Below are 69,988 nucleotides of genomic sequence, written 5' to 3'. Positions count from 1 at the left end.
AAATACACTAAAAGGGTGAACTGGGAATAAAAGGAGGCAAATATGTCACTTCAAGTTTTGTAAAGGTCAGACTGATGGATCCCCTCACAAACTACACAAGGTGTTTCACGCCACAAGATTTCCCTGGTCATTCCAAGTAATGCAGATCATATATGCTCTGTTTGGTTGCTCATTTTGGGGGGATTGTAGGAGTTTCAAATGCTCGAGATCTTCCAAAGATCTCCCCAAAGCATGTTTGGTTGTCATGTAGACGTTTGACCACTAGACAACTTTTAGACATCATTATTGCATTTTATCCTAGGTGGCGCCTATGTGGCGGAGATGTTCCCCCATAATCTTCTCTCCTTTTTTCATCAAAATGGAGAAATTTGTGTGGAGAATTAGGAGAAGATTCTTGTCTTATTCTTTTTTTCTCTTTCTCTCTCTCCCATCCTATATTTTGATAACGACACCCAACATTTTCCGCTAGTTTTCTCGCGCAACCAAACACTACTCACAAATCTTCCTCCTACTCTTCTCCCCATCTTCCATGCTTGTCTAATTCTGTTTGAATTCTTCTTCTCCTAATCTCCCAGCCATCAACAACCAACCAAACAGAGCATAAGAAAAATGATAGGAGAAAGCCCCACGAATATGCACTCCCCGGGAATGTGAATCATGCTCCTCCACGTGTACTGTTTGCTTTGATGAACGAGCCGATGAACTGCCACTCGTAATGAGCAACTAAGATAGCAATGAAGAGGAAGATATACTCACCACTTTTTTACCTGGGACAGCCCCCTCTGTTTTTATTTCCCATGATGGATGAGAAGAAATTTATTAGAGCAACGAAGAGGAGGAGCGACCGAGGAGGTAGATACAAGATTAGAGCCAAAGATAGAAAAGACAAAAGAAAGAAAACACACAAAAACTAAAAACAACGGAGGCCAATCTATCCACAACATCTTTGGCTGATCTCCACTCGTGCTCGAACTGAACGTGAGAATCTGCTATTCGGTCCTAGATCTCATCTACCATTGGATCAAACCTCCAAGGGTGGGGACGACTTCCATCTAACCACCTTATTACATTGAGCGAATCTCCCTCTACTATCAATCTCTTAGAACCCTCTCCTCAACTAATTTGATCCCAATGGGGCCAAAGAAAGCCCACCTAATCATGCCCCGATAGTCTCTCAACACTCCTCTTATACTTGCAAGACCTAGATTGTTTAAACTTGACCCATCAAAGTTTAGTTTCATTAACCCTTGATCACGGTGGATGGGACCACTGCGGCGGGAGACAGCCCCTTTTAGTGTAAAAGAGTGCTAAAGGGGCTGCTGCCAAAAACCATGCTTTTTGTAGACGAAGGTTGAATCAGCTCCAAATAGTATGTTAAAACCACTACTATCTTAGCCACATTCCATATGTATCTATCAAATTACCTGTCTTACAAAACCAGAACCTTTTATGGTAGAAAATGTACAAATTCTCACCCTCTGTCGATAAATAAATGATCAGTCACATTCAATTACAGATGAGCCATGCTTGCATTGATCAAGTAGAACTCACCACGTTTGTTGGCTGATCTGAAAATGCTACTTAACTAGATAGATATACAATCATGGCTTTATATGGACATGGAACTGGGTTTGCACACGAACTTATTTGTATCATGCACGTGAGCTATAAATTTTACAAATCAAGTAATCTCCTTTAGGTACTAATCCAGTTTCCAAAGCTGTCCACATTTCATTACTAAGGAATAGAAGCTGAATCAGTTCAACATTTTAACTTTTATCTGTAATTATATTATATCAGCACACCTTCCGTGCAACCTCAAAATGTGATCTTAGGCTAAACAACTTTAGAACAACACAAAAACCACATCCACAAGGATGGTAAACAACTAACCTGATAACCAATGAAATGTGTCCAGTCCTCCCATGAGACTTCTCCATCACTAGCCTCCTACTCTGGCGTATCCGAACGCAGTACTAATGAATAAACCAGTGGAAAAATTCATTAGCACAAGAAACAGTAACACAGAGAAGTTTTATACAAGAATACAAAAGGGAAAATATCTACGATGTAAAGATTCATTTAGTGCATTCTAAATTTGCAGATCCCATTGATTGCACTAGATCCAGCTGATCTATCACCATAAAACATCGTCCACGAAACAAAGTACTCAGTCCATCAATACTTGACCCTCTTTCATTTTTCCAACTAGTAAAGAGAAAAAACTTCCCGGCCAAAACAACACAACTAGCTGAATATATCTGCATGCCTCGTAACAAGGAAGTTTCTGATTTATATAAGTAAACCTGGAAATTCTCTCAGCATGAGTGTTCAAAGCTTGTTGACAAATTGTTGGGCATAGCAATCTACAAAAATAGATGGAAATAAATTGCGTCCACTTATAACTTTCTTCATTCTTGTGACTAATAAGCATGCACAAAGGAATAAAGACCCACCCAAAGATCTCAAAACCTAATCCCCACCCTGTATCTAATAAGAGAGAAAGTCCCCTCTAACACTCCCAACCAATCACCTTGCACATAATAATAGTTTGCCAAAAATCATCCCTCTCCTCTGCCAATCTCCATAACCACTTTATGAGGAGACCTTTGCTAGTGTACAATACCAACTAATGCTAGCTTGCTAATGTTGCAGGCAGTGTGCCTATGCATACACAAATTATATCACTTTATACTTACATCTTTGGGCAACCCAAATATCAGTTAAAATTTTTGTATACCCTCTAATTGAATATGAATGTCCTTGTAAGAAACATTCTTAAGATATATTGGAATGATTTTCCCATACTCTCATAGGGACGCAAATGTTGAATGGTGGAAGTGGAGCACTTTGGGAGAGTGTCTGGAAGAGAGGAACTAGTTCACTTTTGAGGATAGAGGTACTTTGATGGCTTGGAAGATCAAATTCAATGTGGTTAGTTGAGCAAGGATTAGAAAAGAATTTTGGGGTTACTCCACAGACACCGTTCTTAGGAATTGGAAATCTATCATGATGAGAAGAATTCTAAAGAATAGAATTGTGGGCTTGTGGCAAGATGGCAGCCCCTTCCACCAAACTCCACTAAGTTGGACGACGATGATTGCACAGTTCAGCAAGCACTGATGGAGAAAATTGATGGCAGCAGTCGCATTACTTATTCCTATTCCAACCAATTGGTCGTGTTAATTCGACGGAAGAGGAGGTTCAGGCTAAACCTTCTTTTTTTTTTAAATTGACAATTTCATTGATACTATGAAAATTACATTGGGACTAGGGGTCCCTTACTTGCACTACATAGAACCAAATAACGGAGGCTAGCAGCATGCTCCTAAGCCCGTAACAAACCAAAAATCTTCAGGGTCAACTACTACAATGAGGTCTGCACTACCATACACTTCCACCTGTTGGAGCGACTATTTCACTTTCCTTTCGAATTCTTCCTCCTCTACCCTTTATTTCTTAAGGTCCCACGCTCATCTTTTTCAAAAACAAGGAGACAAGGCATTCATCAAAACGGACTTGTCATCACCAACTAGATAGTCATTCAGTTAGAGCTTCTAGGCAAGTCGTCAAAACCGAAGGAACCTCCTCCATTGTATGATGTATCTGGGACACTAGCAAGAAAAGGAGAAAAACCTCTGGAATCATGTTCAGAACTTCCGGAGATTCGGTGGTTGTAGGCTTTTCTTCCACCCGCTGGATACCCACCGCTTTAGTCTTATCCCATTTTTGCCACCACCCAACCCTTTCACCGAACCCAACTATCCTAAAGAGAGAGTACCTGAATAATGGTAAATGGTTGACCTTTAATAGAATAATCCCACATAGTCTATACCCAGTGAACGGCCCGGCTTGGCTTGAGGCTCTAGCTTAAGAAGTCGTCTTCCAGAGCAAGATGAGGATTCTCTTGAATCATCAGGAGATGCCATTCCTCCTTTATAAATGGTAGCCAGAAAGAAGAGATCTATCTTTAGGCTTGAGTCTCTTCAAAATATGAGATTGGGGGTACCCTTTTTAATACCAAACCCAAGACCTTGAAGCCTCCGCTCCTAGAAGAGAGCGCTAGGAGGCTGAAAATACAACTTCCCAGCTACCGAGGAAGGTAAGTTAATCAATGCAGCCATAAACGCTTTAATCGCTATAATCTCCTTCAACCCCAGGATCCACGGCTACTGAGTTAGCTATAGATGGGACCTATCCTGCCAGACTTGAAATAAAATTTTAGGAGCTTCAACAATCTGCTGTTTATCTTCCTTGATCATGGTTTTAAAACCAAGATATTCACCAATATATTCATAAGGAAATTTTCTTATGATATTGACCCTCTAGCTAGGGGATTTAAGCCATCGTAAGAACCGCCAGGGGCACGATACTCAAAACTCTTCCTGGCTCTAGGGTGAAGACAAAACGTATTGGTATTAGTGAAAGGTGAAGCCAACGAAGCAGTTTTCTGCCTACGGGCAGGGTATATAGGCTTATATTTCTCGGGACTCACCAACAGTCCAGAAAGGTCTCAATTTCTCTCTTCAGGTCCCATCACACCTTTTTCATAGCAGACCAACGGCGCATTCTTAGGCATCTCGACATGAGGATTTGATTGGTTAGATTGAAAATTTGAATCCCATACGGGGCCCAACGGCTCATCAGGCAAAAGCCTTTTACTTGCCGGAGATCGTTCCACCGGTGAAGAAGGATTTTCCTTCGAGAGATCAACCCCAATAATATAGGTCTGGTCTAAAATTTTGAGCTTAACACAGGAATTAGGGAAAAGCCAGCGAGGGGCTAGAATCTTGGCCGAGATGTAACTCATACAATTCTGGTGGTTGCCCTCTATCTTAGTTTCTACAACCTTACCAAAAAGGCCCCCTAATGCCTCCACCGTTGAAACAGCCCAGGCGTGCAATGGGATGCCATAAAAGTGAACCCAGAGAGCTTCCTCCCAGAGAGCTTCCTCTCCTTGAATAAATTCCTTTTTCCATGGTGAGAGGGAAAGCAAATGGTTATCCAGGGCCGCAGCCTTAGCGAGAATCTGTAATGCTTGTGATTCTGATTCAAACATAAAAAGAACTTCATTCTTCCCCAACATAGAACGACAATGTAAAGATGGGATTTCCCAGGACACCTGTGTCCATTTCTAGAGCCCCTGCAGGGTCTCATTATGGTTTTTCTTTTTCCCTATCAGGCAGGCTCTTAGGGAACCCATTCGCACATCCACTTCCGTGCCCGAGATAGATAAAAGTGGAACCCCTAAACTTTTGTGGCAATAAATTGTACCCGAATCAGGCCAAAGATCATCTTCACCACCATTGGATTCTACTCTAAATGATGAGCTAGCACGAGGAACCTATTTTGAGGGGATTCTGGTCCTATGACACCAGCGACAATCATCCCGCCATCTAAAGTTAAGATATTGACAGGGAGAGCAAAACCATGCTCATGATCTATTATCTTGATCATGCTTAGATCTCCCTAAGGGTCTCCCCTCCCCAAGATGTGCGGGATGAGGGGGGGGGGGGGGGGGGGGGGGGGATTCAATCTAGCTTGCGGACACCTTCTACATCTAATCCGCCATCCAAAGTTATGGTACCGACAAAGTAGACATTGCCAATCCTCCTCCCCTCCCCACCGATCATGCTTAGTTACCGTTCCAGACATAGAGGATCCAACATTTTTTGTTCAGGCTAAACCTATTGATGAGGGAGGTGAAATTTCAGCTTCTGAATCTCAGTTAATTGAATCTCCCGCTCCGGGTATTATTTCGAGACGTTCCGTATATGAGCCTCCTTCATCAAAAAGAAAAAAAATAAAGAGGGAGTGTCTAGTAGAGAGCTATCTACTTGTTTTCATTTTTCTTTACTTTGAAGTAATTTTATTGGTGATCATGGAGCAATTTTATTGGTGATCAGTACTTTATTCTTTCCCTGTCCTTTTTTATAGTATGTCACATTACATGAAAAAAAAATGACCTAGTAAGAAAAGGTGTGTGAGCTGGGCTAATCAGATCCCAATTGACGCAAGAACACATTAGTTTCCATCCTTAAAGAATGAAAAGTAACCTACCTTCTAAGTGAAACCCATCCATAATGTCACTATTAGCTTATAACCACTTGTAGGTAACTTAAAAGCTCATGTGCTTATAGTTGTAAAAATAATCCTGAATTGTTGACTCCAATACTTGCACATGTCCAAGTTGAAGGCCTACATAAGACAATAATATTATTATCTTGTTATTGCACTTGATCAATATGTTATCTGTTGAGGGCCCTTCTTAAACACTCGGGTTGGCCAAGTTCTCATCCGAGTCCAAGTTTTCCCTTACTAAGTCAATCAAAATACTCCTTTGATTGACCAAGCTAATGAAAAGTTGATAGCGTCAATCAGTGACTCACATGAGTTGACTCTTTTAACCACGGCCAAGTTCTCGTCTTGAGTTCGAGTTTTTAAACATAAGTCGAACGAACCCATTCACTTAAAATGACATGTTTTCTATGACTTTATTTGAGTTTGTAGATACTTTTGGTTCAAAAGGATAGTTTTTATGGAAGAAGCAATACAAATGGATTCCTCAATGGTGAAATTTACACACCCACACCAGTTGGCGAAACTATCCAAAAGATGTCCCTCCCTATGGAAGTGAGGGATCTGTTTGGATTTAAAGGCTTTAGATGGATATCCATTTATTGGAATTAAGCTCTATAGAGCAGAGGGGAAGGCCCTTTTTAAGCCAATGAATTTCCTCATTCCAATTCTTAACAAATGCTCGGAAGGAGAACAATATCATCCCGCAGAAAAAGAACCACAACCTCAATTGCAATGGTTGAACCGACATGCCCAACGAAAATAATAATGAATATTTCATCTTTGTTGCCATGCCGCCAAAATTGACATGCATCTACCCCCCCATGTTTGCAATGGTTGAACCGACATGCCCAACGAAAGTAATAATGAATATTTCATCTTTGTTGCCATGCCGCCAAAATTGACATGCATCTACCACCCCATGTGGACAACTTAAGACAACATATCAACTAATAACCTCAAAGTTATCTGACCAATGGAAAAGAAATAAGATAAACTTACAGAATATTGGGTTCAATAAATTTAGATCAACACCGCTTCATCCAACACCCATCCACACACAGAAGACGACGACAACAAAAACAATAATAATAACAATAAATAATAATAGTAGGCAGAAATAATATCCATCAACCTTCTAGAACCAATTATCATCCATTACATCTTATAGAGAGTTTATCATCCCAATAAAGAAAAATAGTAGTAAAAGCCAAGAAATATATAGTTTGAGACAAACATACGCAATCCAACATCAAGTCTCTCGTCGTAATACATTGATGTGCTACCACAAGAAAAATAAACAAAGCAATGAAAATTAAAAAAAAAAAAAAAAAGTAATATTAGAATTATTGCCATATGTCCAAAAGAATTTTAGGAAGAATGACCTTTAATTTAAAAAGACAGTATTCTAATCAAGTTGTGACTTCAATTAATAACTCCGACATAAAAAAAATTCACATATGGTCTACCAAATTCATTTCTGACAACCCCCCCCCCCCAAATTTAGAGTTTAAGCGAGGGCATTTGGTCAAGAGTACGACTACCAGTGAGGACAGTTTGGTCATCTGTCATAAACAATATCTAAGTTACTGTATTCGTAGAATTGGAAATTAATAAAAAACACTCTTCCTTCCAAATATTTTGTCTTGACTTCTTTCTTCATCTCACTTCTTCACGCTAAATCTTTATATATACGTGGTATCAAAGCGGGATATCTATCAAAGGAAAAGCTAAAGACCAACATTCACTATTCTAAATAGATATTTCATTTCTTTTTTCAGTTTTTCTCTTCTCCATTTTGGCTTTTTCTAATCTTTGAAACCCTTACTTTTCTTCCTCTTCTTTCTTCCAAAATCAAATCCGGTTCCACTCACCTTTAAAACCCTAATCTCTCTCTTTTCTTTCATCCAAAACCTCAATTTTTGAATACTCAAGCCTTCATCTCCAACCCTGTGAATTTTTTTTTATGGTCTGCTCTCTTTCTTTTTATCTAACTTACCTTTCTCATGCTAACATGTGCCTCGTTTAAGTTTAGGCTAATGTTTTTTTTTCCCTAAATGGTAGCCAATTTCATTAACGAAAGACCGAGATAGTCAAATATAGAAAGGAAGCACAAAGCAAGAACAAGAAATAATGAGAAATACAGGAGACTGCAAAAAATAGAGCTTTAAGGAGGCCAAATCCTCCAAAGTCACACCATCTCTGGCCAAGGCATCTGCCATCGAATTAGCAGATCTACGAATGTGCCTAAAGAGGAACATTGAAGATCCCATCCCATCTAGCATTTCGTCTAAAATATCATCAAATCTCCAAGGGTGAGAACCCGCCCCATTGAGCCACCTAATAACATTGAGGGAATCTCCTTCAATCACCACGTTAAACAATTGCTCATTAACAAGTAGCTTGATGCCTTGATGAGTAGGGTCCCACTTACGCCTCCGTAGAGTCTATCACCCCAATTGGCCCTGCAAAGGACCAAATGAGCTCACCGCGGTCATTTCTCAAAACACCCCCAATGCCCGCCGGACCAGGGTTCCCCAAGCAAGACCCATCGAAATGAAGTTTCAGAAATCCTGGATCGGGAGGAGCCCATTCTTAGAAGACTTTCTGCTTATTCTCCTCACTGAAGCACACTACCCGTCATCCTTCCCATAATTCATATGCGGATACAAATTTGAAGCATGGGATAACTTTAACCCAAGCTTTAACCCAAGCTATCGTCAAGTTTAGGCTAATGTTGTAGCATTTAACACAATCGAGGAGCCATTAACCCATAGAGATAGGCCCCACCTCTCTTATGTTAGGTACATTTTAACATCTAACTTAAGAACTAGCTTCCCCATAAAAATCACATTGTAGATCTTTTCCCTCTTTTTCTTCTATAATTACTTTTATCACATGTCCTCTTTTCCCTCCCTTCTCCTCCGATGGCTATTCTTTCCATGATTTTCTCATAATTGATATTTAACACTCCCCCCCCCCCTCCCCCGCAGTTTCTCTCATTCTAAGTGAAATATCCTACTCCCCACATTTGATATTTGCACCCTCTTTTTCAAGCGCACTGTCCAAAATTTTCAAAGTTTCGTACTATTGCCAATAATTTCCGTCATCATCCTAGCCGCTAGCTGTTGCTTCGTCTTCTCATTTTCTTTCTTATTTTTTCAATCATATTTTTTTCTTTGGTCTATTTCAAATCAGGCGCCCTAATTGAGGTGCATGTCTGTAGTAGGAGCTCTTTTCAATTAAGCTACTTCGATTCTCTTGAGCTGTAAAAAGTATTCCAGCTTCCATGATCGATGAGGATCAATAGCTAAAATCGACCCATGAAGACTTGTCCATTAAGACACTAGTCTATAGGGATCCATTTTCATGAGAATTGATATCCAAAACCAACCCATGCAGACTCGTCAATCAAGGCTCAACTCCCATCCTTATGACTTTCTTCGACAACATGCATCACCCAACATCATTAATGGACATTGCCATCAACGTTTAACGGTTGATGCGGCAGAAGCGTGCATTTTATTGTAACCAACGGTATGCATCAAATTGTGTCCTACATCAACGGTATGCATCAAATTGGCAAATTCTACTTATCATTTTATTGAGGAATTTCATTGTAACCAAACGTATGTTGATTTTCAATCCAGATATGTTTGCGGGGGCATATTAGAATAGATCAGATCATACAAGATTTGACCGTTGGATGGTTCGTTGATTAGATTAGGAAATTATGCTAACTGCATTATAATAGGATTATCTCCCTCCTTTCTTATCCTTATCCCTTTCTATGTTTATCCCTTTATATAAAAACTCATTAGTACTAGATTGTAATCAAAGAATCCAATATTAGTCAAAATCCACATTCCTTGTCAATTTTCACCATTCAAAAAAGGAAAATGCATGCAACACCATGACTTATATTATCAAGCTCTACCATCACAAAATTGCGGCGTTTTCAAAATCCAAGGTTCCCTTATTAGTTTCATTTCCAAAGATTTTTACAGCTCTATGAAAATATCAACACATCTATTGAATTGGTGATACAAAATCACCGGTTCTACTTCATTCTTGGAATGGATCCCACTTGGTCTTTTTAAGTGGGATGTGTTTTCTCTCTCTATATAGGGCTTGTATATGAAAGAGAGGGCTTTGAAGAAGAAGGAAAAATGTAAAGAAGAGAGGAGAAAAGTCTAGGGCAAGACCAGAGGGGTTTTTCTCTTGAGGACCCTTGGAGGGCTTTCGTGGTGAAGCAAAAGCAAGGTTCTTCTTGAGGAGAAAGCTAGGGCAAGGCAAGAGGGGTTTTCTCTTGGGGGCTGTAGGATGGCTTTTGTGATGAAGCAAAAGCAAGGTTCTTCTTCTCCTCAAGGTTGAGGAGAAAGCTAGGATAAGAAAGAGGGGTTTTCTCTTGGGCTCTAGGAGCGCTTTTGTTTTGACTCTTCATGTACCAGTTTTGAACCCTGGAGGCCTTAGGAGGGCTTTTGTTGTGAAGCAAAAGCGAGGTTCTTCTTGAGGAGAAAGCTAAGGCAAGGCAAGGGGGGTTTTCTCTTGGGAGCTCTGGGGCTTTTGTGGTGAAGCAAAAGCAAAGTTTTTCTTCTATTCAAGTTTGAAGAGAAGGTTTAGGGCAACAAGAGGGGTTTTCTCGGCTCTTGGAAGATTTTTTTTGTGGTGAAGCAAAAAAGGGTTTTTTTCCTCCTCTTCTTGTTTATAAAGGTGTATTCTTGTTCTTCCATTACTCTTCTTCTCCATAGAGATTTCTTCTTTGCAAGAGAAGCATTGTATTGGAGGATTTTTCCAAATGAGTTTTCCTCACTCATTATAGAGATTTGAGGGTTGCTTCGTGGTTGCATAAAAGGTTGGAGAGAAGGGTTTTATCAGTAGATTTTACCGGCAGTGGTAACATTGTACTATTTTGGTTCTAAATAGTGGATTGAGTGTTGCCTTGTCCGTGGAGTAGCCCACTGTGGTGAACCGCGTATATTCTTGTCTTCTTGTGTTTGTTTGTTTTGCTTCCATTTGGTGGTTGTGGTTTATCTTGTTGTGCAAGATCTTGGATTTTTCTATTTTAAAAAAAAAAAGATCTTCGATTTTTTTCCATGTATTTGCTGGTGGTAGATTGGCAGGTGCTACAATTATCAAGCTCTCCAATCACAAAATTTGTATCATCACAAATTTGCAGCATTTTCGAAATTCAGGATGTCCTGATTAGTTTCATTTCCAAAGTTTTTTACAGCTGTACGAAAAATATCAACACATAGTACTACTTTTGCCCAACAATCAGCATACGACAAACCAAATCAGTTTGCCTTTCCGATATAAAATGCATATTCGTCAACATAGACACTAATCTTCAATAAACCCTCATAACTTATCCGAATACTATATTAAAACAACGAAGCATTTAGAGGGCAAAATCTAGGGCCTCACAAACAAAAAGAAATAGAAAACCAATATTAAAGGAATCAAAACAGAACAAAAAGAAGATAAAACCCTGGGATTAGGATCCGATGAACCTACTTGGTTTCAGAGGCTTTCCGTCCGCCCATTTGGTGACGACGAAATGGACTTTCTCTCGATTGAGAGCATCGATTCTGTGGGGCTCCTTGAGAATGTTGCGGAGAAGAGAGGCGCAGATATTTGAGTATGTGATGTACGTCATGCCCGCCGCTCTCCAAAGCGGTACTGCACCGCCTGATCCAGCTGCCGATGCCATCTCTCTCTCTCTCTCTCTCTCTCTCTCTCTCTCTCTCGGTCAGCCAAATGCTTGTCAGGTTGTTATCACCCTATCGGCATTTGGTTTCTTTTTCTGTATTTTGGTAGACTCCTGAGGGTGTGTTTGGCGTACCGTTTGAAATAGTGTTTAAAACTCCGTTTTGCCGAACGGCATTTTCATGTTTTGTTAGCCAGATCAAAACGGTGTTTTAAAAGGCAAACGGAGGTATTGGGTGTTTGGTTGCAAATGCCCCAAAACAGAGTTTTAGTGGTAAAATGACCAAAAAGGGTATTGTTTGGTTGACTTCAATGTAACTCAACTACTCTCTTATTAGGCCTAATATTAAAAGATTATTAGGATCTCATTCAAACACTATTAAAATTTAACATCATTGCCAAAAAAAAAAAAATGGCTATACCTTTGGGGTTCTTCTCCTTCTTCTTCTCAACGGTCGGATTTGCCTGATTTGAAGGACGAGTGGAGGCGCTGAGGCAGTGAGGCGTGAGAGAGTTTGCAACTTTACAAAGTAAATGAAGAAAGTAAGAAACTAGGGTTTCTTTTAATTCTTTTGTCTTTAAAAAATCAAAATTAAGAGATCATATAATGATATCAGCAGCCCCTTGTTTTGAATTAAATATTAACAATTTAACAAATTTGTGTCCTCAAGAATGATATTAACACCCCCACTTTTTTTATATTTGACGTAACGCAATAAACGCACTCATATACGTAAAAATGGGTTTTTGTGAGGGCAAACATATAAAAACCCGTAGCCCGAAAACTCCGTTCAAAACGACGTTTTGCAAACGGACCTCCCCCGATCCGTTTGCAAAACGCCGTTTTGAGGGTTTAAAACGGTGTTTCAAACGGCGTTTCAAACGGTGGCTGCGCACCCAAACACTCCCAAATGGCCGTTTGGCCCCAAAACGGTGTTTCAAACGCTAAACGGTACGCCAAACACGCACTAAGAATGTTTTCCGCTCGCGATGACACATGGACGCAGCCGAAAGCAGGTGGCCAGGAAAGTGATATATTCGCCCCCTTTTTCTTCCTTCAGCCAGCCCTCTGGTGTACTTATGAGTTATGACTACTCATTTTTAGATCTGCCACCGGCCGGGTTTGACCCACCCGTACGGGCCGGGTGGTATAGGTCACTATTTTGTGAATACGGAGACCACCCATATGGGCCGCGTGAACAGGCGGTTCGCCCGTTTTTTTTTCCTATTTTTACACCCACACTATAATAGGATGATCCAAACTGTCCATGTGATGGGCCATAAGGTAAAATGTTTGTGCCAAATAAAATCATTTCCATAGGACGATCCTAGCCCTTTTGATCTATGGAAGAATTGCATATTATTATATATGGAACCTCTATTGATCGGAGGGCTAGGATCATCCTATGGAAATGATTTGTGGGGCACAGCATGTTCACATTGTGTTCCATCACATGAACGGTTGAGATCATCCTTTGATGAGGTCCGTACAGTAAATATGGGACTATAAGGGCTCACACCATTTAAAATCTCAATCATTTGGGTTTTTATAGGCACCTGCAGGCACCCACAGATTTACCTTACCTGGCTCAGTTTTGAAGGGACCCGTACGGGCTGGGTCACATTTCAATGGGTCATTAATTTAGCAATCCAGACCGGTAAATTACGGGTGGACCCACAGGTCCGGTTCACTTTTTGCGTGTACTCATTTTACACTACAAGGTGCTGGCCCGGAAAACTAAAGGGAAGAACTATAGCATTTCCCTTGCCACCTAGGGTTTTAAGCGAGTTCCCTGGTATCCGATGTTTAGGCAAGACAACCCGGAAAATTTCACTTTCAGCCATCTATTCGACATAGGACTCGATGATTACTGTCCCACCACCCATTTGGATGGGATGTAGGGTGGGAATGTTCGGGGAAAAACAAAATGCTATACAAGGGAATTGATATCTGATTTTGTCACTTGAAATAATGGAAAGTAATGGGGACTAAGATCTGGTTGACAGCTGGTCCATGGCACTGTAAAGGCCAACAAAGGGGGCGCCACCTAGGGGTGCAACTTGGGTCGGGTTGAGGCCGACCCGACCCGAGGATCCCATTTTTCTAACCCGAACCCGACCGACCCGAGGAACCTGTCTTTCCAACCTGACCTGAGTTTTTAAGCTTAAAAATAAAAAATGTCAGGTTTCACTCGGGTGGGATTGCCAAACCCTCAACCCAAATCCGACCCGGGTTGGGAAAAGTCAACCCGAACTCAACCTGACCCGACCTTTTTTTGGGTTGAACTCGACCCAATTTGCACCCCTAGCGCCAGCTGCGCCACCCTAGTTGTAACGTACCATTTCAACCTGATCCAACCCAACTTTAAAATGATGAAAATGGACGGGTTTCACTCGGGTCAGGTTGCCCAAGAACTCAACCCGAACTGAACCTGACCAGAGCTGCACCCCTAGCACTGACAGAGTTGTTATGCCTGTGGAACCTGACCCGAGCTGTTATGTGTTATGTGCCCGAGAATTAGATTGAGTAATTGGAATCGAAGAACCCAAGTAGCTTTGGATATTATCACGAGCCAAATAAGAAAGCTCACGACTCTTCCCTTTCTTCTTGCTGGAACCTATTTTGACAGGGTTCTAGAACAGAATCACAAGTGATTAGAAGAAGAGGATTAGGGAAAATAAGATAGTTTCTTCAAGGGAAACCAACCTCCAACTGCAAATGCATTAATTAGATAAAATTACAGACCCAGACACACTTACAACACTCACATTTGTAGACTACTTTTCACCATAGACTTCCCTCCTAAACACTAGCACTACACCATACTCCCTAAAGACTAGGACTGACACAGGCATTTACACAAACATGTACAGGACGTGGGTCATGCACCCCTACAACAACTCAACCACAACAACTACTCTAACTACACCACGCAATCCACCATCACACGTTGTGGAGTTATTGGAAGAAAAAATCAACATAACATTATGGTTGTGGAACAGTGTCTCCTCAAGAATATGGAGTACAGATGCTTATTACCTTAAAACCTTTGTTAGGTGGTGATGAAACAGACAGTGACGGTGATGTCTATGTCGTCAATTCACTTGATTGAAGGGAAAGAATTGATGCCTGTCATGTACATGTTAGTGGTGTAAATGGGATCCCCTTCTCTGTTCTATCTTTTTTCGGGTTGAACCTGACCAGAGCTGCACCCCTAGCACTGACAGAGCTGTTATGCCTGTGGAATCTGACCCGAGCTGTTATGTGTTATGTGCCCGAGAATTAAATCGAGTAATTGGAATCGAAGAACCCAAGTAGCTTGGGATATTATCACGAGCCAAATAAGAAAGCTCACGACTCTTCCCTTTCTTCTTGCTGGAACCTATTTTGACAGGGTTCTAGAACAGAATCACAAGTGATTAGAAGAAGAGGATTAGGGAAAATAAGATAGTTTCTTCGAGGGAAACCAACCTCCAAATGCAAATGCAAATGCATTAATTAGATAAAATTACATACCCAGAGACACTTACAACACTCACATTTGTAGACTACTTTTCACCATAGACTTCCCTCCTAAACACTAGCACTACACCATACTCCCTTAAGACTAGAACTGAGACAGGCATTTACACAAACATGTACAGGACGTGGGTTATGCACCCCTACAACAACTTAACTACAACAACTACTCTAACTACACTACGCAATCCACCATCACACGTTGTGGAGTTATTGGAAGAAAAAGTCAACATAACATTATGGTTGTGGAACAGTGACTCCTCGAGAATATGGAGTACAGATGCTTATTACCTTAAAACCTTTGTTAGGTGGTGATGAAACAGACAGTGACGGTGATGTCCATGTCGTCAATTCACTTGATTGAAGGGAAAGAATTGATGCCTGTCATGTACATGTTAGTGGTGTAAATGGGGTCCCCTTCTCCGTTCTATCTTTTTCCTTTTATTTATTGTGTTACGGCCGATCAGGCACACAACAATGTCACTAAAGCATCTTAGTTAGTTTGATTTTTTAATTCATAATTTTTTTAAATTTCGATCTTTCCTCTGTATCTTTGTTACCTTTAATTGTTGTATCACAGAGAACGAACTATGGATACGAAGGAGATGAGTTTGAGTTTCCTGTGATGTTGTGTTTTGATTGAATCGGTCTTCAGCTTGGAGAGAGCACCCTCGTCTCTTAGAAAATGACCAAAATACCCTTATCCCCATTTTTATAGAAAATAATCAAAATACCAATTGGCCATAGAAAATGACCAAATTATCACTATTTTATTTTGCAGAAAATAACCAGTGCCTATATCTCTTAAAATGACCAAAATACCCTTATATCATGGAAATGGCAAAAATGCCCTTAACTCATAAAATGAACAAATTAGCATTGGTCATAGAAAATTATCAAAATACCCCTAATTCATAAAAAATGACCAGTACCACCATAGCATAAAAAGTAACCAAAAAAATCCTTATATCATAAAATCACCACAGTACCCTTCTCAAATAAAATGACCGAGATACCCTATTCCATGGGGTACACGTATTTTGGTCATTTTTTGAGATAGGGGTTCTTTGGTAAATTTCATATGCGTATTTGGTTATTTTATGGAATAGGGACCTTTTAGTTATTTCGGACGATGTAAGGGCATTTTGGCTATTTTATAAGAGAGTGAAATACTTTCACCCATTCTCCATATACACCATTTTTAGTTTTTTTTATTAGTAAGGATCTTTTTATTCAATATCTTTCTCAACTTTCTATTTTGATGAAAACCCATTCACTTCGATCATAAATACTACCACGTAATGGAGGCCACTTATTTTGATGATCGGAGCCATTCATTTATGCTCCGTTTGGTTGCCAGTAAAATTTTTGTCCTAGGAAGTTTTAATAAAAATTTGATCCTATCCCATGTTAGGTTGCCTTTTGGCACTAGAATTTTTTCAATCCCACTCTAGTAATGATTGCTTGTGTGGTGAATTTTTTAATCCCACTTTTGTAATGATTGCCTTTTCATCCCATCGCAAAATAATCTTAGGAACCAAAATAATCCCAGATTCCCAGGAACCAAAAATAAGCTTGAGAAGAATTTTTTTCTTCCCAACAGTTCAAGTAGCCAAACGAAGTTTTTTTTTTTCCCACCATAGTCCGGTCAACTGAACATGGAATTTTTATTTTACCGGGATACTTCTAGGACTTTTTTTTCCCCACTAATCTCTTGGGATTTTTTTTCTCCCACATAAATCCCAAGGACCAAAAAAAACCCGGCAACCTATTTACCCAAGATAGGCCGCAATAGGAAAATCTCCATGGGAAGATGATCTTAGCCCTCTAATATGTTTCGTGACATGCAGTCCGATTGAGAAAAGTTATACATTTACCCTCTACAACAAGTGGTCAATGTAACTGTAGAACACTGAAATTGAAATACAAGTTTTTTACTTTACCCTGAATATTGGAGCAACGGAAAATCACTTTTAGGGTAAAAAGCGCATCAAAGGAAAATTCTTCCCTCTGGAGTAGATTACCATAAAATGAGTTAATCATCTTTGATATCATCGACACTCCTTTTATTTTACCAATGATAAGAGTGCACGTGGATAGCTAATTAAGGATGCCATTATCATCACCCGATCTTCATACTAAAATTAGACCATTGATATTGGCACTACCATGCTTAGATAATAAAACTCACTCGCCTTGCCTTTTATTATTGTACCAACTTTTGACAGCTGGTTAAATAAAAACAGACAAAATGTATTGGTCCAATTATAAAAAATAGTAGTGCCAATATCAGTTACCAAATTATAATTAGCAACCAAAGTCTAAAAAGCCTTCCCTTTCTTCATCTAGAAGAAAGCGAAACGACTCCGAAACGGCTAGAGAACACCCAAAAAAGGGAGTCTCGCTCGCCCGAATGTAGAAAGAAACGTAGGATATATTGAAAGAGAAGAAGAATAATAAGGTAGAGAGAGAGAGAGAGAGAGAGAGAGAGAGAGAGAGTTGTGTATTAGGGCTTATTCTCTCTGTGAAATCTCGATGAAAACCCTAATACGGTGGGAGTGTAGATGCATGTATTGGGGATTCCCCTCGATCTCTCGGCACTTTTGCAATTTGTCTTCATCGCACTTGTATTCGTCATCTTATTGATCCACCTTGTGAAAATCACGGCCTCTAGGTATCTCGTTGTAGAGGCGAAATTCGAAGGAGAGGGCGCCGGAGATTGCCCTCCGGCGAGTTCTGGCCGGATGTTGGCCGGCGAGGCAGGTGGTACCTGCTTCGTCTGCGGCAGTCCCGGCAGTAAGAAATGCTCCCGATGCAAGGTCCTCCGATACTGGTAATTCTTTTATTTTTTTAGGGTTTCGTAATTTCGTTTGTTGTAAATGAAAGGATTTGTTTATTTATGGACAATCTAATTGTAGGTTTTTCTGTCTCTGTTCTTTCTTTCTGTTTCTACGTGTTTTAGGGTTGGTGATTGGCTTAATTAGTAATCTAATTTTCTGGTTTGAATGATTATTTTCTGGTTTCTTGTATTGTAGCATTTATTGTATTTGTTTGTGATTTTCGTCGGAAATTTAGAGGCTGATATTGTTAGGTTTGTTTTCGCGTGGATGTGCATCAGACCCATACTATTGGTTTTGCTAATGATTAGGGCAGTCAGTACGGTGCATTGGAAACATAATTTTACACACGTTTTGAGATTTTACAAATGTTTTAAGCCTTTTTCGTCGGAAATATTTGTAAATTATGTTTCCAGTACACCTTAATGAGTGCCTTTGGCCGCTCGGGCACTTGTTAGCAAAAACTATACCTTTCGTATCCTTTCATTAAGTTTGTAGATGGCATCGATTTTGATAATTTTTATAATTAATGCATCTCGTCCATCTACTTCAGTTCAAGGTGAGTTTTCAATGTAAGTGAGACGAATCTGGGTTTGGAATTCTATGTTGAGACACCATTTTATAGGACTGTTAGAAGGGGTTTTTTATAGTTTGTGAACTTTATAAGTGGCCAAAATTGTCTCCTGGTACATCCTGCAAAAGATGGAATCCTAGCTCTTAGCTCTTAGTGCTGAGAGAACATGAATGAACTGTAGAGAAAAGTATGTCTTACAAAAGATAGAATTGTGAACTTTTGCAAGTCATTTGATTGCAAATTCTTAGATATTATAATACTGCAATGTGCCTATTTGTTTTAAGGAGAGCTGGTTTTATGTTGGCACCTGCCTATAATAGCTAATGAGCAAATGAGACAATTGTTCATCCATGCAGCTATTTTCCTCCCCTTCAGCTCCCCAACACCCATTGGCCCTGAATGCATCCTATTCAAGCTCTGCCACATGATAGTCTCTTCATTCAGCAGGCACATCAAAACTACCTATTCTATTCTAAGAATGGTCAGCAACACTTATTCTGATTGCTAAAATATCACACTATCTATTATACTATTGTCGATTTGTCGTAGTATCTACACAAAGTGCATTTGGTGATGTGAAAAAGATTACGCTTTATACATTGCTTGGTAAGATGTGATTCACTGATTGATATGTCCACTTGGGGCGGCAACACACGTGGAGGTTCTTGGTGTTCAATGTCAACAAATGTTTCCAATACGTAAATTGTATGAGAATCTTGTGTTAGATACATATTGGGTTTTAGATGAGCAATCAATTAGCAAAATGGCTTTTCTATGTTTGGTTCAAACATATTGTCAGGGGTCTTAAGGGCGCCTAATTGCCTCCAAGGTAGGAAGCTTCTAGGTAATGACGCAACACTGTAAAGAAACCAGTCGTGTCTGAGTCTGTGTCGAAACATGTTGACATGTGCTTTGTGGGCTCCCGAAAGAATCTGTGAAAGATCAGATGTTAGAATTTGTTAAGAAACAAGGTGACTAGCTCTAAGGTTTATGATTGCAGTAGGGGTTCGAGGAAGGAGGAGGTCGATAGTTTGGTGGATTTTTGGAAAGGCTTGAGGATGTTTGTATTCCAAAGGACATCTTGGTCGGAGGGTCTTAGAAGTGGGATTGTGTTGCATCTGAAAAGTATGTGTTGAAAAGAAAGAAATAGAAGATCAAGAGGGGCAATCTTTGAGTTTTTCAAAGTGGTATTTGAAAGGGCTATGCTTGTATTTTTGTGGGCCTTATTTAGTGTTGTACTATTTTTAATGGCAACCTTTTTTCAGTGTTTTACTTTTGGAATCTGTTAAGTCAAATTGGGTATTTAGGATAGGTTTCTAGAAGTTTAAAGAGATCAAGTAGCGCTCTTTTGGGAGTCAATTTTCTAATTTGAAAATTCTTCTAAGTTAATTGGGGCCGTTATTAGATGTTAGGAAACTGGCTTGTAGTCCAAGTTAAATCAGGAAATAAAGTTAGAAGTTCGAGAAGGTCTAGGTGGTCTTTTAGTTGAAGTCTTTTTTCTAAAAGCCTATTTTTGGATGGGCTGCTGTCCTAGAAAGAATCCAGACGATCGACTTCTTGAGAGCTCGAGATATGTTGATCGTAGACCATTGCCCGCCGTGTATTGAAGATGGGGAATCAGTGAATCCATATCTTCATTCACTGTATAGTGAGAGAGGTATGGAGCAGTGTTCTTTCTTGATTCGGCTTGTATTGGGTCTTTCCTGCCAAGCTCATTGATCTTTTGGAATGTTGGCCTTTGGTTACTTGGAGGAAAAAAGGGAGGGTCCTTTGGATGTTTGCCTTTTAGCCACTTTATGTTTTTTTATGGAAAGAAGGCAATGCTCGGGTCTTAAAAGGTTACTCAAAGAGTTCTCTTGTCCTCTTCAACAAGGTAATTGCTTGCACTATTTCATGAGTGAGAACACTCCCAAGCTTTTGAATTGTGTTGGCTCCTGACTTATGGTATGGATAGAAAGAAATTTGCCTTGATGCTGAGCGAGCGCAAAAAATCGTCCAAAAGTAGGAGCCTCCTTCTCTTGGGTTTCTGAAATTAAACTTTGATGGTTCTAGCTTGGGTAACCCCGGCCCAGCTGGAATTGGGGGTATTCTTAGGGATGACAAGGGAGAAGTGAAATGGGTGTTTTCAGGTCCCATTGGCAGGCTGATGCTAATGAAGCTGAAGTTCGTCCGGTTTATCAGGTAATAAAGTTCCTCGAATCGTATGATCTAAATAAGATAGTGATTGAAGGGGACTCCCTGAATGTGATTAGATTGCTTTGAGGTTCTCTTTCCGTCCCTTGGAGATTCGCCCCTATTTTGATGATATTAGAGATAGGTTGGGTGCAACGACGATTACTTTCTGTCATGTTAGGAGGTCAGCTAATGAGGTAGCGGATAGATTAGCTAGAGAGGGTGTCTCAAGGGCAGACGAGGAACTGCTTGACTCGCTCCCCTTGACTTTCTCTTTATTCTTAGATGATCTTTTGCTGTTTCTATTCTGTATTTTTTTCCTTTGTTGTTGCTCTTGTAAAGCCTTTCTCGGTCTTTGGTTGGTTTAAACGAAATCTTTTACCATTAAAAAAAAGTCTTTTTTTCTAAAATAGGACTTAGTGGGTTATTTGCTTTTATAGTTTATTTGGGACTAAGAATGGTGACGAGGAAAGCATTGAGTCCAATTAGAGCTTTAAATTTAGCAAGAGAGTAGGTTCAGACGTTGAGTAGGCTCTACCGACTCTTTCTCAAAAAAGCGAGTAGGTTCAAAAGTGAAAACTGAGAGTTCTCTGTTTATATCATACGACTTTTAATGGTGAAGCTGTACAGTTTTTCTATCTGCTGAATTTTCCCTAGAAGGGTTATCCGTTATTCTATAATCCTATAATCCTCTTGCCTTAAAATATTTTTATCTTTTGTAGGGATTACTCCATTGGCTGCTCTCTACACAACATTGTAAATGAGTTGTTTTTTCTCTTAACACACGACGTGCTGATTGGCTATGTTTTTTTTTATTCTCACATGGTGTTCTGACGGATGCTGTGTCCAAGGGGCAAGGATTGAAATTTTGGTTTCGGCCTCAGCCGAAATTTCAGCAAAAATCTTATAATTTCGGCCGAAACCGAAATTATAAGATTTCGTTTTGGTTTTAAATTTCGGTATTTCGGCCGAAATTTAAAACCATGGCTGTGTCAAAACTCTGATAGACATTTTCTTGGGTGACTATCAAGGATAAGATTCTTACCAGTGTTCATCTTCAAGATCAGGGTTTCCAGTTTTCAAGAAATGTGTGCTATATTATCTTTCAGGAAAAAAAGTGTGATTTGCTACAAGGATGATAGGATGAGTAATCTTCTTTTCACTTCTTGTTGTTGTGGGTTTGGTGCTTATACTTCTTGATTGTTCAAGCTGCCTTGGTCAATGCTGCTGACCATTAACGATCTTTATGGTAGTTTGGTTGACTGGCCTATTCTACTTAGAGGAAGGATTCTTTGGAAGTTGTGCCTTACGATTATCTCGTTGAGCCATTGGAAAGAATGCAATTTCAGAACTTTTAGAGGGAGAAGATTGTTTTGCCACTATTAGAGGTATTGGAGGCAAATGATCTTTGGGCTCTTGTTTATAATGAATTTCGTTGTCTAAATTTAATCTCCACTGATGGAAATGGAAGGCAGAGGTTCCAAAATAATAAATAAATAAAAATATCATGATATTAGTTAAAACCTTCGGATAAGTTTGAGTTTTTTGTCGTTTTATCAATTTGTTGGGATGAAATTGCGATATTTCTAGAATGTCAAAGATATTTGTGACGAGCCGGCCGTGAGATGTATTCCCATCCCCAATTCCTTCAAGCTCAGCTTTAACTAAAGCTAGAGGGTTTAGAGATGACAGCAAGGGCTTGAAGTTTGTCATCAGGATCGCTGGGTGTCATTAGGTGGTTGAGCGGTAAAGTTTCTATGGAGATTATGGATTTCTGATTCTTGAAGGAAGTCTACTTCAGTCATGTTCATTGAATGGTGAATAAGGAGGCCTACATTCTTGCTGGGATTTTGGGTGTGCGTGGGTGTTGGAGAGGGGTGTGTGTGTGTGTTTATCTTCTTTGTTCTTTCCTTTGGTGCATGGCTTTGTGCTTGCTTGGTGGTTGCCTCTTCCTTTTCCTGTTACTTATGGTTTTTTGTCTGTTCTCCTTGTAGCTTGTATGCTCTCTTTCGCTTTATTTTCTTAATAGGAGATTTTGGTACAGATAAATGCCCTTAGTCTCAGCCCCTGAAACATACAAGTAGGAAAGAATATCATATTGTTATAGTGAAGGACATAGCCACTGATATCACAAGAATGAAAAAGAATGATATCATTTTTTCACTTGTAGTAAGAAGCTTTTTTTTTAATGGTGAAGCATTTTATTTAAAAAGAGAGAAGCCGTGACTGAGATGGTCGGAAACAGTACAAAAGAAGGAACAAACAAACTACACAACATACTACTCCATACAAGCAGAGGGATTAAGGAGGAAGATAGTAATAATCTCTAATTGATCTCTAATCTCTATCAACAGGAGATTGGGCTAGTCGGTTTGCATCACTGTTTTTTTAGTAGGCATGTTGGGATTGAACCTCCGACCTTAAGGTTGGAGAACAAAGCCTTGACCAACTGAGCTAGAGGCTCAACCCTGGTCTGTATCACTGTTGCTCGATCGGCATGCTGAAAGCGAATTGGGAACCCCTCGACGCGATCTTGGATCTCTTCAATAATGTCCGCGAACCTCCACAGATGGGGATTACTCTCATCCATCCACCTGATAACATTGAGAGAATCCGTGAAACAAGGCTCTCACTTTCGCCTCTTTCAAGTCCTTTACTCTGATGGGGTCAGAAAAAGCCCATATCGTGCGACCGTCTCATCTCTAAGAGCCCTCCCTTTTCCAGCAGGTCCTGGGTTCCATCAAAATTTAGCTTAATCAAGCCAAGGCCTGGAGGGGTCCATCTTGGATGAGGCAAAAGGTAAAGAAACATTAATTAACTAATGGCTAGAGCTACATCCCTAACGAAACTAATTACTAAAACTCATTTGTCATAACAACAATGTTTTATGAGGTGCTATCATGATTTTTCTTGCCTTTTGAATATGCATAAACCTCTTTATAAATATAAGCCATAAGAAAATAAAATATGCCGATCCCAACTAGTTTGGGACAAAGGCTTAGTTGAGTTGAAGAAAAAAAAATATAAGCCACAGGAAGCAGACCTCTGGAATCGCTGGCCTATATCTTAATCATATTGTTGATTTTAATAAAGCACTGTAGGAGTTGCCCTTTATTATTATTTTGCATGATACACTTCTTTATGTGTAAAAGGTTCAACTATTTTCTAGTTCCTTTTACTGATTATGTGCACTCTTTCATTGAAGGTTCTTTTTTATTTCTCTTTATGATTAATATTCTTGGATTTTGGAGCAGTTTCTAGTTTGCAAATTTTGAAGGTAAAAATGCTTTCTTATTATTTTCAGCTCCAAAATTTGCCAGTCAAAGCATTGGCAAGCCGATCACAAATTAAAATGCAAGGGATTGAAGTCACCTGAGAAACTAGGTTCAACAACATCTAGTAGTAGTGCCAATGGAAGAAGGACAGCTTCTGGACGGGTGGATAATTTAAGTACTGCACCTTCATTGGTGCCCGCCCGAGGAAACTGTAAGGTGCTGGAACAACCGAAGAAGGTGACTGATTTGTTGGCCTCTTAAACTAGAAGTTCAACTCTTTTTCAATATGAGTGGTTTTTTTCTTTTTCTTTTTAATTCGAACTTTTATTGGCGTGCGCTGGGCCTGTGCAGTCCTGCAACGCATGGGCGATGCGTAAGAGCCCCAATAGCAAGCTATTGTGGTGGGCCCTTCCCCACAAAAAATTAGGTTAATATCTTGTGGTCTGATGGACCACGTATCATATATTAAACTGATAAGAACATACCTTTCTCGGCCTTTTGGCTAAGATCATGTGTAATATGCATGGTTTCTTCTGCTCATGTAATAATACACCACGGACTGCGCTATTTCATTTTCTGCAGGTTCTTTTCCCATATGATGAATTCGTGAAGCTTTTTAACTGGGAGAGTACGGGATTTCCACCTTGTGGGCTTCTAAATTGTGGAAACAGGTTCGAGTGGCAAAATTTTATTAGGATATTGTTTCTTAGTATCTCATTGCTAATTTAAATTTCTTTAACACCTCAAAAAGCAAAATCATAGCATGTATCATGAGGCACTGAAATGATTTATCTTTATGTTTTTAAGTTATTACAGAACTTCTTTGTCAAGCAAAAACGTATCATTTATAAGTTACACTGAGCTTGTCGAGCCTCTGTATTTAAGTTACTAACTGCTTTCCATACAGCTGCTTTGCCAATGTGGTTCTACAATGCCTTGCATCCACTCGGCCTCTTGTCGCCTACTTGTTGGAGAAGGGCCACTCAAGAGAATGTAAAGACAAAATGTCAAATAATTCATTTCTCTTATTTTTCTTAGATAATGGTGTGAAGAATCTCTAAGCTTTTCAACTTGTTTTCTTGTTATTTCAGGCAACCGGAATGATTGGTGTTTCTTATGCGAGCTTCAGTCCCATATTCAGAGAGTGAGCCAGAGCTTGCGTCCATTCTCACCTATCAATATTCTTTCTCGGTTACCTAATATTGGTGGTAATCTTGGCTATGGGAAGCAGGAGGATGCTCACGAGTTCATGAGGTTCCTTTACTTGAAGCCTTCACTGGGATTTATTTCAATGCCAGAGAGAGAGAGAGAGAGAGAGAGAGAGAGAGAGAGAGAGAGAGAGAGCTATGTCATAAAAATCTCCTATATTTTCAAAATATAGCGTTCTTATCGCGAGATTTTGATAAAACGACAAAATCCCGAACTAATCTTGAGATTTTCAAAATATAGCGATATTTTCATTTTTACCATAAAATATCCTGATAATATCGCCATATTTTTTCAATATTTTTATTTTATATTTTTTTCTTAAATTTAATATATTTATATATTTTTTAAATAATTTTAATTTTACCGTTAATATATCCCGAGATTTTCCCTTGCCGAGAAATTCCCGAGAACGACATTTGTGACAGAGAGAGAGAGAGAGATGTATAACTTAAAGGCTTCACTGGGATTTATTTCACTGGGATGTGTGTGTGTGTGTGTGTGTGTGTGTGTGTGTGTGACTTAAAGGCTTAACTGGGATTTATTTCAATGTCAATATATATATATATATATATATATATATATATATATATATATATATATATATAGGAAAAGGATTGTTGTACGCTCGAGCGTACCAAGCTTATGGTACGCTCGAGTGCCCAATCACATGGGTCCCACATTTTTTGTGGTGATCCAAAGCATTCATTTGCAGGGCCCTATCATAGATAGAGTGTGCACCAAAAATCAGCTCCATTGAATCATCCTAACCCCTCCAAAAGTGGAGGGCAAAAATGGGCAGATTTGTGGACAAACAGTGTCTGTCCATTTTGACCTCCACAAATGGATGGGTTAGGATGATCCTATGGAGCTTTTTTTTGGTACACATCCCATCTATGTAAGGGCCTTTCAAATGAATGCTTTGGATCATCCTAACAAAGTGGGCCCACATGTGATTGGGCACTCGAGCATACCATAAGCTTGGTACACTCGAGCGTACAATCCTTTTCCTCATATATATATATATATATATATATATATATATATATATAGAGAGAGAGAGAGAGAGAGAGAGAGAGAGAGAGAGAGAGAGAGAGAGAGAGAGAGAGAGGTGTGTGTGTGTAATTGGATGAATTTATTGAATTTTTAAAATGGATTCTTTAGATGACTTAAAAAATCTAGAAGGCTGAAATTTCATTGTATTCTACTTTGTAGGTTTGCAATTGACACTATGCAGTCAGTTTGCCTTGATGAGTTTGGGGGAGAAAAGGTCCTTGATCCTAGCACTCAAGAGACGACCTTGATTCAACACATATTTGGTGGTCAACTTCAATCTCAGGTTAACCTTCTTATTTTCCCCTAGTATTTCAGCTTCCTGCTTTGCTATTTTAGGTTTTGGTTCTTATCCTCCTTAAGCACAGAATGCGGTTGAAAATTTTGAAAGAAGCATGCCATTCTCTTCAATCTGTTTTGTAGAAAAATGCAAATTCCCATAAAAATTGAAAGTTCACAATTTAGTAGATGTTTGTTTGACCCCTCCCCCCAACCAGAGTTGTTTTGCTATATTTCTAGTGAATCCCTTGCTTTATGCCGTAACTTTTTTACTCATTGGAATTCACACCAACTGCTGTCCCTTTGACAAAATAAATTGCCTAATTTACTGCCCAAGCCACAGCAGATCCCATTAGATAGTTTCATTTTGTGGGTGGAAAAAAGGAATTTGATGCAGGATCTTAGTGATGAGCACCAATCTGGTCGGTCTAGGGTTGGGTTAAATAAGAAAATGGTACATGATAGGGAATTGCATTGAAAGTGAAAACCGAGGATGTTTAAGGAAATTGCATTGGAAGTGAAAACCGAGGATGTTTAAGTCTGGTCGATTGGGGAGTGCACATTCTTTTGCTGTTGGACTGAGGAAACCAGATAAAGGTGATTAGGGTTCCAGGGTTTTGACTAGGGTTTCAAGAAGACGAACTAGAAGTGAAAACCGAGGATGTTTAAAGCAGGTCGATTGGGGAGTGCAAATTCTATTGCTGTTGGACTGAGGAAACCAGATAAAGGAGATTAGGGTTCCAGGGCTTTGACTAGGGTTTCAAGAAGACGAACTAGGGTTTTATGATGATGAAAAGGGTTGAAGGAAGGTGAAAATCAGAGCGTACGGTTAGGGTTTCATGCATTAGAAGCTGAGCCATCGGAAATTTGATAGGATTAATAGAAAACTGAAAAAATAGAGAAGGTGAACCTAGGAAATCACACCTAGGGTTTCTAAGCAATTTCACTTAGAAAGTACAGCCACATAGCGACTATATGAATCTTCCGCTTGTCATCCATGTGGTGCATCCATGTAGGTTTGACTTAGTCTATGGGTTATTACATGGTTAATAGGAGGTATTTAAGTAAGAGGTATTTAAGTATGACCCAGTTATTTTAGTCCTTTCTTAATTTGTTTTTTGTATAATGAATGAGTTTGTAGGAATATGCTGTTTTGACTAGAAAGGTAAATGGAGTCTTGACTACGTCAGGAGTGTTCCAGTTTCCATAAAAAGATGATGAGAACAGTTGTAATATACCATATATGTGGCATGTGTGTTTTATGATCGAGAATATTGTCGTATAATTGTCAATGCTAGAAAAAGTTCTATTCGAAGACTCAGGTTGACCCCATCCTATGGTACCGGGATTCTTGAATAAGAGTTACTTGTTTTGTCCCCCACGATACAATGTCAATTTCAAACTAGATACTTCATGGGTAGTTCTATCTGTCTAATTAAGTATCATGCTTCAATTGTATGGAACTGTCGTCAAGTTAGCTATGTGGTTCTTAGTGTTGCATATTTGCAATTTGAATTTTTAGCATGCGAATCTTATGGATGCTATAATCTCTGTGTTAGTATTTCCATTTTCTACGATAATCTGGTTAATTTTCTAATTTTTCTTATATATTATCTTATGGTATGGTATTGGTATGCTCTTTGCTTTATATTCATGAAATGCTGGGTTGTATCTCCAACTCGTATCTGTTTATTCATATTTCGTTATTGGGGACTAGTATCAAGCCTTTGCACCCATCTCCTTTGTGTTGAAGGTGACTCCTCCAATGTGATTTCATGGGCCAAGAATGACTCCATGAAGCCTTGGAGAATCGCTGTTGTCCTCGATGAAATCAAGGAGATATTGGACAGCTGCCCCCAACCTTTGTTTTTCTCCCATGCCCCTCATTGTGCTAATGTTATTGTGGGCACCCTTACGAAGAGGGCCGAGTCCGTGCAATCTCTGCTGCTCCCACGATCTGTGTTGTTCTATTTCTCTGTTTTGAAGGAAAATAAATATGGACTTGCAAACATGTGTTTTTACGCTCAGGGGACAATATGAATCTAGTGACCACCTTGTAATACATTGTGAGGTGGCAGCACTGTTGCTTTGGCATTTCTTTGATGCCTTTGGCTTCAGTTACTCAGCTATTTTTTTATCAATAAGTCAAAAGGGCCATTTGTTGATAAGGAGCGATTCTATGGAGGATTTAGCAGTTTGCTGTTTTCTGGGGAATGTGCACAAAAGGAGTTTCTTTTCCTTGAAAATCTATTACGGAGATGAAATCACTTGTTATCCATTGGGCACTTGGTTTGGGGCCTTTCTGTTGGTGATAGTTTCCATAATTGAGGGACATTTCTTTGATCCAGATTACGTTGGATGTTATTCCTGCTAGAATGATTATGCCTTCCCTTTAGCTCTCATGTTATTTTTTTTTATAATTCTTGTTGCAATTTAGTGGAAATATTTTTCGAAGCTTATCAAGGTTTTCTTGGGCCCTAGGGGCATTAAGGTTTCAAATGAAACTGAAGTTTGTGCCCAACTTGTATTTTTAAGATGGAATTGTTGGGGCAATTGCGGTGAAAGATGGATTAGGATTGTTTTGTCATCATTGGACTTGCTGGTAAAAAAGGAGATAGGTGAAAGGCTCCCTCCCTAGGTCGACGGATGCCCTAGGGAGGGATGCGGTCTCTCTCTCTCTCTCTCTCTCTCTCTCTCTCTCCTGTCTCCCTCTCTTTCTCTCTATCTTTGAATCTCGCCCTCTCTTTCTCGTCTCTCCCCATTGTTTTTTGAGGCTTGTCCTTTCTTTCTCGCCTCTCTCATGGCTGGCAAAAGATGAGCAGTGGAGGTTGAAGCTAGAACCGTGGAGGCTAGATCTGGAGTACGGCTCTTCCGTGGTGGCTAGATCTAGGGCTATGGAGGCAGGATATGGGGCCGTGGAGGCAGGATATGGAGCCATGGAAGCCGGATCTGAAGCCATGGAGGCCGTGAAGCTGGATCTGGAGCCGAGGAAATCCGTGGAGGTAGCCAGAGGCCGTGAAAGGCTGTGGGTTGCTGGACATGGAGCCATGGAAGACTGGCTATAGGTTCATCCTGCCGGGTTTTGGTGGTGGTTCGAGGTGGAGGCCACCGGAGATCCGACGGTGTTGTTGCGTGGTTGGCTATCGTGCACACTTAGGGGCGCACAATAGCTCTGGGCTTTCGAGCGAGATTTTTGAAAATCAAATTCAGAATGTGGTGGAAAAGTTTGTATGACATGGCAGGTCACGATCTTGACTTGGTGGGCCCCACAATATGGCACTTTTTGTTGGATTCGATACAATTGAGGCTATCGGATAATGTAAGGTGTAACGGGTTTTTCTTTTAGGCCAAGGAGAATGCTCCTGGCAATTCATACTATGTAAATTGAGTGGGACTACTGGTCCCCATTGTAAATTTTGCTGGTATGAATATATTTGTCAATTTTCAAAAAACAAATTGTGGTGAAAGATGTGGTTGCTTGGGTGTTAGTTGGAGCCTAGCCCTTATAGGAGGCACTGAATGCTATCTTGGAAGCATTGGATCTATGTAGAGAGCTCTCACCATCTCTGAAGTATGCCGATGCCATTAAAAAAAGTATACTCTGCTGATGCCATTCAATTCTGATTGTCCGGGTTTCCACTTTAATCATCTATTATTGCACTGTCTTTTCATCAGGAGCTTTGGCTTTGCATGGGTCTTCCACCGTTCCATTAAAAGGGCGATATTACACTGGAGTAGCAGTCCCTTTGACAAAGTGGGACGGATCTTATGGAAGCATGTCCCCATCCTATTAAATGGCATATATGGCAATAAAGAAATAGAAGCCTCTTTGAGGAGAAAAATAGAAGCCTCTTTGAGGAGAAAGAAAAAGGCATCGGCAGAATAATGACTGAAATCAAGGTTGATCTGGTTGCATGGGCAAAAATGGCGCACGTGTTGCTCAACTACTCCTGGGCGAAGATCATTCGTAACTAGAGGGTAATCATTTGGGAAAGAGAAGTTAAAGACCATCCCTCACCTCGATGCCCCCCCCCCCCCCCCCCCGCGGTCTGGCTGCTTAAAACTTAAACTTTGTTGGTAGCGCCAAAGGGAAACCCAGACCCGCAGGGGTAGGAGGTCTGATCTGTGATTCTGAAGGTTAGGATGTTTATGTTGTTTTCTGGTCCCATTGGCATTTTTGACTCCAATGAGGCGGAGGCCAAGGGCTTACTCCGGGGGTTAAAGTAGTTTAGATCGAATTTATCCTATCCTTTGATAGCGGCGGGAGATTCTTCAAATGTCATAATGGCTTAATGAGTCGGCACCCGGGCCGTGGAAATTGGCGAATATCATTTTTGAGATCTGAGACTGTTATAGGGTTATCCGCCCAAATTATTCGCTCATGCGCAGATCAGCGAATGATGAAGCGGACAAACTTGCAAATGAGGGAGTGAAAAAATCAGAGATGGTGGTGATGACCACGAATTTTGGGTAGTGGATGATTTTTTGGGCATGGAACTGGAATAGGTGTACACTGATTGTAACAAGGTCAGGTGACATCTTGTTGCCTCGCTTCTAAACAAATAGCATGTATTCCCTTTGGATTTTAATAAAGTTACCGTTACTAAAAAAAAAGGTAAGGTGTTCATAAGATAATTCTCATGTTGTAACTGCGTTAACCATATTGTAGTAGCATTCTTGTTGTCACCTTGTAGATTGATTTCGTTTTTTGGTTTTTGCTGTTTTTGTATTGTACTTGTTTGTTTTGGTTACCTTTGTTGACAATGTTTTGTAACTATTGCTGCTTTTAATACCATTCAACAAAAAAAAAATATTACTGCTTTTAATAACATTCTTTCATTATGTCCCAAAAGTTTGGCAAGAGAAATTGAAATCTAATTACCTTTTTCTTCTACATTCTAGGAAAATTACTGTTGAGTTTTGTTTCTTGGCATCTTCTTACCAATTCAGCTCTATTTTCAGGTGATGTGCACAAAATGCAAAAAGATCTCGTACCGTTACGAGAATATGATGGATTTGACTGTTGAAATTCAAGGAGATGCTTCATCTTTAGAGGATTGCCTAGATCAGTTCACTGTTAATGAATGGCTTGACGGAGAAAACATGTATAAATGTGATGGGTATGCATACTCCTTTCTTGTATTAAGCATTTCCAGGCTAGCTAATTATCTATATATGATATATTTTGTTTCCTTTTTCCTTTGTATCTCTTTGTTGGTTAGGTTAAGTTGATATGTACTGCATTTCTCATTGAAATGCATAACCAGGGCAATATAGGCTATCAGGACAGTCTGATATTATTTGGAACATAATATTGTTTCCAGCTCATTGAATATTGCCCAGATTTATGGAGGTCATGATTTATGGAGGGTTAATTTGACCCTCTATAGCTATTTATGCACATAGGTATTGACTAAGTCAGCCTATTATTCTATGCATATCTATGTACAGCTATACAGAAGCCAAACAAAACAATCATGTGCATATTCTACCCTCACACCGTCACCGACTTTTTTTTTTGCGTGGTAAAAATTTTATTAAGTAAAAAGAGGAGAATTTTTTTTTCTTCTAAAGGATTCATTAGCCAACCCCAACTAGTTTGGGACAAAGGCTTAGTTGAGTTGAGTTGAGTTTAAAGAGGAAAAAACCCTCGATCGAAATGGTCGAAGAATACCATAAAAAAATACAAGATACATGAGTGCTCTCCTTTAAGGACTACGTGATCAAAGACATCTTCCGCCGATACACTACGGGCAAGGCACTTCGCCTCACTGTTGGTCGAATGGTACATGTTCTGGAATGAAAACTCATGACCCTCGATAGAATTCAAGATCTCCTCAACGCATATGCGAAGCACCACGGGAAGTTGATCCCGTCCTTAGCCCGATGAAAGGAAAAATTCAACCCAAACTGCATTGTTCCTATCCCTGTTAATGCTAATGTGAAAGGGAAAATTGGGGAAGTGTTCATGTATGCTGTGGGTTTGAAAACCCATCATTCGCATGCCACCTGTTTGTGTTTGGGTTTGAAAGACCTCTGTCATTTGCCTGCCATGTGTATGTGTTGCCGCCAATGGCCAATGATGCTATTGAATCCATCTTAAACTACTTTGGAATCATTTGGAAGTTGCCTTATCCAATGAAGGTCATCTGCATTTGTGACAGAAGTCACCATATATGTCATTAGCTCACTGTAAACTCAACATCTTTGAGTAGCATATTGGAAGGTTAGTCTCAGTTTCAAGGAAGGTTAGTTTCAGTTCAACTATTTTAAGTTGAGTGGCCTTGAATAGAAGCCCAAGTTAATACTAGAACATGCATCCAAGGGTTACAATGGTACTCCAATTTGAAGACTTTCTTCTGAGTCCAGAATATATAGATTTGGGGCCATTTGTGCCACATTATTAAGCTACCCTACTAACTACCTGAAAGAGATCTTATGGTGAGCTAGCATAGTTTGAATTGTTTTATGTTCCTAGATACAAGATCATGGACGAGAGATCGTGAAGAGCGCTGTGCAGACCACCTTGATAACCACCGTGAAGACTGCCATGAGGACTGGCATGAAGATAGCAAAGAAGACCACCATAGTCATGTGGATGGCCTAGCCATAGATGCAATACTTCATGGTTTTTTATAATAGCCATTATTATTGTGTTGATTGCTATGGTTGTCATATTTTCAGCCCACTACTAACAAACTTAATTTGGGCCCACTTGTGAGCCACAACTTATATTTGTAGCCCATAATTTGGCCCCACAACTTATATAAGACAAAATTGGATCCAAATGAGGACTTGAATCAAGTTTATGCAGTTTCTGTGTAGTTTCTCTGGGTTTCTGTGCAACCGAACAGCTTAATTTCCTTTCCCTGCTTAGTTTCTCTGGATTTCTCTGTGTTTCTGGCAACTGAACGACCACAGGACATGTTTTCCATCACAATTTCTTTTCCTTTCTTTTCTATTTTGCCACGTCAGATTCTTTTCCTTTCTTTTCTTTTCTTTCGCGCGGAAAACAAGTGAACATACCCCTAGCCATGAGGGTGAGAGAAGGGGAAAGAAGAAGGAAGGAGGGAAAACAAAGAGCACGGAGGGAGGGAAGAGAGGAAGGGGAAAAGGGGACGGCTACCTAAGCAGAGAAGCTGTTTTCATATTCCAAGGTTTAGTGTTTTGGGGGTTGTGTTCGGGTTTTGGTTGTATGTTAAATGGTGGGCCCAAAAGTCTAACTAATAGGATAAAAGGAAAATTAAGAGGGGGTAAAGGAGAATAAATGTGGGTCATGGGATTTTAGAGTTTCTTTAAGTGAGTTTAAAAGGGATTTAAGTGGTGGGCCATAGTAATAACCAATAGGATGAGAGAGAGAGAGAGAGAGGCGTTGGGGGAAAAATTGAGAAAGGTGGGCCATATGTTGACATGGACACCTCCCATATATGGGATAAAAAATACAACTAAAAAAAATCCCAAATAATAGATCTAAACAATTTTCTCTTGAAAAGAAACTAAATTAAAGTCTATGGATGATGGATCACATCACATTTGAGTGCCGAAAGAACCGTGAGTTTCTTTAAATAATAGGATTCCAAGTGTAGGTCCATATGTGATCAAGGTGGTCTCCATTGTGATTGGTATCAAAGAGTCAATTGAAGTGAGGCTAAAATTATTCTTTCCGGCTTCTGAATCTTCATGAATGAGCAATAAGGGAGCATCATTTGGTGTAGGGAATCTTGTCTAATGTTTAGATTGGGCTAATATGCCATGTCCAGTTCCAGTCGAGGATTGCAAACATCATAATGAAAATTTGGATTTTAGTAGAGAGCCGTTTGTAACTCTTGTGAAAGAGGGTGTTTCTTAGACCACACTCTTTCTGCCTTGTAACATATTCTCTGTTTTACTAAATTTATCCTGTATGATGATTTTGATCTGTTGGGTACTTTAGTGATTCTCATGTATCATATTACCTTTGGATTTGGTGTTTTCTACATGCCCCTAGATAATCAACTTTTGTTTTCATTTTTACTTTCAGTTCTTTACTCCATTAGTACATATCAATTTCTGGTCATGTATGCAGGTGCAATGATTATGTCAAGGCATGGAAACGGCTCACTGTTCACCAGCCTCCAAATATTCTCACTATTGCTCTTAAGAGATTTCAGGTTCTAACTGGAACTGTCTTTTGCATTTTATAATTTTTTTCCTCTTGAGGTGATGTTTCTGCGAGCCTCTTATTTTTTCAATGACTTGCACAGAGTGGGAGGTTCGGAAAATTGAACAAGAGAGTAACATTTCCCGAGATATTGGACCTTGGTAAGTACATGAGCGAAGCAGGAGATGGTACTAATCTATACAGGCTTTATGCGGTTGTTGTCCATGTGGACATGTTGAATGCTTCTTATTTCGGCCATTACATATGCTATACTAAGGATTTATCTGGGAATTGGTACCGGATCGATGACTGTAAGGTAATTGATTTCAGGAAACTTATCATGTATAGTTTAGTTGGTTGTTTTCTTGGTCTCACTATTTACTTTTTGTAGGTCATGAATGTAGAACTAGAGGAGGTTCTCTCTCAGGGAGCATATATGCTTCTATATAGCAGGTAAGATCCTCATTATCAATTTCGTATTTCCAAAATATCAAGCATTTATGGCCAATTTTTTTTTTTGCCACTAAGAATTTGTTTCGGTCTATGGTAATTAGAGATATGAAAGAACGAAGGAAGTCCGAACTTGAGAAGGATGGCGGAAAGAAGGGGGCCGAGGGTAGCAACCCTAAATGAAAGGCCTTCCGGCCCCGGGAAAAAAAAAGGAAAAAAGAGTAGGAAGAAGAAGAGGAAGGAAAAAAAGAAGAGAAAAGGAATAGATAAAGAAATGAAGGAGAGAAAAATAGAAATTAGAAAGAAAAATGAAGACCGGATTATAGTAGGAGATAGGTGTTTTTGAGATTGTTTCATTGTAAGGAAAAAAGAGTAGGAAGAAGAAGAGGAAGGAAAAAAAAGAAGAGAAAAGGAATAGATAAAGAAATGAAGGAGAGAAAAATAGGAATTAGAAAGAAAAATGAAGACCGGATTATAGTAGGAGATAGGTGTTTTTGGGATTGTTTCATTGTAAGGAAAAAAGAGTAGGAAGAAGAAGAGGAAGGAAAAAAAAGAAGAGAAAAGGAATAGATAAAGAAATGAAGGAGAGAAAAATAGGAATTAGAAAGAAAAATGAAGACCGGATTATAGTAGGAGATAGGTGTTTTTGGGATTGTTTCATTTTAAGTGTTTTCCTTGGTTGGAGGTTCATCCCCTAGGCTTGAGGATCCTGATGTCTCTTGTTTAGGGTTGACTCTTCCCTCAGTCTAGTGCCTATTGGTGGTAGTGTAGTTTTTATCTAATCTGGCGGCTTTTGTTGGAGTTTCATGATTTGGGTTGTAGGTCGTTAGAGGGTAAATCCCTTTCATAATCATCCAAGATACTTATTGTTTAATAGCATTGTGAATTGCCTATTGTTATCCAGAAGTTTTCAATCTTCAATAGCTATAGCTTGAGAGATTCTTCTTTCGCTTAGGTTTTCCTGTCTGGATACTCTAGCTTTGCTATACCTTCTTAGAGTTTTATATCAGATCTGGAGTTTTAGAGTTTCATGATGTAAGTTTTGTAGTTTCAGAAGGAATCAGTTTACTTGTAGTTTCAAGAGGTACTTGTCTAGGGGAATCAGAATTATGTGCAGTTTCAAAAAGGTACAGATGAAAGTTTTGAAAGAATGCTATGAAAGATGTAAAGAAGGCATGCTATAGAATGGAGGAAAGAAATAGTTTGTGTTTTTACTGCAACTTATTTTGGTTACTTTTGAATTGGTCTTGGGTATGCCCGTGCCAATTCATCTTAATATTTTGTATTGCAGGCTGGGACTCTTGGTCCCGAATGCTATCTGAATATTAATGAAATATGTCATTTTTCAAAAAACAATATCAAGCATTTATAATATAATGTAATTCTTGTAAAATCTTTCAAATATAACACTTCATAAGTTCTGCTTTACAGTAATGGATGTTTCTGATCTTTTCTTCCCTTATGAAGTTGGATTCTTGATTATTATATGAGTTGCCTTAATTTTGATACAAGCGCGCATCCATAGAGAATTTGGAGCCGAGAATAAAGCCTCATGTTAGAGGTTTTTTCTACTAATGTTTATCCTTGTCTTTACCTAGAATTTGTTAGTAGCCAAAGATCATAGGTTATCTTGAGTTTTAATTTGTTTGGAGTCTTTTCTTAAGAGGAGTCAAGTTTTGGTTTTGTTTAGAGTCTTTTATTGTTAGGAGTTTTTATTCTTGTAAAAAGATATAAGTGTCTGGTTGATAAGAAAAGGGGGGCTTTTGAGGTTTTTTTTAACAATTTGATAATTTCTTTTATTTGTATTATGGTTCTTGTGAAAACTGTGGATCATAGTGGAAATTCTATTTGGGCTTTTGGATTGTGCTAATTTTCTTCTTCCGCTCGCACTAATTTGGTATCAAAGCTCTTGTGGATCTTTGATGTTTGTCGTGAAGAGGTGACTACCATGGCTCATGGGTGTGATCGAGGTGTTCGTTTAGAGTCTCATCATTGAGATCACCAAATCGATGAAGTCGAAGAATTAAGGATGCAAGTCTAACAACTTACGAAACGTGTAGCGTGTTTCGAAACTCGGAAAGGCTTTAAAAATAGTCTCGTCTCGAAAGATGTTAACCCTTTTGATCATCGTGCTTCTCGGGGTGTGCCGGGTGAAAGAGAAGTTCAAGTTTAGATGGGTCCTACTCAACCCCACCGTGGTATTGATATGTGCTTCAAGTGCTTGGGCTTTGGCCATACAGCAGCAGCGTGCCCAAATCGAAGTAACGTTAATTTGAACGAGGAATTTGATGAGTTGGTCGAATCGAATTTTCTAAATGAACAACCACATCTAGATTTGATCGAAGAGTTTGACGAGTTGGTCGAATCAACGGTTCTAAATGAACAACCGTGTTTTGACGACTACAATGATGATGAGGGTGACGAGATCACTTGGAATGATCGTGGCGAGGCGTTGGTTACTCGGCGTACTATGAATAATCTTATCATTGATAGTGGGAGTTGCGAGGATGTGGTGACACAAGAGATGGTTGTTGTGTGCTATGAAATCACGAACGAAGAAGCAAAAGAAATTGGATCTGACGGCATGGAGATCGAAGTGGTGGATGAATGGCGAAATACTAATTTCATTTCTTCATCAATATTTGCCGATCCATTTTTACTAGATCATACATTAAAGCCTATAATGGACATTTTTGAATTCAAGCCAATTCAGGATCAAGAAAGATCATCTTTCCATCCTAGAGATTATGTAGAAGAGTTTGATGCTCTAGGGTTTCACATGATTAGCATTCTTCGACACTTACCAAACTTGAGGACGGATTTTTTTGAATCATTGGAAATGATGCCGACGAAAATTAGTAAGAACGTGCACTTTTCGAAGATTTAAATATGAGGACGGGCTTTCTCCAACCCGGGGAGTCTGATGCAGGCACATCAAGAGAGAATTTGGAGATGAGAATCAAGCCACACGTTAGAGATTTTTTCTACTAATATTTATCCTTTTCTTTAGCTAGGATTTGTTAGTAGCCAAAGATCATAGGTTATCTTGAGTTTTAATTTGTTTGGAATCTTTTCTTAAGAGGAGTCTACTTTTAGTTTTGTTTAGTCTTTTATTAGGATGAGTCTTTATTCTTGTAAAAAGATACAAGTGTCCGGTTGATGAGAAAAAGGAATTTTTGACATTTTTTTTTGACAATTTGATAATTTCTCTTCTATGTATTACGGTTCTTGTGAAAACCCATAGTGGAAATTCTATTTGGGCTTTTGGATTGTGCTAATTTTCTTCTTTAGTAGGAGATTTTTTGTTCTTTTTGTATGAAATATGAATATTAACCTGCTTTAGATGTCCGCGTATCCATTAGCGTTCCAAGTCACCATCAGTTACATATTTTTGTTTGATGTCTTTGTGTTGAATGTGATGGCATGTGGGCATATGGATAGGGCATTTGCTTGTGCATGTGCATCATGAATTAACATCATGTGAATTTCTAAATGGATGACTTACTTATGTTTTGTTGTCTGTTAGGGTATTTGCGCGGCAGCCCACTTTCAAGCCCTTGGAACCTGTGACAAAGGAGATACCACAATCACTGGAAGTGCCCCAAGAATCAATACAAGGCTCGATGGAATCAGTTGAAGCTGGCAGTGCTGAGTTAGCGGACTCTGTTAGCGCTTCTGAGTGCCTCTCTTCTGACATTAGTCAGATGTCAACGGATTCTGGTTATGAAGGAGAATTACCTATCAAAATGGATCACAAAGATGCAAGAGAAGAACGAGAGGATATGGATTTGGTTGATACCATCAAGGTTAATTCTGAGGTATTAAGAGAAGTTCCCACGGTTGTTGGTTTGGATATTTCCGAAGAAAGCTCCCTGGGGTCAACAGATCTTGAAGAAGTGAGCCTGAGCCACCATTCTCTTGGCGTGGAAGACGTGTCATCTGACGAAGTTATGTATAGATATAGACAACCCACCAGTTTAGTATTGGCTAGTGAGCCGTCTACCATTAGAGCTTATATGTCAAAATGCCAAGATTCCTGCACTAGTTCTAATGTGGACTGCAACTTCAAGGAAGAAAATGGTACTGGAAACATTTGGGTTAAGGAGTTCCAGGATTCAGAAACTTCATCTGACAACTTTATGGCCGACAAGATGGCGAATACATCTCCCATCTCTGTTGATGCTTTAAGTTCAGAGCCAACATCAGTAGACAACGCAAATATTTCTCTCTCAACTTGTTTTTCAAACCCCAGGTCGAAGCAGGCACTAATAACAAGTGATCCATCACTTTCACAAAATGGAAGTGCTAAGTTAGACAAGCTTTTCCCAGAAACTGAGAGTGCATTAGCTAAATCTCCAATCCAGCCTGGAGAAACTAGTTCTGGTCGAAAATCTAAACAGCTATTTTCTCGTGGTTTCCTTGACAAGCCCGCCAGAAAGAAGTCTGTGAAGAGGGATGAAAAGGCTCAACCAGAACCTGAAGAAATTTGTTGTTCCAGCAAGGATGGTGGTGAGTGCAATGGGCTTGTTGAACCTGTTTTTGCTCAGCCAAATAATGGGAAGCTCCATGACCAGGATGCAAGTCTTGAAACCTTTGGTGGAGACCACGAGGACCATTCTCCTGACATTCTTGATAAGCCATCCAATAAATCTTTGAATGGGAATATGACGGCCAAGAAAGAACCGGTTGCACTTGGTTCTCCCTGTTATGCGGATTGCAATGGACACACTGGCCTTGTTTTTCCTGATCAAAATGGCAGTACTAATGATGTGAGGATACAGACATTATGTGAGAACAACAAGGGTCCAGTTCTAGATTGCACGAAGCCATTACTTTCTCCTGGTTTTCTTGACAAGCCACCTAGGAAAAAACCTCTGAACAAAGATGGGGAAGTAGACCTAGGCGAAACCAATGGCAATGGATTTGTTGACCATGTCATTCCTGATCAAAATGGTAATATGGTTCACGAGCATGGCATATCATCATCATTCTGTCAAAATGACGAGGATTTTTCGAATTGCACAAAGCCATTGATTTATCCTGGTTTTCTCGACAAGCCATCGAGAAGGAAGTTGCACAAGACTTCTGAAGTTGTTCAAGAAGGTCATGGAGGCGGCGACAATTCCTTGAAACTTACTACCGACAGCAATGGACTTGCGGACCCAATTTTATCTGCCGATGGTGGTAATATGGATACATTTTGGGACAATGACAAGGGCTTACATTTAAATTGCAAGCGACAGAGACAAGAGGTGAATGGTACTGGTTTGGAGATGACTGGAAAGAAGATTAACTGAGAAATGGATGGCGTTATGTGTGGCTAAGTGGCTGTTGGATTCTGATATTCAGAGGATCAAGGAAGTAAACATAAAAGAAAATTGGCTGGCCTTATTGTTGGTGATCTACGGTTGTATTCTTCCTTTTTATTTCATAATATTTTTGCATGGTTCCACTGAGAAAAAGTTGGTGGATTTGGGTCTAGTGGGTTTCATTATTTGTAGAATCCCATAAGCTCCTATGCCATGTTAGTCAATTCCATTGTGAACTAAGTTTTGTTTTCTCTTTATCTACACAGGAAACCCTCCTAAGAATCCAGATGGGAAGATATCTTACCGTTTATTTGTTATTATTGGTTTTTATTTTCATTTGATCAAAATAAAAACCAATAATAACAAATGCACATTAATCACCTGTAAGATATATCTTGTGCATGAACTTTATGTTTACAAATTTTATTTTCAAGGTGTTAAGGCTTAGGGTCAAGCATGTTTGTATTGCCACCCCTAAATTTTGACGCTTCTAGCTTTTCCAATTTGTTGTGTTTTTTATATGCTAGACGGCCTCCAAACCGATATTGGTGGAAGGGCCTAATTTTAGGGGTGGCATTACCCCCCCAAAAAGACCTCATTCTTCTATTTTGAATTCGTACTTTTGAATTATTGGGCTTGCTCTTTAATTTTTCTTATATGCAACTTCTATAATTGAATAAGGATGTATTGATTAATAGTTCTTGTATTATTTTAATGGATTAGTGAAAATAACCAAAAAGGGTGTTCCTCATATAACATCATATGCAAATAGTTTTGAAGTTAAATATGATTATATATCCTAATAATGGTTATTATAGTTTCATAAATGCTACAGTTAATGGCTTGAATTATCTTTAAATAGATATTTTTTATTTTTTTATTTTTATTTTTATTTTTACAATAAGAGGGCCAATTTAGGTGCCACCCACAGAGGCCTTCAATGTTTATGCTTATGACAATTTTATTCCAAATGATTTATGTTAAAATTCGTTGCCACCATAAACCTGATTCTACCTGAGAATGTTTCCAAGGTTGGGGTTTTAATGTTTGGCTAAGGATAGAGACTAATTTCATAGATTGTAGGTAACAAGGGGCTGGGGCTGGGGCTGTGATATGCGGATTTTAGAATCTTGGATTTCTTCAATACTAGATGGGAGATGAGAGAAGGAGACCGTCCGTTTCGCTTTTCTTTAGAATCCTGGATTTTAAGTAAGACAACAAACATAATGCAGAGTCATCACACTATTTTAGTGACAAGTTGGTCGCCGGTAGGAATTTAACCGTGAAGAACACATCAATGGAATACATTGGCACTTGGGGAAGCATGGGAATTCCAAACATTTGGGAATTTACGATCAACAACAAACCTAATGATTCTACCATGAAAGATTTGAAAGTGAATTCACCACTTTGCTCCAAGGACCTAACCAACTAATCATCATTATCTTTATGCAAAAAATAGCGTGAGCAAACCAAAGAAGAAAGTCGTGCGAATTCAACCGCGATTATGAGGGAATTACCTCGTGCAATAGCGGAGTCATTTCTCTGAGATTCCCAACTCTCAGAGTAATCCTCAGCTGATGCTCTAGGGTTGATACCTCGGGCAAAAAGATTTGGAAAGGTGGAAGCCAAGGACATATCACACCAACCATACAGCCAAAATAATGTTTTTGCTCTGCTCCAACAAAAAAGAAAAGGTGAGGATAAAGATTGGAAAACTGACTTGCAGTTCTTCCAAATTGGAGACTCCATAGCCTCCCATATTCTTAATTCTGAGCCGACCCACATACTCAGGGTGGCAAACCATTTCTCAATTAATCAGACAATATTTCATAAATGTAGTATCATCTTATCATAAGAAGTTCATAAATGTAGTATCATCTTACCTAAGATTAGGTCGAGTTTTTCAACCTGATTTCTGAACCCCAAGGTATTTTCGGGTCTGGTAAAACCTAGACCAAGCTGACACAATCAAAAGGGACGAGTTAGATTTTTTTTTTTTTTTGGGAATAGCAAAAGAAAGGAAGGACGAGTTAGGTCTCAACCTGAATTCAATAACTTAATGGTCAGGACATGAACACAATAAAATTTGTACTTCCTTCCTTTATCATTATATATATATTTTGTACCCGGACATAGGTATTATGGAGCCAAAAGCATTGGTTGATTTTTCCTAAAAATGATTGCATCTCCACCTCATTACAATGCATGTTTTGTTTTGCCTTCTCAGACAAAAGGGTGTGAAAAATGCTGGAAATGTGCAGGGGACTGATATTATATATTGACAGAGATTTAGTTCCTTATACACCTTTTGTTTGCAGTAACAAGTAACAGCCAAGGTTTAAAATTTCAGTTTCGGTACCAGTTTCGGACCTTGAAATTTCGGTCAAAATCTGGTACAAAACCCGAAACCAATATTTTATTCAATATTAAATTTCGGCCGAAATTACCAAAATTTCGGCGAAATATTAAATGAATATTAAAAAAAAAACAGATTTTTTGGGTCAAATTTCGGAAAAACTGAAATTTCGACCGAAATAAATGACCGTTTCGGTTTTGATCGGTTTCAGTGTCAGTCTCCACCGAAATCTAAAATTTCGGATTTCGGTTGAAATTTAAAACCATGTTAACAGCCAACTTCCTTCCAAGGGGTCGGCTAGTGTCGGCCACTCAACAAGAGGCTTTACTCATTTAATACGCAAGAGAAAAACAAAAGATACTTTGAAAAAACCAACCTTATTCAAGAAAAGCTAACACTACGTCACACGTCCAATATTTATAGTTTTCATTCAATGAATTATTATCCAATCCAAACAATGAAATCACTGCTATTAGACTTCTAAATAGCCTTATAACTTAACTATCACTAAGACTCCTAACTTATCTAGAGTTAGGACTTCCTTGATTATAGAACTTCACTTAGAGGAGCTAGTTTCCTGATAAATTAAGCTAACTTCTTTATAATCCAAAACAATTTTTGCATCAATTTTAAGTTCTATTATATGAGAATTTATATGATGGGTGGACGTGAAAACACGTGAAGTCTAAAAAAGTAGGTACGGCCCATTTTTTTTTTATGATCCAAACCGTTCATCTGTTTGGGCACAACGTAAATAGGTTATGTCCCAATTTCATTTCCATAGGATGATCCTAACCCTCCGATCTGAACTGATCTGAAAATGGAGATTTCCAAAAATCATTTATGGAATCTTCTCCAGATCGGAGGGTTAGGATCATCCTATGGAAATGATTTTTGGGGCACAACCTATTTACGTTGTGCCCAAACAGATGAACGGTTTGGATCATAAAAAAAAGTGGGCCGTACCTACTTTTTTAGACTTCACGTGTTTTCACGGCCACCCATCATATAAATTCTCATATTATATGTGTTTATCTTGGTAGATGTAGAATAATTAAAAATGAAAAGGGGAAAGTTATGGGGTGCAAAATTCAATGATTTCCATTAATTTATTCTTACTTTTATATTAGAGGGAAAAGGGAAGCGTGGTTTGCCAAAAGCCTGTAAAACTTCCAAAAGACAAGCTATAAAGCATGTTAGGTTTTGTCATCTACTTGTTCTCATGAGTATCACATTCCAATCTGCTTGTCCTTTTAGTTTGCTTTTCAAGGGAATGTATAAGAATTATAATAAAAGATCTAATGCTTGGGAGTTGGGACCCATAGTTTATTTCAAACTGTGGAATTTTTGAAGAGAGGGAGAGATGATGTATGCATTTCCTTTGATGCGTTGAGGTTTGAATGAAAAAAACTCCAGTGAATTCTAACTCTTATCTTGATATTAGATAAGCAGCCGATATCCGCACTCCCATATTTTGCCTTCCATTGACCTCATCTTCTTCTAGAATTTTGTTGACTGAGAGCGTCCCTCTTAAATGTGGCTAACTGAGATGATTTTTTATTTGTCAATGGAAATTGGGGCCCAGCATGGTGACACTAGATCAATAAATAGCATGTGGAAATAAGATATACTTTTTTTTTGATGGGTAATTTGGGGTTAGGCGGACCCCAACCAGATATATTGATAGAAAAGAGTGATACAATTAAGCTGCAAAATACATGCCCAAACCCGGGCTAACTAAGAAGAGATAACAAACACACTCACATAAACAACGATCGAGGTCACAGATGGCACAAAAGCATAAGCATCAAACAAAAAGAGGGCGCGGGTCTCTTCTTTTTTTTTTTTTTTTTTTGACTTTTTGCCAAGCTTCACCATCGGGTTCTGAACTATGGTTTCTAGCAGCTCCCAAGGAGGAGGAAGGGAGTTCCTTTGGATCTCCCAAGCCGGGGAGCTCTCCATTGAGAATGTTAAGAGCCTCAAAGCTGTTTCTATGAGAATTAACAATAGGCACCCCTCTAGCAGAGGAATGGGCTTCAGAGTGAAGGGAGGCTACTGGAATTTCAACAAGTTCAGAGTCTATAGAGCTGGGCTTAGAGAGAATGATCTCTTTAGACAAGATAGGAACTATTGATTTTTGAACTGGTCTCCACACATTTCTTGGTTGCTCGGCCGGCTTCTGAGGGAGAGGGGAACAATTCTCAGAGAGGTGGCTGAAATCTTTACAGTGAGTGCAGAATTTTGGTTTCCAATCATATATTATATTCTGCAGAATACTGGCAGAAGAGGTGCGAAGGGTTATAGCTTCGGGAAGAGGATCACCGGCCTTGACTTGGATGCACATTCGGGCATAATTCAAACGGGTTGCTTCAGCAGTATGAGTATCCATATAGAGAGGTTTGCCTATCATGCTCGCAATCCTGCTGAGGCAATGAGAACTCCAGAATTTTAGATGTAATCCAGGAAGGCGGATCCAAATCGGGATTTCTGGAAGGCTTTTCTTCTCCATGGAAGAATCTGGATCCCATCTCTGAAGAAGTAAAGGACGACCACCAAAATTATGAGATGTGTCTTCAAGAACTCTAGTACAATCCTCAGAAGATGAGAATTTGAATAGAAAAAAGCCATTTTCTAAAGTATAGAGCTGAAGGGATCCTTGAAGATGCCACTTGCGGCTGAGAGTTTCTCTAAGAGAGATGAAATATGGTCTCTTTCCAATGAAATAACCCACCAGACAGTGTGGATCAATTCCACTTTTGATTATTCAATTGGATTTGGTTCAACAAATCTTGTTTTAATGATGGAAAGGAATAGCTGAACATTAGATTTTTGTTCAAGTAATGTGAAACTAATGGGTAATGAAATTGTTTGTGGGTCTCTTTAAGTTGATTTCTACCAATGGGGAAAGCTATACATACTGTCTCAACGACTTAGGCCCTGTTCGTTTAAGATTATCACAACCGATTGTGGGTGCCAAATTGATTATTAGACTCAAATTTAAACCTAATTTTGAGTCTAACAATCAGTTTTGAGAGAGTGAGAGCTAGTGATGAGAGGGGACAGGAGTTGTGGGAAAGTGAGATTTGTTTTTTCAACCTCAAACTCTAGTTTCTGCCTTCTAATATCTGCATAATTCTTTTGTCTACTCTGAAGGTGCTTTCTAATAAATTGAACCTTCTCCTCTGCCCACTACACAATATTTTTTCTTGAATGGCAAGCTGCTGTACAATATTAGGTCCCCATTCTATCTCTCCCTACCACTCTCAACCTTAATCTCAAGCTTTGGGGAACCAAAATTCAATGATGTTTTAATGGTAGGGCCTTAAATAAAAATTGTTTTGAAGTTAAATATGATTTTTTTAAAAATAATGTATACAATAGTCTTAGAAGTGAAATATTTAATGGCTTTCAAAGACCACCATACCTTCCCATTTACATATAAGATTAAATAAAATAATCTTATTCAGAAATAAAGAACAATTTTGGTGGTATCGATACCTATAAAAATTATTTTGCATGTGATCTTATTAGCAAATGATTTTTAAGTTCAATATTATTATTTGTAAATAATGGTTATAATAATATTAGATGGGAATTGCTAGCGCCATAGCAAAAGGCATTTTGCGGCTGGTCTGTCGCATGTTAGACCAGCCTGTGAACTATTTCCTTGGAATGAGTGTTACTATCACAATTGAGCCTAGAGTTGTTACCTAGGAATGGGTGTCGTTATCATAACTGAGCCTATGCGTACGTAATTGCTTAAAATGGAGTGTCATTATCTATTAAATATGCGGGTAAATTAAGAAAGAAAAACCTACGATTTTAGCCTCCTTAGTAATCCAAACCATTTTGAGAATGTAAGTGGGAAACTCAACGATTTCATAAACATCACTATAAATGGGTAAAGAAATTCACAACTTTCAAGTTGTTATATGCGATATGGAAGGACAGATTTACAAGATAAGAATAAATCTGTACAAAAAAATGAATATTTAACAACATAAATAGGTTTAGGGGTTCCCCATTTGCACCTTCCCGAGATACGAATGAACCGATGAAACTGAGGGAAGAGGAGGATGAAGGTGGGTCTCGGAGACCCTGTTTGAAGGCTTTTTTGAATGCCGTCCGAGCAGTAAAAGGAGAATAGAAAATACAGAGAAATAAAAATAGAAATGAGAAGGAAATGTTTGAGAAAAGACAACTTTTGATGTGGGTTTTCTCGGGTGAGAGTGGTTGTGTTTTTAGTGAACCCTCGCATGGGTTTTTATAGAGTGAAAATGGGCGAAAATAGCCGTTGGGAGAGGATCAATTGAGAAAATTTTAGGGTTTTTGAAAAAACGGATTGTGGTGAGTTTTAGGAATGAAAATTGTTTGCAAATCAAGAAGCAAGTGAAATTGATTGCGATTTTTGGTAGAGATGAAATGTTTGGCCAAGGATCTTTGATTTGCATTGATTCTTGCCATTTAAAGAAGGGAGATGATTTTTTCACCCCCCTTAGGATTATCCGGCCCCTTTTAAAGTGAATTGTGCCAGACTTTAACGCTTTTTGATGTCAAATCACGTTAAAAGGGGTAGTGAAAAAATCATCTCCCTTAAAGAAGGTTTTTAGGGGAAAAAATGGGATTTGAGGCTTTTTTTTTTTGAGAAAAAAACAAAAATAGAAAGAGAAGTCTTTGTTTTATGGCTGATGGCATCCTCTCGTAAATTTGAGGAAGTTTGGGGGCATTCCCATACTTAAAAGGAGAGTGGCAAGGTGGTAAATAAAAAGGGAAACAAAGGTTTTCTATTTTTCACTTTCAAAATGAAAAATAAAAAATAAAAACACATGCTTACAGTGATTTTTAACTTTTCCATAGAATTCCTCTAATTAAAATTATTCCATTAAAAGAAAGATTTTATACATGTCTCCAAATTCATCAAATCACGTCAACGTTAATTACCATCCCTAATTTAGAAGCCATCAAATCAGGTCAGCGTTATTTACCATCCCTAATTTAGAAGCAACAAGATAAGCTTGCCGATTTTTTTAAAACAAAGTATAGCCATCACTGACTTATATATAGGGCACATAGAGACATTGCTAGGCACAAGCTTAGGAGAAATGTCGTCTTTGAAATTCTTCTTTGTAGCACTCCTTGTGGCAGCCATTGCAACAAAAGAGGTTGCTAAAGCAACTAATCGTCATCTATTAGTCGACGAGGTTAACGGCGTCACGCCTATCCTTTACGAACCAAATAGAAGTAAACATCCTATTCCAATTTCGTTTTCGATTGTCATCTCTATTTTACTATAAGAAAAAAAATAGCCTTAAAAAGGCTTTTCGGTATTGGTTTTTATACGTATTTTGTATATTTTGGGAAAGGATAAGGTGGGCTTATGGTTGGATTTGTTGTTTTGAGGGTCACCATGTAATGAAGTGTGCGATTCGGGCAAGTGCTGCAAATGCTTCCTCCAATTAGTATGCATACGCTGCTGTGTGCTTGGCGAAGAACTCCAATATCCCTAAGTGTTTTTAGGACATGTAAATGGTGGTTCTGGATAAGTAGTAAACACTGTTTTTGACCCTTAACAATTCCTTGCTCATTGAAATGGGATTGTGATATAATAAAATGTAATAAAGAATGACCGTTTCTACTTATATTTGTTTTGTTTTTTCTTCATTGTTTTTGTTGTTTATATTTTAATTTCTTCTTCTTTTTCATTTGTGTTTTGTGTGTTTGAGAGAGAGAGAGAGAGAGAGAGAGAGAGAGAGAGAGAGAGAGAGAGAGAGAGAGGTGCCAAGTAGAAAAAAGGCTGATATATCATTTTCCTTATGCCCTGTTTGGATGCTTATTTTAGGGAGATCATCGGAAGATAATCTTCCGAAGATCTTCTCAAAGCATGTTTGGTTGCCATTTTGCACTTTGACTACCAGACAACTTTTAGACATCATTATTGCCTTTTTGTCTACGTGACGACAATGTTTCCCCCTCTAATCTTCTCCCCATTTTCCACCGAAATGTTGGAATTCCTGAGGGAGATTAGGAGAAGATTCTTGTCTATTATAATATAGCAGCATGGGTGTTTCATTGTTCGGGCTGACATGGAATATTCTAGGTGGCATCCTTTTCACATAACGCAAAATGATTTCAATAAAAGGAAAATCTCTGCGAATCCGAATTTCTCTCTACACAATTTCTCCAGCAAAATTATCTCCCTATCTTTCCGATTAAAAAAGTCCTTCCTTATCTCAATCTCTCACCAAATACGTGTACGTAAACCTATCTATCAGATTCAAAGACATTAAGAAACAGTTTCTGTTTTTAGTTTCCATGCATGTTCAATTTTAATTTTATAGCATTGCCGCTCATTATCTTTCATGATAAATAGAGAGTAAAAAGGCAAGTACATAGGGCTTCAATGGCAGTCCTTGGCCGAGTAGCAATGAAGGGGTTTTAAGTAGCCCAAATTTTTCATGCAAAAAATAGGGCAGTGATAAATCGGCTCCCAAATATCTTAAATCGACCCCATGTGTCTTTCTCTCTCCTCTGGGTTAGAGAGAGAAAGAGGAGATAGATAGACACATGGGGGTGGATTTAAGATATATGGGAGTCGATTTATCACTCCCCAAAAAATATTGATTTATGAATAAGTTGTTTACGAGGTAAAATATAGATAGTAATGATCAAGTGCTTGAATTTATAAATTAGTATGTGTAGAGAGTTCTCTACACACTAGCTTAAAATACAGTGGGGGCCCACATTGTTTGGGTGATCCAAGCCATCCATTTTAAAGGCCCTCACATAGATAGGGTGTCTTCAAAAAATCAGATCCATAGGATCATCCCAACCCTACGATTTGTGGAGGTAAAATGGATGTCTTTAAACCTTCACAAATTACTCCATTTTTTGCCTCCACAATTCGAATGGTTAGGATGATCCTATAGATCTTATTTTTTGTGGACACCCTATCTATGTGAGGGCTTAAAAATGAATGGTTTGGATCACCCAAATAATGTGGCCCCCACTGTATTTTAAGCTAGTGTTATTTACACATATGTGTAGGAACCGTTCTCTCTTATTAATGAGGAATGATAGATGAAGGCGCCCTTGCATAGCCACGCCATTAAGTGCAACTGAATTTTCTTTCTCAAGTGATATTGTAAGGTTACCGAAAATGGCTTAGATCCAATCAGGGGCCGTTTCCAGGCTCTTTATGTAAGGGCACCCTTGCATCTATCATTCCTCATTATTAATATGATCTTAATGATCAACCTGCTTGGGCATAACAGAGCAAACAAGATCATTCATTGATTTTAAACATCCAAGCGACCTACATGATCTTGATCCCACACCATATACCCCTTCTGGAAGATTAGCAATGTCTCCACACCTCTCTCTCTCTCTCTCTCTCTCTGGTACAACTGGTACAAATCAGCAATCTTGATTATATGATATTAATATGGTGTAAGCCCCTATAGTTCAGTCTTTTTCATAAAGTATTGTACGGATTGCACAATAGGCTGATCCAAACCATCCATTTGACTCGCCACAACATAAATAGGTTGCGTCCAAAAAGTCATTTCCATAAGATGATCCCAGCGCTCCGATCTAGATAAGAACTACATATTATGGAAACCACTCTAGATCGATGGGCTGGGATCATAATATGGAAATGATTTTACAGGCACTGCCGATTTACATTGTTGCACGTCAAATGGACGGTTTGGATCATCCTACAGTGTAAGCCGTACAGTACTTTTTGAAAAATACTTGACAATACCATATAAAAATACTTCACAACCATTAATACGAATATCACTCTCATGATTGAATTCAAACATATTCATGAGTCCCACATGGGATGTGTATAATCAAGATTGTTAATCCATTGGACCATCACGAAAATACTTCACAAGTCACAACAAACCAACGCTTCAATAGTCTTGGGAGTATAGATCAAGGTACTACAATCATATGTGGGGAATGGAATTGGGCCAGACGTGTTTGTCCAATGGACATGATCATTTCACACAGGCCCGAAGGTTATATTGCACTGTAACCTATCTGAGACACCCGAAAATTTCAGGATATTCCGGCTTACACCCTATAAAAACTCTCAGCAAAAGATTCCCACTTCCTAAAAAACATAGGTGAAATCCTATTTGAGTCCAATAATTGGTTTTTGGACTCATAATCAGTAAGATTAATCTTAATTTAACAGGTCCTTAAACGGTTAAACCTCCTGAAATTCTAAAATTTTAAATTATATAATCAAATAATTTAAATTCTAACTTTTAAAATTTCCTAAAATTATTTTGACCTAATCGAAAAGAGCCTTAGACTTTTTAAATTATATAATGAAATATATTTCAACCGGTGCGATGTTATAGAATACTTATTTTGCAGTGGCCACATCATATGGTGTGGGGCCTACACTCATATTTTTTAATTAAAATTTCTTCAGGTTTGTTCCTATTTCCATTCTCCAATAGTTTTTCCTCACACAATAGTTTTTCCTACACCATGCACATTTGAGGGGCCAACTTGATGAACAATTCCACCCACTATGGGTGGGTCTATGAATGTCAAGATTTTGGGATGCTCTTATATTCCCATTTAATAGTAAACTCCCATAAAGACTTCCCCATTTATTCTAAGTAGGGGTGCAACTTGGGTGGGGCTCAACCCAGAGGTGACGGGTTAAACCCGATTTTCGCTCAGGTTGAGCTGGCATTTCCTCGGATTGGCTTAGGGTTGGGAAAAGCCAACATGATTTAATTTTGCGTTGGATTAGGGTTGAGGCCTTGACAACCCGACTCTATTTTTATCTTGATTTTCTTTGGGTTACTGTATTATTTCTGTTTGGCCCAAGGTGAACCAGAACCAACCCAACCCGATTTCGGGTTAGATCGGTTGGGTTAGGGTTGACTACCCTCAACCTGAGGCTCCGATTGGGTTGGGTTAGGGTTAGTGTTGAGGGAATGCTATCTTGGGTTAGGTTAGGGTTGGCCTCAACCCGATCCAACCCGACCCGAGTTGCACTCCTAATTCAAAGGCTCTCTGAGTATCTCTTTTCAATTGCATCTCTTGTCATAATATGACTCCCGTTCTTTCTCCCTCTCTTCTTCTCCTCCTCTCTACAAGTATCATTTCCCCTATTTTTAACTACAAATCTTATTCTAAGCCCCAAGCCATACCCAGCTGCAGCATCAGATTCCCACTCAGGTGCTCACTACTGAAGAAAAAGAATCAATGGGGATAGGGGAACATGCATTTGCTATCATCTTTAGCTCAATGTACTTAATTTCTTGGCATTTCTTATCAAGTGAAAATAAATCAGCGAGATGGAGATAGGGGAACATGCATTTGCTATCATTTTAGCTAAATGTACTTAATTTGTGGGCATTTCTTCTCAAATGAGAATAATTTCCCAACACGTAGTCCCACTAGTATCGTTGCTTACTTTCAAAGACGCCTTAATGTCCCGTTTGAAAAGAAGATTAACTTAAAATAAGGAAAACACTTTGAAAACGGGATTCCATTTTGGAAATAAAGTAGTTAAGATTGTCTAATCGATGTGATCAGTTTTGATTTAGAAAAGTAATTCCTTGATTAGATGGCAAAGATTTAAGATTATCTAATTGATGCAATATTTGGATCTCTATCCAGAAGTCAAGATGGGGGATAAATTCTTCTTCATCCACTTTACCCGTTTGAATTATTTTTCACACGTCTCTTCTATTTCTGGAAACCGAGTTACGTCTCCACTCGTTTGACACGCCAAGTCGGTCAACAGAACACCACTTGGCTGGTAAAACCTTTTTTGGAACTTACACAATGACGAAAATACCCTTCTAAAGGGGTAAGATGGAAAGTCGAGAAATTATTAAAAATCTTAGAGGCATTTGTCCAATGAAAGAAGAGAGGATGTATTATTTAACGAGGCTGATATCTCCATCCCCATATATCTTTGTATGGGCAGTGTCCCATTTTTGCAATTTTATTTTCCGTATCGTATCCCCAAACAAAAATTAGAACTTGCAGAGTGCTCTCCTTCCCACATCTGATCTCGGTGTATATTATATGAGAATTTATATGATGCCCGACCGTCAAAATAGCAAGGGCTAGCTGAGTCCGGTTCTAGGTCTGATTTAGAGGAGTCCGGGTCCTCTAGTAGTTCGGCATCTAGCTCATCGGAGAGAACTCAAACTATTCCGATCAGGATTTCCTGCCTCTATACAGCGAGTCCTTACGTTAACCCGGTCGGCCACATGAGTTTTTATATGTGGCTGACCGGGTAATTTACAAGGGCTAGGTGGCAAGACCGAAATAAGGAGATGAAGGCAACAAGCTTTTTGGTTTGACGGTTTGAATGCATCCAAAAGGTAGCCTTTGCCGAATAAAGACAAAGACTCAGTGTCATCAAATGCAAAAAAGAGACCCTCTCGAATAAGAAAAGGAGCCCTTTGAGTCACATGGTCAGTCCTGCCGTGTGTTGTAGGAAACAATTAAAGTAGGAAACAATTAAAGTAGAGAGAGATAGAGAGAGAGATTCCTTTGAAAAGGACTAAAGGAGTGGTACTGTTTTTTCTTTGAAAAGGAGGAGTGGTTGGGTTTTGGTTTCTTTCGCAAAAAGCTTAATTTGACGCGTGGAGTAAAGGAATAAAGGTGCCTGAAGAAATCTCCATCTTTCTTTTTTGCATCCAGACAAAACAGGTCGGTCTGCTTGGAAAGTGGGTTAAGATGAGAGGGAGAGAGAGTTTACATCCTCCTTTTGAAATAGAATTCTTACTTTTCTAAGCCTTTTTATGCTCATGTTTGACACAGCTACGAAAATTTTCATGAAATCCTGTGAGAGAGGGCGTGTTAGAAAGAAAATTGGGGATGAAAAACACGTAGACAAATTCCATATGACATGTTTTACAGCTTTATGAATTTGTCTATGGCATTTGCTTTTGGGAGTTGGTTCCTCTCGCTCTCTCTCCCTCTCATGTGGGAAAGGAAGACAAAAGGAGAGACTGATGGGAACCCACACCCAACTTAATGCCATACGAAGAATTTTTCTTCTTTATACGTAATCGATCACCACCTTCCTTTTTTGGGTAAGAATCATACATCAATATAATCGGGATTCCCTAATCTTTCTCTATCTCTAGATCTATGTGGGAACGCGAATGGCCTTTTGTAGTGTCGACAGGCCTTGTTAAGGTGGGAGTTGGGTTTAACAAATGAATGAACTGGAAGGGATATGAGAAAAGGTTGCATTTAGATTTTGTGGCTGTAGAGGGAAGAGGGAAATGTTCCATATTAAAAGTGAAAGCATGGATAGTTTTTCCTCTCTTTTCCTTTTCAAGTTTGGCAGGAGAAAAGGAGAAGAAAATAGGAATCTCACCATAGACTACATATACCTGACTAACCACATGCCATTTCCAACTCAAAACTAACTTTTTCTCTATGTCACCATCTTCCATGGTTCATGCACAGCTTTCCTCTCTCTAAAAAACCCCTAAAGTAAGGGAGTCATGTCAAGTGTTGCATACATGCGAACGTGTTGGATATGTTAAAAATTGGATTTCTCGTTAGTCTCAATTTGGTTGCCAGATTAGTGGTGTAAGTAGTCAACATGGAGGAGACAAGTCTTGTAGTTAAGTGAGACTTACCTCGTAGAGTAGTGTAACTATTGTTATGCTTGTTAAGAGAGACTTAGCTCGTAACTATTGTTATAGTTGTTAAACTCGTAGATTCTTTTCTGGTATGTCTTCTTTTATACCCCCGCCCCCCTATAGGTCCCTCACTATTGTGCAACCAAACAAAGATATAAGAACCTCTTTTGACATTAATTAACATAAATAGACATCGGAGTATATGCAGTGGAAACAATTACAAGGTGATAGGGGTGGGGCCCACGTAAAGCTAGGGGGACCCACTCATCACATCATGCAAACAACAAAGATTGCTAATTTCTAAAGACGATCCATCACTGAGCAGCCCCCACCTCATCACGCTCTTATTTATTTATTTATCCACTTAATAACTACAACAACAATAATAAATTGCAAAGGTGCAGAAGGGATAGTAAAAAAAAAAAAAAAAAAAGTAAATATCTCTCCCGGTCGTTAAAAGTTTCCCTTCCCCTGCCCTTTTTCTGACTGAGAGACACGCATCCATCTCTTCACGCCTCGTCCACCTCATTCCATTTTCTGACAAATCCCCGATATCCGCTACAAAATTACCCCCCCTTATTTACATATCCACCCCCTTCAGTGAAAGAAATAAAACCCTATCAATCACAGGCCGTCTGCCACTACCGTAATCTTACTCGGCAGAAAATCCCGACCACTACTACTCCTTGACTCCGAAACCGGCACGTGCCCTCCCCTCACTGGCAAAAGCCTAAAAACCGTACTATCATCAACCGGGAAACTTTTCTTCAGCTGCTGAAAAGCCGGAACCAGAACCCGGTCCACCCATTCCTCTAACCCGGTCTGACCGAACCAAACACCACCCACAATCCGGTCTAGAACATCATCATCCACCTCAATCGACCGTCCCTCAAATTTCACACCAATGGTCTCTGCAACCTTCCTTCTAAGTGGTGCAAAGTCCACATGCTTAAAAACAATGGTATCATCCATAGAATCAAACAGCTCAGCAGAGGATTGCACCCGCCACTTGTTCGTAAGGCCATGATCATTCTCATGATCAACGGTCAGATCGCTCGAATTACGAGATCCTTCTGTGGGTTCTTCATTGACGTCTGCGGCTAAATTCAGATCAAATGATATAGCACCTGGGCTTCCATCTTTTCGCGGCTTGATTACCCTGTTATCTTCTTGATTCCATTCCGGTCGGCGTTTGCCAGACTTCCGGCAGACTAATAGCTGTAATTCCCACCCGCGAACTACCTCGGCGGCGAGTTTCTCTTCTAAGAGTGGAGGGGAATTTAAATTGAGTGAATTTGAATTCTTAAGATTTTCAGGTACCCAATTGGCGGTGAGGATGAAGATTACGCTCCCTAATCCAAACTCACGCCCATAGGAATCCGTTAATCGACCTTTTTCAATTGCGCGTTTTAAACTACTGTGGACAAGCATATCTGCTTTGTCAATGTCCTCAAGCACCACCACAGAGAAAGGATTCCTTTTAACTGCCTCTGCTACTCGATCCAACACGGTTTTCCCACGGAAATTCATGTCGGATTCTTCGGTTTCCTCGGCTCGTGAGCGGAGATGGATGGTAATTGGATTGGACCCATAGACAAGCTCCGACAATGCTGACGCCATCTTTCTCTTACCGACTTTATCCGGGCCTGCAAACAGAAGCCATGAGTCGCCCTTCGCTCCGACACCACGGCGTCTCCCATTGCCTGATTTGCATTGGATTACAGTTGTAGCCACTGCTGATGCAGCTTCTGATTGCCACCCTACCTTCTCTGTAAGACCCTTGAAGAGTCTCTTGAAAGAGTCGGCGTCTAAAGCAATGGCGTGTTTCTCGTTTTGCCAATTGGAGAATTTGTCCTGAACACATCCTGGGAAATCTTTGATCCGTTCTTTGTGAGTGTTCTCCAAAGACTGTTGTTCGGGGATCTTTGGTCGCCCGAGAACAAGATCAGTCCTTACTGGGCTTCTAGGTGGTGGAGTGGTGGGACGTTCAGATGGATTTGGTATGAGATTGTGGTTCATTTGTAGGGTGGTTGTAGGATTTCGAGTTGGGTGTAATTTGGGTTGGAAGGGTTGGCGCCCAACTAGGTTTGAGTTGTATAGACTAGTGGTAGAGGGAGTTGTTGGTAAAGACCTCTCTGAGGCAATGGTTTGAATGAAAAAACTGGGGTGGAGATGGCGGCAGGTGTCATTCCATTTTCTCTGCAATTCTTCGGTCTTCTGCTTCAAAATGAGTTCTTCATCCTTGCTCTATAAAACAATATAGAAGGAATGTAGTACTGAATCAATTGGAAGTTTTTATTTGAAGATAATAGAGGAGGTTCAGTAATTGCCTATAAGCGAATTCAGATTATAAATGAAGCATATACCTGTGGTTGTTCTACAGCTTTGATGCCACCATTGTTTAGTTTTGCTATCTGCATCCACTGTGGCAATGGCTGCCGTGATTCTGGTTTGGCATCTGAAGTGGGCTTCTCGCATTCCTTTCCTAGAAGCTTCGTTAGCTCATGTTCGTAATTTTTCAAACAGGTTGGACAACAGTTCACTTCTCGAGCTGGATCCGTGTTTTCAGACTGGCGTTTGGTTGAGCATGTTGTTCCCTCAATTGGAAAACCCTTGATTGGGGTTAGAGATTCAACTGAACTGCTTAGAATACCATTGCCCCTAAGCCTGTGATTAAAAATAGTACTGCTTAAGCTTATTGTAAACATAATGTCTAATATAAACTGGTGAGATAGCAGTATATGGCCATGGGTCACTTTCCTGTAGAAAACCATCTCCAGGTTTAAAAAAATATAGAAATGGAAGATTTTCAGTAATGGGAAAACAGGATGCAGAATGAGAGAATTGTCTTCACAATCATACATTTCCTAGGGTTTTCTAATGAAGAAAAGAACATCCATTGAACAGTAATTCTCTGCCTCTCACCTAGGAAGAATCACAATCTTAGAAACAAAAAGAAAATCTTATTTCCTCAACTGCCTACCTAAAATCTTATTCTTATAACATTCGAAAAAAAAATAAAATATATATATATATATATATATATATATATATATATATATATATTCTTATTTCCTCAATTGTCTACCTAAAATCCAATCCCAAGCAGCTGTTATCAAAGGAAAGAATTTTTAATCTCTACAAGATTGCTACTGTTCATTCATAAGACGATTCTTTCAAAACAATTGTTATAAAATAAAATAAAATCAACCTCATCTGTGCAAGCAGAGAACATGAATCCGTGAACCAAAGCTAAGATGAATACAAAAATTGAAAACCCATAACATTTAATCAAAGAAAAACAGAAAACACACCTTGGAAACAGCCCAGGAATGGGCGACCTCGCAGTGATCGGCACCGCCTGCAAATCCCAATCATTCTCCATAGACGGATGATAGACTTGGCACCTCAAATAGGTCTCGCAAGTTGCAGTCCCAATCAACCAAAGCCGATGATTACCCTCTCCAAACCTCGCCAATAACTTCCCCATCTCGGCGATCACAGCCCGTCCTGTCTCCGAAAGAATCTGCTGCTGAATCGAACCCGAACCAGGAACCCCAAACCTCATAGGCTGTTCAACAAGCCATTTCAGATCACCCAAATCAAGAACTACACCATTGCAACCGCGAGTACTACTGATTCGATTCTCAATCAAATTCCCCAATTCCTTCAGCTTCATTGTTATCTGTGATCTATCAGACCCAAATTCCTTCTGCAAAGAAACAACCTGAACATTTTTAATCATCCCTTCTCCAATTTCATTTTTCTCAATCCTTTGCAACAGTTCTCTCATCACAATCTCTGGTTCAGACTCCCCAACTAAAACCGGATTTTTCTTCTTACTCCTTAACAGAATATCGATGACCCGCTTTACCTCCTCCCTCCTCTGCTGCCCAGATTGCTCACAACTCCCAGGTTGCAACCTAGGGTTCATATACAAATTCCTATTCATCGTCGAATTCGGACGAAACCCTAACCCTAATCCCCCTCCCCCGCCCCCAATTGTCGACGAATTCACAGACCCAGATGAATTTAATGACTGTTCAATAGTGGCCTTCACAGCAGGACTAGAGAAGCTCGCTTCGCGCATCACTCTACTAACACTAGGGTCATCAAGGATCGAAACTATAAGCTGTTCGAGCTCGACCTTAACCGCGAGAAGAGGCTGTTGCTGTTGTTCAGGGCACCCACGTCTCTGGTGGGCTTGGGCCCTTTTAAGGGCAGCCATTAGGGCGTTTGAGATTGGGGGTTCAAGGCCAGGAGAGAGGTTTTGGGCAGAGGGGAGGCGTTCTAGGGCGACACTGAAACAGAGCTCTAGGGCTCGGCATTGGAGGGGGTGGGAGGAATTCGGGTGGGACCGGATACACGCTTGCCGGAGGTAACCGGAGGGGGAGGCGAGGAGGGTGGCGGCCACGTGGAGGGGTGTGGTTTGGCCGTGGTTCCTCCGCCCCGCCTCGGCGATCGAGTGGTTGAGAACGCTGGCTGCCTCTGGGGTTAGGGTTTGTTGAATTGTACTCAGCCCTGTTCTCATCTTCCTAATCTCTAATTCCAGTTTAAAATTAGGAATGAGAATGAAACAAATTTCAAACTATTCAGACGTGAAATCTTCCTAGAATTGAGGTGTGAAGGCGTACTTGAAATCCTTCAAATCCAGCAACAGTTTAAGAGACATCTCATCTCTGTTTCATAAATTTTAACAATAAAGTAAGAAAAAAAAAAGAACCCAAATCCTTTTTCCTTAAATACTACCAATCCAAGGACTAGGGAGAGACGAATAACGATTCCTCTGAAAGAACCCAAATCCTTTTTCTTTAAACACTACCAATCCAAGGACTAGGGAGAGACGAATAACGATTCCTCTGAAAGAACCCAAATCCTCTTTTCGATACTTGTGCTTTTTCTCTCTGGTGTGAACTCTCTCAAATTCATTCCCCCTCGACGAAGAATCGAAAAAAAAACCCAAGTTGGATCTCGCTTTCTCTCTGCGGAAATTCAACAGTGAAAAGGCGTTCGATAACGAAAGCTCGGATCTCCTCTAACCCGAATTTCCCCACTCTGTGAAGATAAACATCGCCTTTTTCAATTCAATCAAAATCTCCCAAATAAAAAAACAAACTTCCAGTAAAAAACGATTACCAAACACGCGTTAAGAAAGGAGAAGAAAATTCACCATTTATAGATTTCTAAGTAGAAGCCCATATAAAAAGAAAGAAAAAAAAACCCCGACAGAAATCGAACCTCCGTATTCATAAGACTGTATAATAATTTTTAGACAAAGCTAACTTTTTAGCATTTCCTCTGTAAATAAATATTCTCTTCTTCTCAATTTGTTGCTGACTATCTATTGACTGAGGGGTCTTTTTTTTTTTTTTTTTTTGCTTTCGTTCTCACTCTCGTGCCTTTCAACCAAATATCTGCTTTTCACACGCAACCTCACGGATTTCACCTTTTCTCACATCCTTCTACCCCTTTTTTTTTCCTCAGTAAAGAGACTATCTCTTTCTCTTTGCCTCCAACCTTTTCACTACTTTTTAAGTCATTAAAGTCGGCAAAATGAAATCATCATATTCCTCTTCATAACGCACGCTCTCTCACCTTTTACGCGTTTTTCGAGCTCTCTCTCTCTCTCTCTCTCTCTCTTTTATATTTCCGTTGAGACGTAACAAAGAAAAATACGAGATTGCTTCTGTTCCCGTTCAAACCATGTCTCAACCCACGCGGTGGATTTCTTTTTCTTTTTCTTTTCTTTGTATGAATTTCTTGATTATTCGTACCCTGGAATTAAATTTTCATGGAAAAACAACCCCCCAAAATGGGTACAAAAAAGAGATGGGGACCATTGTTTTTAGAACTCCTTTTGGTTATTCGGAAATAAATTTGCATTCATAATCAAACCATAAGAAGGACGGAGGAAGGAAGGGGCCCACTACGAATAGTCCACGACTGTAAAATCCCATTACCACCCCATGTGTCCGTGCATGGTTATTCAATATTAGTGGCTGGCTGTCATATTAATTGATCGGACGGCTAAAATTCAACAATTGTTTAGACTACGAGCAATTCATCTAATGCTGTTCGTCCTAACTCCTACCTCCTAAGTACACAAATGTTGAATTGGTGGTACATTTAAACTTGAAGAGTCACATGTGTAGGGATCATTTACTTATGTCCTCTTCGTTTTGGATTTAGCAAATTGATTTTGAGTACAAAATTAATTATTTGTTTTGGATTTTGAAGAACCAATTTTTACCCCAAAATTAAATGTTTTCTTCAGTAATAATCAGTTTTGGACATAATATTAATTCACAAAATCCAAAATGAGGACTTTGGATTTGATGAAGTATAGATGATTCACATGGTATAAGAGCTACATGTTAAAGTTTTCTCAGTTCAAAACTCACAACTCCTTGATATTAAAAAGTCCACCTGTATGGCCAACCCAAAAGAGGGACCGCATGCATGGCCAAACCCAAAAAAAAATAAAAAATAAAAGAGAGGCCACACGTGAGGGGCCTGTTCATGTAGTATAAACGATTAAATAACCTCAACTCCAAGGTTTAAAGCTTCCGGAGAAATTAGTTTTTTTTCACGAGGGTTCAAAACCCAACAACTCCTTTATATTAAAAATCCACTTGTGGAGCCAACCAAAAAGTGGGGCACATGTGGTGAGACATTTCCAGCATTTTTACCTGTGTTTGTCTTGTTCTGTGTGTTTGTCCCGTTCTTATTTTCAGAACAAGACAAACAAAATGGTTGGAAATACGTTCTTTTCATATTATCATTTTTTTTTTTTTCAAATTTCAAACGGAAGAGATAAAGTGATAAAAAGAAAAAGGGAAGTGATACTTACGCCCCTTTTCATCACCAGGGACACCTGCCGCCAGTGTATCAATGACTAAAGGGGGCTCATGTACTTGACGTCAAAAAAATCCAGTGGCCTTGATTGCCACGTACACTTGCTCTGGGTGTCCCTGGTGATTAAAAGGGGCGTAAATATCACTTCCCTTTAAAAAAAAAAAGGTACTTTGAATACTTGGGTCAGTTTTATTAATGTTTTTTTTTTTTTTTTTTTTTTTTTTTTTGCGATATTTTGAGAGAACGAGTAAAAGTACGATTTATTGAATAAAAGCCGGTTTTTAGGAAAACGCGTTTTATGGCTTTAATCAACAACTCCTCTGCGATTGACGCTGCTCTCCTTTTTCCAGCATCCGAGAAAATCAAAATGTGTGAAGTATACGTTTCTGTATTTATACCGTATAAAATACGGATTCTCCGTATTTGTATTTTTATCTCAGCGTTTTATTACTACAAAGATCCCACCAAAATTACCCTCGAATCAGACCTTATTTAACTAACAAAGGAATGGAAAAATCCCGAACTCCAATTCTCAAATGAAAAACGAGAAGCTTTGCATTCAGGTAATTTTTCCCAAATTCTACTCGAGTGTAACGTTGTAAAGACCTATGGACATTTTTATCCCTATCCTTATCAAAAATTTCCTTTGTATAGCAAATCCCTGGTCATAATAATAATAAGAGCAATACTAAATTGAAGGGTGCCCTTGCCAAAAATAAGCAACAAGGGGACCCTTGTAGCTGGTTTTTTGCAAGGGCACCCTCCAATTTAGCATTCCATTAGTTGCTTATTTTTGGCAAGGGCACCCTCCAATTTAGCATTCCATTAAAAATAAATAAGTTATTCAAAAATAATAAAATGGGGACTGATATTGGCATATCAATATTTTGATAATGACCCGAAATCATCTTGTATCATTTGTTTTAAGTAGCTATCAATGGATGTTGATAGCTTTCTCGGAATTGTAACAAGCTGCTTAAAACATATAAGACAAGGTGAGTTCCACTCGTTATCAAATCACGGTTGTGCCCTATATCAGTGGCCAAATAAATAATATGGAGAGCAAGTTTTTAAATCTCGATCGGATCGGATCGGAACTATTGACATGGGCATACCTCTGATATCGATATTTTTACCGTTATCTAACAATATATCGGATTAATGTATCGCAATATTTAAGGGCCCAATATGTTGAATATTTTACAACTCGGAGAGAGAGAGATAAATAGACTCCCCCATGTGTCTTTCTCTTTCCTCTAGGTTAGAGAGAGAAAGATGAGAGAGATAAACACAGGGGAGTCGATTTATCCATTTGGGGAGTCGATTTATCACTGCCCAATATCTATTATGAATATCTAATGACAATTTCATCCATATATTGCCTAAAAGTAGAATACATAAAATATTATAAGTGGTCTACACTTTAGTGAGATGGGTAGAATTGTTTGATAAAAGAATTTGTAGGCAATGACATCCCCCATGGTGGGGAAATGCTTGAAAATTTTGGTTCATGTTCATGCATGTGAGTGGGCCCATGCACAATGTTTATCAGGAGTTCTCATAAAGGTGGAACATATCTTAAAAGTTCTCATAAAGCTACAACATATCCTTGAATTAATTACTAGGATTTAAAATAAGAATAAAAAAAGAAGTATGAGAACTAATATTGAAAAAAACTAATTGATTAGAATAGTAGCAATATTGCTCACTTTATTAAACACTTTTCTCATTGGTTGTTCATAGCTATTGAATACTAATATCCTTCGATAGCTAATTATTAGAAGAAAATTTATTAAAAGAAGAGTGCCATTATAAAAACAACGTAGTCTCGATATCCTTTTGTTTGTTTTCTTTGAAAATAACTTTTCAGGAATAGACAGACAGAAGGGGTGTACATGCCAGAAAAGTGGGTGGAAGTATCATTCACACACACGAGCTGCTGATATCTGCCCAATTGATAGGCTGATGAGTCGTGCAGATATTATTCCTCAATATATATACCCATATAGGCGTGGTTTTAAATTTCGACCGGGCAATACCGAAGCTGAAAATTTCAAAATTTACCAAATTTCGGAAATTTAGGCTGAAAAATTACAGTATTTTCTGCCGAAATTTTACTAAAATATTGATTTTATTATTATTTTACCCAATTTCGGTGGAGACCGAAATTTGTTACGAAACCAAAATTTAAAACCATACTTTTAGGTCAAACTCCTATACATAGGGGAGCTTGTTAAAAGTTATTTCTTAATTTAATAAAATTCTATTCTCTCTCTCTCTCTCTATGCATTCTTCTTTCTGCAAGTGTCTATATATAAGGTACTGATATTGACACTACACTTTAATAATTGAAAATTAGCTTGTCTTTTCTTCTTTCATTGTCTTCTGATAGCTTTTTGGGAAATGTAATAAACTGACAGCTGTTTAAACAATAAAAGACAAGATGAGTTAGCAGAATTATCAAAACATGGTAGTGCTGATATCAGTAGCCTCTATCTCTCTCTCTCTCTCTCAAAACATGGTAGTGCTGATATCAGTAGCCTCTCTCTAACTCTCTGTGTGTGTAATATGCATAGAAAACAAATATTAATATTAATATATTGCAGAAGGAATTTGAAAGTGACTAGATTTTGTGTAGAATATGAGCACACACTAGCGTTCATGAATTTAGAAAAAGTGGTTGCACAGATGAGTCACATTAGTTGGAGCATCAAAGCAGCTAACACCATCCCTACCTTTACAAAAGTGGTTGCTTTGGACGGTTTATGAAGTTTCCTTGACAAGCTTCCCACCTTTTGTCCCTATCAAACCCACATCTTAAGCATGATACTCTAATAATAACCCCACACTTTAAGAGGCACAACTTACCTCATCACTCCAACTCCCACCACTTTTAGAGATCCTTAGATCTCTTGCCATCATCCTACTCTCTCTCTCTCTCTCTCTCTCTCTCTCTCATTTTATATATATATATATATATATATATACATATTGTTCCCACTAAAAGAACCACCTTTCTTTTCTCCTACTCCAATAATTGTTTGTGGAACCATGATTCTACATACCCTTAATTTCCCAAGCAACCATGTGGAGATGAAAACTGTAAGGATCTCTCACCTAGGCCTCCCAAAGCTCAGGACATTGCTGAACAGGCAAGAAAGCTACAAGTGGTTAGGGACCCCTCCAGCTCAGAAGGAAGCTTCCCCACTGCACATTTGATAGAAAATAACGAAACATGAGGGCCCATAAGCCTTTTCACTAGTGCAAGCCAACCCTGAGGTGCTCATCTTACATTTGAGTTTCATATGTGTCATCTAGGTCAAACTTTAAGCAACGTATATAATCACAGCTATGTGAATTGAGGCCTCCAAAAAGGTTTTGGTAGCTTCTTCCAACTAAAGGGACTGCAATTTTCAACACCCCACTCCTTACTTTTTAGTTTAGAATAAAGAAAGTGGGTGTGCTTTTTTGAGCAGTTGAATTAGGCATGAGAAACACCAATCAAGCAAGGAAGACCAACTATTCTCTTTAGAAAAGGGTTGTATTATTAAAAGAAGTTATTGCAAAAGGTAGTAAGGTGATGGTCATGCTCAACAAAGGCCATCCGAATGAGAGATGCTTCTCAAAAGCTTGTTTCTTAGCACAAGGCATCTTCTCTTTAACTTTCTAGACTTGGGATTCCTTAAAACTTACCAAAATATGGAAACCTACTTAGAAGGGGCACATAAAGCTCAATTTCCACTATATGGTGAAATTTTTCCTATCCTCATCACTAATCTTAACATTGTTTATCATATCTAATTGCAAACTTTACACTCAAGCATCCAACTTTTTAGCACAAAAGGCTACCAAGAATGACCAACTCTTTTGGCCATATCACAAAAAAAAGTTATAAATAGACCATATCTTAAGTTAATGAATTAGTGCTTTTGATGAGGGCAAATCAAGCCATAAAGTTAGGGTTTTTAAAAGTTAATTAAGATCCTTATCGTTTATGAGGGCCTACGTACATACTTTAATTGAATTTGCCTTGATTTGGGGTTTCTTTAAAGTCTAAGCATGTCACTAAGGTTACTGGGGTTTGCCAGGGTATCAAAAGTGGCATATTAATTCAAACCTTTCATTCTACCTTGTTAGACTGAAATTCATTAACCATTATTCTCACACACAACGAGGAAAGAGGGTTTTATTACCAGATTTGAATCATAGGAGTAATAGGTATACATGGGTTGCCTAAAAGGGCTGAATTTGATTTCTAGCCTTTCTAGAAACAAATCTTTTAAAAAATTACTATCCAAATGGCAAGGTAGCATGTGGTATATATTAGGGCTGCAACTCGGGTCGGGCGGGTTGGGTTTTGGAGAACCCAACCCTACCCGAGAAATATCTCGGGTTGGGTCGGGTCGGGTTTTTTTTCGGAAAACCCACGATTCCCAAACCCGGCCCTACCCATGATTAATCTCGGGTCGGGTCGGGTCGGGTCGGGTTTTTTCACGTTGACGCAATTTTTTAAGGAAAATTCTTGTTTGGCAAGACAACTCAACTCATAGAAGTGGAAATTACACTCACATTACACTTGAATCAAACAATGATGTAATTACACTCACATTACACTTGAATCAAACAATGCCGTAATCAAACAATGTTGTAATTACAATCAAACAATGCTGAATCAAACGCTTGAATCAACTCAACTCATAGAAGCAGAAATTACACTCACATACAATAACAGTGGGTGCGTGGGTTTTCACTTTTAACTTGTAACTAACAATAGAAAAAAATGTACATACTACAACTTATGTAACTCGGGTCGGGTCGGGTCGGGCCCCTTCAAACCCGGCTTGACCCGAGATTCATGCGGGCTTTTGAATGCTCAACCCGGCTCGACCCGAAATCCATGAAACCTGAACCCGACCCAGGTTATTTTCGGGTCGGGTCGATGCGAGTCGGGTAAAACCCGGCTCGAGTTGCAGCCCTAGTATATATAGGTTTGTAACTTGCACTATAAAAATTTCAAGAGTTAAATGTTTATTATAAGCTTTATATAAACCCATAAACAATTTGAACATTTAAATAGATTTGGGATATCTTCATTTAAAATGTGTTATCTCTTTAGGTAAGGTCATTTTGGAAACTGATATATAATATTTATTTAAAACTTGCTCCACATTAATTAGCTAATAAAATGAATATATTGAAATTAATATGAAAATTCGATCGAGGGTGTCGATCAGAAATCAATGATTTCAAAACTCGATCAACCCTAATTTTAAATAGATTTCAAATTCACTCAAATTGCACCCAAAATCCAATTCTATTAAAATATTAGTATTGCATTTTAAAACTTAGGTCAACGTATTAAACATGTTTTCATTTCAAATGTTCGAAGTAAAGGCCCTGTTTGGATTGCAGGAAAAACATTTTTTGTGAAAAAAATATTCTGGGAAATATTTTTCATCTCCACACTTTGGAGAGAAATCATATGGCTATGACTTATTTAGAGGAGTTATAATTATAAATTGAATTTCCCTCTAAAGAAAACTTGAACTGATATACTTCAAGTTACTTTTTTCATTTGAAATCAAACAATGAAAAAGTTTTTCTCTTTCCAAACTTTTCCGGAAAATTCCTGCAAACCAATCAGGGCCTAAATGTCACTATCCTCAAGATCCCCATCAATAATATAAACTTATTTTAGAGTATTATTAGCTTAATCGGAGCATTTACAAGCTTAAAACAACAATAAGTTCATTCTCTCACCTTTTTATCTAACATTTTCTGTATAAAAGGAACAGACAGGCTCCTATTTCCTCTCTCTCCTGTAACCCGGATAATTAATTTTAATCCTCCTTTAAGCAAGATGGAGTCAGAGATAATTAAAGGGAAATATCGAATTAAGATAAAAGCATGGGGGGGGAGGGTATATTTTTCAATACATTACATGTGAAGAAAGTCTTTGATCCGGAAGTTGGGAGAAAAATCTTTTCTTTTACAAAAAGATACCCCTACATATGAATAAATAAACCCTAGAAAGTGTGTTGGTTTTTGTCAAAAGTGAATAATATTATAAAAGTTGTATATTGGGTGTGGGTGAAGTATTATACTTCTCATGTGATCCAAGAGAATCACAATCTTCCTACTAGAGGATCCTCACCGATCACTATCTCCCTCAAAAACTTTTCCTTGAGAAATATTTTTCTTGCAGTCCAAACAGGGGCTAGAAAAGAAAGCAGTTGTACTTAGTCTCTCTGGATTTTTCTACGCCTCTGTTTCGGCCATTTTGAATTCTTCCAACCATTGACCTTTTCACCCCATTTATTACTCTTCTCTCTTCCTTTGATCACATTAAATGCATAAAGCTGTTCTCACCAACAAAACCATTTACTCTTCTCTGTCACCTTGGTGTGCTCTATAATTGCACGGAAATTCCGATGTATATTTCTACCCCTTTTCTAATGTTTTCAAGTTTTAGGAAAGAACAAACATAAGTATAGGTGCACCGTGCACTCACTCAGTCACTTATTCAAATTACCATTAGATGTGGGCCCATTTGGATTGTACACTTGATCTTAACCGTTAATCTGTTGGGACCCATCATTTTTCAGGTGACATGAGAAGGAAGAGTTCTGGAAATTAAATTAGTTGAGTATTGATAGCTTTAGAGGGGTTTCTAATAGGTTGTGAGTGGTAATTAGGAGAGTGTACATCCGAAGGAGGAGTGGCGTTATTAAAACAAGTGGCTAGATGCAATATCAAGGGACGGAATTACCACTGTATAATGTGGGGACAACAAGGCTTGGGATACGCACTTCATGGATTGAATTCAATGCATTAAATATTGGATAAGGCCAAGGGTATTTCTGTACTTTAATTTTTCTCATTCCTTAATTTGAAGACAGATGTTGGGGTTTTAATGGATGCATGATTAAGTGTCTTGTCCTCAGGGCTGATATTGGCACCCTTAAAATTAGGCATTCCTAATGGGTGCCAATATCATCGTCCTTTTTTAATAATTAAGTGGAACCACTTTCAGAGTTTTTTCCGTATGGACAATTATGAAAAACTGTCCTATTTGATGCTTGTGGGGCCCAATGCCAGAAACTAATCAACTGTGGGGCCACTAACATAACTAGTGCAGCAGCCTTAGATTAATTCTCAAGGACATTAATAATCTTAAGATTGATCGAGGAATTAGATTAATCATCGAAATTAGGTCATCTAAGGAGCTTGATTTGTAAGGAGAAGATTCAATTTTCGCCCCCTTTTCTTCCCTCGGCCAGCCCCATCAAGATGATTTGAATTTTCACTATAAGATCTATATAATAATTTTGAATTTCTCACAATATTTAAAAGTAATGTATGAGAAATTAATTAACTAACTATTAAAAAGTAAAATTAACAAGTACTTCAAAATATCCGAAATTTTTTAAATTATTCGGTCTTTTAAAAGTTAAAAACGTGCCGTAAAATTCGTGGTTTTTCAAGAACTCTTGTATTTTTCGGAAAATTTTGTTACAAAATATAAGAGTATTGATATGAAATTGCACCTACCAAATTCTCCTAACTATGCAGTTGGTAGCATACAAATGGAAAATGTGTAATAGCACCTTTTTCACGTGCATCCTCTAACGATAACACCAAACACGGTATAATTACATGTTTTTTTTTTTTTTGTTGAATTTGTACTTAATTTAGATAAAAAATCATCGCGCACTCTGGACCGTTCATCCGTCCCATGAACCCCATCCCCAAATATCTCCCTTATCAAATCATTTTGTCTAGATGGTGGTGGGAGAGAGATGAATGATGACCTAACCCATCCACTCTGAGGCCTGGCCATCAGATGAACGATCTAGATCACCAAAATGATGGGCCCCACTAGTTAGATGTAAAGATGATCTATGTATGATCGAGTTTCAGATAATCTAGCCGTACAATTGAAAGGGGGAGGTGGTACCCATAAAATTACGCGAGACACTCCTGTTAGTCTGTCGTGTATGCAAATACGACAAACTAAAATGGTGGGAAACGAGTAATATTATGGGTGTCAAGACCAACTCTCCACTTGGAATTTGGAAACAGGACATAGTACTCATAAAGGCGTCAACCGACGCAACAATCAAATGTTCGAAAAAACAAAAAAAAGGGTGTGGGCCCCACCTCAACGATCACCAACCATGTGATCCTCATTCATTTCCCTTCATCTTCTCTACCCAACCATCCAATAAATATCTATTACCAATTTTCCCAGTACCACCCTTATTTTCAAGGCATTATCCACGTGAGGTGAGGACATTTTGGGTAACTAGAGAGAAGAGTGGCGTTTTCGTAATTAGAGAGACGTTTTCTTCCTTTCTATTCTTCTCTCTTCCAAAGTCCTCCCCAGAAAGAGACTCTCACTCTCTTGTCCGTTCACAAAAAGCAAAGAAGGTGGCGTTTTTCGTTTCTATTCGCTACGCCTTTATTTCTCACACATTAATTTAGTATGTGAGTCCAAGAGTAATGTCATATAGGCAGCTTTTGGGAA

The 69,988-nt window shown here is 38.9% G+C and overlaps 2 protein-coding genes, 1 long non-coding RNA gene and 1 other non-coding gene across 5 annotated transcripts; 1 reads left to right on the top strand and 3 right to left on the bottom strand.

Annotated features, from left to right (window-relative positions):
* Window positions 1-14,456: 14,456 nt before the first annotated feature.
* LOC143878349 (uncharacterized) lies at window positions 14,457-15,859 on the bottom strand. The gene is made up of 2 exons (XR_013250938.1): window positions 15,305-15,859; window positions 14,457-15,186 (listed from the first exon to the last, which is right to left on the bottom strand). It is a non-coding gene; the product is annotated as an uncharacterized LOC143878349 (long non-coding RNA).
* A 1,781-nt stretch (window positions 15,860-17,640) lies between these two features.
* Window positions 17,641-40,863, top strand: LOC143879650 (ubiquitin carboxyl-terminal hydrolase 19-like). 2 transcript variants are annotated; one of them, XM_077382140.1, is made up of 11 exons: window positions 17,641-18,140; window positions 24,195-24,381; window positions 24,748-24,836; window positions 25,073-25,158; window positions 25,257-25,419; window positions 26,587-26,710; window positions 31,666-31,823; window positions 34,769-34,853; window positions 34,947-35,159; window positions 35,235-35,296; window positions 38,820-40,863. In XM_077382140.1, the coding sequence occupies exons 1-11, from the start codon at window positions 17,872-17,874 to the stop codon at window positions 40,588-40,590; spliced, it is 3,207 nt and encodes a 1,068-aa protein (XP_077238255.1). In that variant the 5' UTR covers window positions 17,641-17,871; the 3' UTR covers window positions 40,591-40,863. The 2 variants fall into 2 exon arrangements, with proteins under 2 accessions (XP_077238255.1, XP_077238254.1); XM_077382139.1 differs by having other exon boundaries at window positions 24,195-24,402.
* On the bottom strand, window positions 24,493-24,679 carry LOC143880506 (U2 spliceosomal RNA). The gene has a single exon (XR_013251734.1). It is a non-coding gene; the product is annotated as a U2 spliceosomal RNA (small nuclear RNA).
* Window positions 40,864-54,761: 13,898 nt separating the features above from the next.
* Window positions 54,762-60,180, bottom strand: LOC143879649 (Double Clp-N motif-containing P-loop nucleoside triphosphate hydrolases superfamily protein). The gene is made up of 3 exons (XM_077382138.1): window positions 57,921-60,180; window positions 56,973-57,273; window positions 54,762-56,853 (listed from the first exon to the last, which is right to left on the bottom strand). Exons 1-3 carry the CDS (start codon window positions 59,135-59,137, stop codon window positions 55,231-55,233), a joined length of 3,141 nt encoding a protein of 1,046 aa, XP_077238253.1. The 5' UTR covers window positions 59,138-60,180; the 3' UTR covers window positions 54,762-55,230.
* Window positions 60,181-69,988: the final 9,808 nt, after the last annotated feature.

The sequence above is a fragment of the Tasmannia lanceolata genome, unplaced genomic scaffold (assembly GCF_043159265.1).
Source record: "Tasmannia lanceolata isolate RefF3 unplaced genomic scaffold, GAP_Taslan_0.1 ptg000006l, whole genome shotgun sequence".
NCBI lineage: Eukaryota > Viridiplantae > Streptophyta > Magnoliopsida > Canellales > Winteraceae > Tasmannia > Tasmannia lanceolata.
Note: the sequence above shows the minus strand (reverse complement) of the source record. Positions and strands in the feature narration are given on the sequence as shown.

Excerpts from the sequence above, each read along its gene's own strand:
- LOC143879650 (XM_077382139.1), top strand. The coding sequence starts at position 17,872 with ATGCATGTATTGGGGATTCCCCTCGATCTCTCGGCACTTTTGCAATTT. Across the intron at positions 24,403-24,747 it reads TGCTGGAACAACCGAAGAAG|GTTCTTTTCCCATATGATGA; the intron begins GTGACTGATTTG and ends CATTTTCTGCAG. Across the intron at positions 35,160-35,234 it reads ACCGGATCGATGACTGTAAG|GTCATGAATGTAGAACTAGA; the intron begins GTAATTGATTTC and ends TACTTTTTGTAG.
- LOC143879649 (XM_077382138.1), bottom strand. The coding sequence starts at position 59,137 with ATGAGAACAGGGCTGAGTACAATTCAACAAACCCTAACCCCAGAGGCA. Across the intron at positions 57,274-57,920 it reads ATTCCTGGGCTGTTTCCAAG|GCTTAGGGGCAATGGTATTC; the intron begins GTGTGTTTTCTG and ends TTTTAATCACAG. Across the intron at positions 56,854-56,972 it reads AAGCTGTAGAACAACCACAG|AGCAAGGATGAAGAACTCAT; the intron begins GTATATGCTTCA and ends ATTGTTTTATAG.